Raw genomic sequence first — 72,089 nt, 5'->3', positions numbered from 1 at the left:
ATTCTTGATCAGATAAATAAGTAGTCACATGATATGAACAAACAATTGTCCAAAAATGTTGTGGCCAAGGCTATGAGTTTAAATAATTTGCCAAGGCTCATCAGAAGTAAGACACTGACCCAGGTCTTTCTGACTCCAAGGCTCCAAATTCCATCCACCGTACCATGTTGCTTCTGGTGAAGCCATTAGGAAAGGTATTTTGAAATAGTAAAATGTGGTTAGAATTTTAAAGTCATCTCTTCTACAGGATACCCCTAAAGATAAAGAGTGAGAGGATAGGTGAGTGAGCTAATGAATCAGACTCAAGATATGTTTGAGATATGTGATCTCCACCTAAAGATATACGTTCAAATCCCACCTGCGATTCAAAAGTTGTTGCTGGCTCACTCAACAGACAAGAATGCTAAAAGGGCATCATAAGCTCTCTCCCCAAGAGGGCTTGAGAGTTTGGTACATTGGATGCACAGATTTACCAACATTCAGTCTTCAATGATCAACCTCCTACACATACTTGGTATAATAAATGCTAGTGCAACATTGCTTAATTCCAGAGAAAAGCTATGATATAGGAAAAAATAAGTTGAGATACCTGGAAGTTTGCTGGAGACAAAATTCAGTAGTAAAACCCAGGGACCCAAATGTCCATAAATAGATACACAAAGGTTAAGCAGCAAGAGAGATTAAGGTCCCAATGCTAAGGAGTAAACTTGACTTCATAATTCTCTCTAAGCCCTCCTAACTCAAATATAAATCTGTAAGCATATACCTTATTCAGAAAAGAATGGGTTAGGTAAGTGGGGAATGGGCAGCATGATATATTTTTAAAAATATGAAAAATACAGGAAACCGAGGAAAAAGGCATGATAGACAATACTTGGGTAAAAAGCAATAGGAGAAAATAGATGATAGTGACTGACATTTGTATCACACTTTAAGGATTACAAAGCATTTTAAAAATATTTCATTTGACTTTAAGGATGATTCTGTGAAGTATGTGTTATTATTATCCCCAGTTTACAGATGAGGAAAATGAGGCAAAAATGGTTTAAGTGACTTGCCCAGGGTCACACAGCTAGTAAATACCTGGGGTAGCATTCAAAATCAATTCTTCTTGACTCCAATTCTGATACTATCCACTATATCACCAAAATGACTCACTTCGGTGATGTTGTCTTCAGTATAACACAAACGACCTGAACAGAAAGAGGAACTAAGTGAAGAGTTCTAAAAATAGATCATCATTCTTGCTCAGAAGGCAGGATATGGCAAGGACTTCAACTATTTGCACATCTATTGCATCTCCCCCCGCCCCTTTTGATTGATCTCTCTTTCTCCTTCTCCAAAAACAGAACAAAAGAGTTTACAATTTCCTCACTTATTTTAATGAAAAACCTCATCCCTTGAAAGACAGAGTAAGCAACAAGGGAAAATATTATTTTATATCTGATTCTCACTAACCAAGGGAAGAACTTGTTACAAGGGTAGAAATGAAGAAAACCTTGGAATGACCACTCCCTCTCAGATTTTGCGATAGAGGAGAAAAGGAACATTGAGCACAGTCTGAAATATATTCCATATTCTTGGATAGCAAAGGGGTTCAGGGGAAGGATAGATGGAATCCCTTAGATTTCTGTAAGTAGAAACACTCCAGGAAGGATAGGAAGCTCTCAAGAACAGGATTCTGAAGAAACAGAAACAATTCCAAAAAGAAGGAAAGGGGAAAGTTGTCTAGCAAGACTGACACAGATGCCTAAAAGCCCCATCAACCAACTTGGAAAGAGGATAGAAGTAAGGGCAAGTGGCAGAGGTTATCACAGAAACTCAGCACAGTCCTATGAGAATGGTATCTGGGATTTCATTTGGAATGAAAAAAATAGGATAGACTAGAAAAGAAGGCTAAGGGCAACAAGAAGGGCTGGTTCATTTTTTAAACTATACTGAAGAAATGAGGAGCCTTGGATTAGACCATTCCATGGAGTGGGTGAGATAATGATAATGTACAACAGAGAAAATATATAGCTGTTCAATGTTTATTTTGCTTCTATTTTCTCTACCAAGAATGACATCTGAACTGCAGAACAGAATGGAAATAACTAGTAGGACATCAATACTCAAGATAATTACTAAGATCCAAAGGGAGAACCTGGTAGTCATTGACTAGTTCAAATCTCAGATTGAACTACTTCCTCAGGTACTGAAGGAAAAAAATGGCAGATGTGATTGCTGAGCCGGTCAGTGAGAGTTGAAAGATCAAAGAGAATATACCATAGAAATTAAAAGTGTTGTCCCAATGTTCAAAAAAAAAGGAAAAGAATGGAATCTGCAAACTGTAGGCCAGTGAGCTTGACCTTAACTCCTGGGGAAAAATCTAGAATTGTTGATGAACATCTAGTGTTCATCTAGTGAAGGCAATCACAAAGGACCCGCATGGCTTTGGCAAGAACAGGTCATGCCAGACTTTTCCAGTGTGGTCACAAAACTAGTATACTAGAAAAATGCTACAGCTGTAATTTACATGGATTTAAGCAAAGGAGCTGATAAAGATTTTCATACTGTTCTATGGATGGGAAACAGAGAGATGTGATCTAGAGAACTGTAGAGTTAGTTGGGTTTCACACCAGTTGAATGTCTAGACAGCCAGGGAACCAGAATGGGAAAGGAATGAGCATTTCTATAGCACCTACTATGTGCTATGCCCTGTGCTAAGTGCTTTACAAATATTGGGTCAATTTGATCCTTGCAACAACCCTATGAGGCAGGGTTTTTAAGTTGAGGAAACTGAGGCAAATGAAGGTTAAATGATTTACCCAGGGTCATACAATTAGTAAGTGTCTGAAGCTGAATTTGAACTCAGATCTTCCTGACTCCAGGAAGAGTATTCACTGAACTATCTGGCTGCCAAGGGAACAATCGTGAATGATTTAACAATAACTTAGATGGAGATCTCCAGCAGAAACGCCATAAGGACTTGTGTTTGGCCCTATGTTATTATTTAACATTTTTATCAACAACTTGGAAAGAGGCTCCGTACCATCCTGAACACAGCTGGAGATAACAGGAAGTTGGAGTAGCCAACACACTAGAGAATAGAGAGCAGACTCAAGAAAATCTGTCCAAAACACTTAGCTGAATCTGCCAAGATCAAATCTAATGAAGACAAGTACACAGTTTTACACTACCTTTTTTAAAAACTGACTTCCTTAAATTAAAGTTAAATGCAATATGAGGAAGTATAGTTAACAATATGTCTGAAAAAAAATGTCTGGAGGTTTTAGCGGACTTTAATTAAAAGTGTTGTTTTCGATATGGCTACCAAAAAAAAAAAAAAAAGCTTAACATACTCGGGCTGCATTAAAAGAGACTTAATTTCCTTGGAGTCAGAGATGAGAGTCCCACTGCACTCTGCCATGTCAAACCATACCTGCAGTACCATATTCAGTCCTGGGGTTTGTGATTAGAAGAACATTGATAAGTTGGAGCATACTCAAAGGAGAGAAACCAAGATGGCAAAGGGACCTCCAGTTCATGTGATATAGGAATTAGCTAAAGGAACTCAGAAGGTTGAAACACAAATTCATTGTTGGTGGAGCTATGAGCTGATTCAACCATTCTAGAGAGCAGTTTGGAACTATGACCAAAAGGCTATAAAAATGTGCATACCCTTTGACCCAGTAATACCACTTCTAGGTATCTCAAAGAAATCATAAAAAGGAGAAAAGGACCCACATATACAAAAACATTCATACCAACTTTTTTTGTGGTGGTCAAGAACTGGAAATCGAGGGGATGGCCATCAGTTGGGAAATGGCTAACAAGTTATGTCATATGAATGTAATGGAATACTGTCGTGCTATAAGAAATGACAAACAGTCAGACTGGAAAGACCTTATATGAACTGATGCTGAGTGAAATGAGAACCAGGAGAACATCATACACAGTAACAGCCACAGTGTGCAAGGATTGTTTCTGATAGCCCTTCACAGCAATGCAAGCACCTAAAACATTTCCAAAGGACTCTTGAGGCAAAATGCCATCCACATCCCGAGAAAGAACTATGGAATTGGAACACAGAATGAAGCAGACCATTTTTTCTTGTGTTATGTTCTGTTTGTTTTTATTTTTCTCATGGTTTCTCCCATTCTTTTTAATTCTTCTATGCACCATGACTAATGTGAAAATGTGTTTAATAATAATGTGTGTGTAGAACCCATCTAAGAGTGCATGACACCTTGGGGAGGGAGGAGGAGAAAATTTGAAACTTATGGAAGTGACTGTTAAAAACTGAAAACAAATAAATTAATTTTTAAAAGTCACACAAAAAATAAATAAAGGAACTCAGGATATTTATGCTGGAGAAAGATCACCAGCAAGTTTCTGAAATGCTGAAAGATGGAAGAGGGATTCAGCTTGGTCTGTTTGACTCCAAGGGGCAGAACTAAAAACAATGGGTAGAGGTTGCAAAAGGGATAAAATTCTGTTTTATGTAAGGAATAACTTCCTTATAATTAGAGCTGAAAAGTGAATGGGGCCACCGCAGGAGGTGGCAGTTCCCATTCATTAAGAATTTTAAGCAAAAGTTGAGTGCCCCTTGTCAGGTATGTTGGAGAAGAGTGCATTCTTCAGGCATGGGTTGTACTAGATAGTCACTAAGGTCTCTTCCAGCTCTAAAACTCAGTGCTATATATTTCATGACTAAATATTTTAAATTCTTCCTTTGAATAACTTTTAAAGTGACTCCAAATGCCCTCTGCCCTGCCCCTGGAGCCCTTCTCAGAACTTCCATGTTAAGTAGGATGCTCTGGTCAGCCATGTCTTCATTTTTCTCAAGGTTTCACTTCTCACTAATCTCTGGGAGTTTCTTTATAGTGCCTGGGCTTTAACCTCCACCTACCTAACCCTCACCCCCACACACTTCCTTTTATGTGTTGTCTTCTATCAGAATATAAGCTCCTTGAGGGGTATGTGGGGTATTTGGAGAGGACTAGCACCTCTGGTGTGACTGCTTGGTCAGCCCTTTTTAGGACTCCTCATCCACCTCTGATGTCCACCAACTGCCACCCAACTCTCACCTGTGGCTCCAACAAGCTGTAGAATGTACAGCAGCCACAACCCAGTAAAACTAATCTCCTCGGACAGGCTAAACCAGGCTCAGGGTAACCAACAACCTGAAACCCATCATTGAGTTAAGGGAATGTCTACCCCAAGCATATGAAGATTTCTCCCAGCAGAATAAGAAGATGAGAACAATTTACTCCAACAGCCTTTGAAGGCAGCTGAAGCAGACACTGTCTAGTGCTTAGAGGCTGGTTAGACATTCAAGATGCCAAGGTCATCCACAGAAAACCAGGCAATCACCAGTCTTCTAGACTTTTCTTGCCATTGTACTGTGATGACGCTGGTAGAGAGTGAGGTTGATGACATACAGCTCTGCTTCACTTGAATCCAATCTGTATACATAACAATAATGTTAATTTATGGTTTTCCAAGTGGCCAGGAGTGGTCAATTTCTATTGAAGTTTGACATTACTGAATGAATTCAAGTACATCTAGTTAATGCATTTTCCTACAGAACATCACTAACTAAACTCTTCATTGGTTGGGGGTGGGGGGAGTTAAGGAGTTCTACTGAGTTGACCCAAAAGAATCAGAAGCTATAAGATTTTATTTCTGCTCCCCACTGATTTTCTATAAAACCTTGGCAAAATCTCAGGTTTCCTCCTCTGTTAAAAGAAAATTGCTAAGTCCTTCCTTACCAAGCAGTTGCTAGACAGCAGACTTGGGAAAATTGGAAATTAACAATGGTGTCTAGAAATACCAGTAATAGAAAACTTTCACTTTCCAAAGCACAGGATCTCTCCCTTCTGATGGCTGGGGATGGGGCAAATGGGAGGAGAAACATCTCCTTTGGGTTCACTTGATAACTGTGGAAAAGAGCTAGTTAATTAGAATTCACTGCTTGATTAGCCAGAACTTCAGTAAGAGCAAAACTGTCTCTTAAATAATTTCATTCATTCATTTAAAAAGCATTTATTAAACATCTACTCTCTACCAGGTATTAGTGATACAAAGACAGAAACAAACAGTCCCTGACCTCATGGTGCCTATTCTGTTCATCCTTCTTTTTCAAAGAGGACCATGACATCAGAAAAATGATGACATGACTTGCACTTGACTTTGTTTTGAGTGCAGGAAGGCTGTACAAGGTCACCAATCTCACTTTCTCCTCCTGAGCCATCTGGATCCAGGGACCAGATGTTCATCAGGATGACTGGAGAAGGCCCAGGATAAAGTGGGAGACCTTGGCCTATTCAGGTACTCATTTAAGTGAGATAATGTCTATTCAGTGAATAGGTCTCTTTAAAAAGTAATCAGGGGGATGTCCCTTTTAATAGAAAAGAAAAATAAATAGATAAATCATACTGGGAAGGGCAGGAGCCTCAGGGTTGTTGTTTGGAAGAGAAACTCTTCCTATTGGCATTCACTCTAAGCCAGGAGGGCCCAAAACCAACCATTGGGTGGAAGTTGAGCAGGGACCCTTCATTGTTCAATCCATGGGCTTCAGAGTGAATGAGTCTAAGGTTTTAGGGGAAACAAGGAAAGAAAGGGAGGAAGGGAGGAAGGAAGGAAGGGAGGAAGAAAGGAAGAAAGAAAGAGAGAAAGGAAGGAAGGAAGAAAGAAAGAAAGAAAAAAGGAAGGAAGAGAGAGAAAGAGAAAGAAAAAGAGAGGAAGAAAGAGAAAGGGAGAGAAAGAGGAGGGAGAAAAGGAGAAGAGAAGGGAGGGGAGAGAAGAGGACATGATGCCTATAGTCTGCTGGGGAAAGGACGGCACTCAGGTGTTTCTGTGGTTTCATCAATTGAGACATTTCCTTGGGAAGTTTTTAGATCATAACCCACCCACCCCTGCCTATCTTGTGCAATTCTCTACATGTCCTTCCACAAGTTCACCACAACCATCTCCAATATGGACTCACACACGTAAAAGTAAAGACAATCCCTTCCTGGGGGAAAGGCAGTGGTGGCTGGAGGAATAAGGAGATGCCACATAAAATGCAAAGGTGAGGCTATACTATGCAGAAGGACAAGTGGTGCATTGGAGCATGGCCTGTGCAAATACAGAGAGAAAAGAAATGCAGTGTTGAATGCATAGAACAGCCAGAAGGTCAGTCTGACTGGAAGGAGGAGTAATGTCCAAAAAAAGAAAAATGGAAAGATAGGTGGGAGACAGCAAAGAACCTTTGAAGTCAAACAGAAGAGCTTACCTTTTTCCTAGAGGCAAAAAAGAGCTGCTACAGCTTCCTAAGTAGAGGTGTCATGGTCAGACATTAAAATTCACCAGGCAAAGTGAAATCGAAGGCAGATTGGGTAGAATGGACAACCATTTCTAGTTAATGAAGTTAATGAAGAACAGGGATGGAGAATGTTAATTAAAACCCCAACCAGTCTCTAAATCCAATTTTAACTAATTGTCTTAATCTCCTATGGCATTGCATAGAATTCAGGTGCATAGTTTTTTGTCATTTGTATTGTCACTTAAGTAGAAAGCCATTCAAGGGTTTGGTGGCAACTCAGCAGGCAATACCAGACCTGAGTGGGGCCCAGATGGCACCCTCCTGGGCTTTGCCACCTGGTCTGGGGAAAGAGCCGCCATCTTCTAAGGAATATGCAATACCCCTCTCTAGTTCCTACAGAGTGATCATAATCTGAGCAAGTCCCCCAGCCTGACCAAGCCTGAATGACCTTTACCTCCCCATTCCATTCCACTGTCCAAGGGCTTGTGACTTTCACTTTCAGCATAAAGTCAGAATTTTTATTCTTTGTCAAAACTACTAGTTCCTGAATCTAGAAGATGAAATCAACTAATAAAATTTGGAAATCAATACAATTATTTGGCTCTGGTCCACATTCTTTAGTGGCAATTCACTCACAACATATGAGTAAATATGGTATTAGTACACACAGAACTAGAATAAAAGGAAAGTAGGCAGACTGTTCTCCATCTGATAAACATCCTATCTCTCCCTGCAGTTCCCCTCTCCTTCCCAAAGCTTCTGTGTGAACAGGAAATGTCTCTGCATGTGCCCATAAGCGACTCATGTAAGGGGGGGAATAGGAAGACCGTTCATTTTATCTCTGATTCTCCAAGTTTGCTTATAAAAAGGACTCAGACCGACTCACAGTCCATTACAGTCCCTGGGTAGTAGATGATCATGATGTAGCATTTTCTTCCCACATGCTCAGAACTGACCCTGGCTGCTCCAGCTTTTGACTGCTCCCTCAATGCTTTAGATGAATTCTCTTCTCCAAGTCCCAATGAGAGAGAACACAAAACATAGTCGGAGTCCCTCTTCTCCTACCCTTTGTTACAAAAGGGATTCCAGGCTTTCATTGTATATAGAAGGGTCTCAGAATCTGTTCTGTCTAGCCCACTCTGAATCATCCCAAGTCCAGAGAAAAATCAGAGAGAAAAATGAAGCAATGTTTCACAGAATGTACTCCTCTAAAAAAAAAAAGTATAAACTTACATCTTGGATTTTCACTCTTCTAGAACCAAGGATTAAAGAGAGACCTTACAGTTTACCTAAACATAGCTCCTTGTTTTGCAGCGTTTTAAGCCAGGTAGGTTGTGAATTGCCCAAGGACACACACAGAAAGTCATTGGCCCACCATCTGTTAGAGATGATACCAATGATCCAGGGGAAGATTATGTAGAAAGAAAAAGAGAAAGAGAAGGAAATGTGGTCTGAAGAATATAAAACATAGGGAAGAGACTTCTGAAAATTTGAGAGAGAACAGAAATTAGCATCTCCCCTTTAAACCAGAGGATCTCAGAATCATGCCTCCTTCAGTTCAGTCACATCTGACCCTTCGTGACACGATTTGGCAAAGATACTGGAGGGATTTGCCATTATCTTCTCCAGCTCATTTTACATATGAGGAAACTGAGGCAAACAGGGTGAAGTGACTTGCCCAGCTAGTGAGTGTCTAAGGCCAGATTTGAACTCAGAAAGATTAGCCTTCCTGACTCCAAGCCCATCATTCTATCCTGGCACCACCTAGCTACCCAACAACAATAACAATGGATTAAGCATGCTCAGAACTGAGCTTAAATTTCACACACACACACACACACACACACACACACACACACACACACACACACACACACACACACACTTACTAGCTATGTGACCCAAAGCAATTTATTTTTCCCTCTGAACCTCAGTCTTCTTATCTAGGAAAGGGACATCATAACAGCTGGAGCTGACCACACAGGGCTGTTGTAATGATAAAGTAAAAGAACTCTTGCAAAGTGCTTTGGAAATCTTAAATTTATAGGTTGTCAGGATCATTAGGAGGCAAATGGGCTGACTGGGCCAGATCTGCTTTGTTGCTTACATTTCTATAACTTTTCTACCCATTCTTTTGGCAAAGAGGTGGCTTCATATCAGAAGTTTCAATTCAGCTGCTTTTCTACATAGTAAATTGGCTTCAAAATGGCTCTGAAGAGATAATCAGATACCCCTTCTAGGCTAAGTATGACGGCAGGTAGGTGGCACAGAGGATAGAATGCTGGGCCTGGAGTCAGGAAGACCTGAATTAAAATCAGACCTCAGACACTTATGAGCTGTATGACTGTTGACAAGTCACTTAACCCTATTTGCCTCAGTTTCCTTATCCATAAAATGGATGGAGAAGGAAATGGCAAACCAGTCCAGCGTTTTTAACAAGAAAACCCCAAATGGGGTCACAAAGAATCAGACACAACTAAACAACATGCTGTTATGAAGCTTACTTTTCATGATCCTTGAGAGTATATAAAATAAAAGTATATACTTGAGAGTGTATTGTCACCATTTTACAAAAGAAGAAACTGCTTCAGAGAGACTGCACACTGGGTAGGGAACATGTGGCCTTCTAGGTCTTTGTTGCAGCCTTTTGACTGAGTCCAAATCTTACAGAACAGATCATTTTATTAAGAGGATTTGTTCTGGGAAGTTTGGATTCAAGGGCCACACTTGAGGCCCTAGAGGGCCACATGTGGCCTCAAGGTCACATGTTCCCCACCTCTGGACTACAGCATGCAAGTTTCTTGAGGGTCATGGACTGATTCAGTTTTTCTCCTTGTATCCCCTGCACCTAGCATGATGCCAAACATGATGCCAGGTACTGAATAAATACTCACTGAATTGAAATGAATCCAGTGGCTTACCCAAAGGCAAGCAGCTGTGTTACCACTGACAACACCACGTGTAGACAAAACCAGGTCTCCTGGCTAGTCCAGCGCTCGTTTCACTGTATCATGCCATAGCCTCCTGGCTGACTAAGGAGATGGAGAAGAATGTCTTAGTAGGCATTGAGTACCAGAATCAGAGGGTGCTCGTGCTCATTGTCTTTAAAATAGATGCACCTTGTCAGGGAATTAAGCCAAAAAGAGGCTACATCTTGCCAAAAATCACACAGCTGATCAATATCAGAGGTGGGGTTTCAACCCAGAAGACCCACTCTACAATGAATGAAGATACACAAAGATGTCCAGGTTTCACAACAAAATGCCAGAAGTACAACGGACTGGCCAGATGAAGGAAGAAAAACAAAATCTGGCCTCTACTGTTAGGTCCAGAGAGGCCACAGGGTGGCACCAGAGATCTTTGGTCAAAGTGCATAACCTGGTAAATATGAGAGACAGAAAGAGAGGAAGACACAGAGAGACAGAGATAGAGAGACAAAAGAAGACAAAGACAGAGAGACAAGACAGAGACAGAGAAACAGAGAGAAAGAGAAACAGAGAGGAGAAACAGAGACCAACACACGCAGAGAGAGACAGAGACAGAGAAACAGAGGCAAGAGACAGAGAGAGAAGAAAATCCTCTGGCATCCAGGAAAGTTCCAAATTGAGCCTCATACAAAAACTCCTTGTCCTTGCCCAGAGCGGGCTACTGCCAGGAAGAACACAGGATGAGCTGTGCTCAGAGATTTCTCCAGCTCTAACTGTATCCCCCTATGATCCCTAATGACAACCGTGAGTGACGACGGCTTGTGTGTGTGACAAAGCCTAGTTCCTCCTCATCTCTAAACTCACTTTTCGATGTAGCTGGATTATTCTACTTGTGCCAATTTGTGGCTTTGCCTAGACTCCTGAATATATAATAACAAGAGGATTGTAAGTATGAAGCACTATGTATATGATAGATAATAGATGGATGGATGGATGCATAGATAGGTGGGTGGATAGATAGATAGGTGGGCGGATGGATGGATGGATGGATAGATAGTTGGGTGGATGGATGGATAGATGGGTGTTAGTTCTGCTGAAGTTTTTATTTTTATTTATTTCAAAAGATGGTTCTCTGGGAAGGATATGATGGGAAATGTAGGAGAAATAAAACCAAAGGATACCCATAATTTTTAAAGACATATAAAAAAATAATAGTGGAAGGACATATCATCCCAGACCATGTCCTCTCTGTTCCTAAAGTTGTCCCAAGGTGCTTCCAGTGAATCTACAGAAGATGAGTTTACATCAAGTGATTCATCAACAAGCATTTGTGAAGCTACTACTAAGTGCTAAGAATATAAATAGAGGCAGAAAGAAAAACAGCTCCTGCCCTCAAAGAGCTTACAATCTACTGGGGGAAAATAACATGCGAAAGAAAGCTGAAAATGGGCAACACCAAGACACCTGCCACAGGGGCACGATGGGGAGTCCAACCGAGTACTTCCAGGTGGGAAATGCAGAGACTGCTGACCTAGAGCATTCCTTAAATGGAGTTCATAATTGTTATTGACAACAATTGGTAATAATGACGTAGTTTACATGGGAATTTATGGTTTGAAAAGCAATATACATATAAATACATACATATATGAGTATATATATATATTATAACCCAGAACTCTTAGTGCAGTTTTAATCTATTAAAACTTTAAACTGAACTAAGACTTTTGGGACACCATGTATTATCTCATTGAGTACTCAACAACTCTGTTAAATAGGTCTATTATTCCCATTATTCCTATTTTAGAGATGAAAAACTGAGGTTCAGAAATTTTTAATGTCTTTCTCAAGATCACACAGCTAATGTGTGTGAGGCAAATTTCAAACTTGGATCTTCTTGACTCTAAGTTGACGATGATGATGATATTAACATGTAGGTTTGCCAAGCACTGTGTGTATGTGTATGTTTGTACATGTGTATAATTCCATTTGATCTTCACAAAAAAACCTGTGAGGGAGATGCTATTACTCTCCCCATTTTACAGGTGAGGAAACTAAGGCTGAGAGAAGTTAAGGAACTTTCCAGGGTCGAACAACTGGAAGCAGAGGTGGGAATTAAAATCTTTCTGATTCCAAATCCCTTCTCCACTACCAACAGCTTTCCTCTCGCCAAAACATATAACCAGGAAATTTGAATTTCTTTTTTAAGTGATTTTATAGATGCTCCCCGTCTCCATTAAGTAACACATTGCAGCACTCGTTGGGGTAAATAGTGTGCCAATTTTCAACAGTTCTATGAATCCTCACCACCCACCCTGCTGCCAAGAGAATCTGTTCTTGCATGAAAATTGGTGCAGTAAATTTTAGTTCCGAAAACAAGATCTTCAAAGGGAAACTCAAAGAAAAAACCTCATTCTCATCGGTCCTTACTAAAAGGCCATAAGCATCAACTTCTAGCTTTGTATGCATGGCTAATTTTAAAGGACAGAGGACAAGAAAACTGAAAACCATCATCTATGATGGGAAAACTATAGTATATGAATGTCATGAGTATCATTACATTGTCCAGAATGAGTACAAGGAATTCAGAGAAATTTAGGAAAATGGGTGGGATACAGAAGAGGCATGTGGGAGGAACTCTTCACTTCACCCTCCTATCAGAGGGACAGAGATCATGATAAGGTGTGAGTATCAGGGCTGCTTTGATCTTGAAGGACGATGGGTTTCCTGGAGGTAGGATGGGGAAATCCAAAGGAACCCTGCTAGGTGGCAAATGAAAAGATAGCTGACCTGGACACCCTCCTGGATTTGGAGGTTCTGCGAGAAGCATATGTAACACATGGACTCAATATATTCTCAGAGGAATTTTGTTTACTACCTGTGATCTTACACATTATTTAATCTCTTTGTGGCTTAGTTTCCTCATCTGTAAAATGGGGTGGGGGTAGACTAGATACTCTATGAGATCCTGTCCAGTTCTAAATCTGTGATCGTATGAAGTAAGCAGAATATGGACAACACAATAACTTTGTTAAACCACTCCACTAACTTTGCCAAGAAAGTTTCCAACAGGGTCACAAGGGGTCAGCTACCACTGAAATGACTGAACAGCAACCAAGCAGATGCACAATGTGGTACAACCTGTTAGAAACAATAACTTTGGTTAGTTTTGTTAAAAACTGCCTTTCTTTGTTACAAGGGAGGGTTCATTGTGTCTGTGTTGGGGCGGCAGGGGTGGGGGGGAGGGCGCTACAGTGTAAGAAACTAGCATGCAGCATGGTTATATCCAGATATGGGTCAAGGCAGGATGGCATAGTAGAGAGAGCACTGGATTTGGAGTTCAAAAACCCCAAGTTTATACCCCAGTTCTAGTACTTACTACCTATGTGACCTTGGACAAGTCAACCATTCTATGCTTTAGTTCCATCAGCTGTAAAAATGAGGGTGGACTAGATGATCTCCAAATGGTTATGAAGGTCTCTTCCAGACTTAAATCCACGAGCTTATGACTATGGTGTAAAAACAAAAGCCACGAGTAAAGTGTATTTTTATAAAGAGTTATTATTATGAAGCCAAAATAAGCCCTAGAAATACTGAAAAGACAACTCAGAAGCTACAAGGCCTTAAGAAGAAACGTGTTGCCCATTAATGGGGCTTTCTTTTCAGCTGAAAATCTCTAGATGATTGAAATCAGACATAATGGAACCCAAACAAATTCAGCCTGGCCAACACACTCCATTCAAAAATATTTTCTAGGCAGACAGACTGGCTTCAAAGGAAACAACATGAGAATGTTTCCCACACAGTCAGGGCACGAGCCCTGCATCCAAATGAAGATGCAACACTACCTTTGTAGCCTATAATCTGCTTCCTTGAAATGAGTATGCAAGGGCGTACTCCATGCAGGACGTTGAGGCGTGTAAACAACCCCAGGCTGGCAATCGATGGCAAAAGGAAGTCAACTCTCCTAGAAAGTATTTTTTATGAAAAATGCCTCAAAGATTAATTGTTGCAGCATTATGCTGTTAAAGAGATACACATAGAACGTATCAAGACATGCATCTGTGGTCTTTTTTTCTCAGCACTTGGAAGTATGTGTGAATGGAAGCAATGTGATATATATGGTGGAATGAGCATCAAAATCTGAAAGGTAATTGGGAACCAAGCTGGAGACCTTGTCAGGAAATAGTTGTTTAGTTGCTTCAGTCATGTCCAACTCTTCATGGACAGCCCCACCCCTCCCCATCCCTGTTTGGGGTTTTCTTGGCAAAAATACTGGAGTGGTTTGCCATTTCCTTCTCTAACTCATAGATATGGAAAGTGAGGCAAACAGGGTGAAGTGACTTGCCCAAGGTCACACAACAAATAAGGATCTGAGGTCAGATTTGAACTCAGTTCTGGTTGACTGAGATATGAAGAGATATTTGAACCCAGGACTTCCTAACTCTAGGCCCTGTGCTTTATCCATTGTGCCACCTTAGTTCAAATCTTACCTCAGACACCAGCAGTTTGACTTTGGTCACTTAACCCTCCCCTTCCAACATTTCCTTACCTGTGAAACTAGAATGATAAGAGCACCCATCATACAGTATTGTGAGGCTCAGATGAGATGGAAATTATGAGATCTTCGAAGAATCCAAAGACCAAGGATCAAACTCTGGCTCTGCTACTCACTCGTCTGTATTTCCTTGAGCAAATCATTTCTTCTCTCTGGTCCCTTTCCTCATTTCCCAGTCTGCACTGGCCAAACTGCCACTAGTTGGCCCATCACTTCCACCACCTCCAAGGAGCCTGGATTCTGCCCAGCTCTGATGGCTAACCTTGTGCCTTATGTTGCCAGGACCTAAGCCTTCACTGTCCTACCTCCCACCACTGTACACCACTGTACACTGTACAGGACTCCTCCATTCCAGCTCTCCTTTCTGTGCTATCTTTCCCAATAAGAGTCTAACCTCCTTAAGGATAGGGACTGTCTTGCTTGTTTTTACAAGCCCAGCATTTGGCATGGTACCTAGCATATAGGAAGCACTTAATAAGTGCTTTATCTGTCTTTCAACTTGTAGAAATAAGGGCATTAGATGACTTCTCATGTCCTTTCCCGCTCTCAGCTCTATATATGACCTAGTTTTGAATTTGGATTCTACCATTTACTACTTTGAATAAGCCACTTAATCACTTTGAGACTCAGTTTTCCCATTTGTAGAATGAACATGTTGGACTAGGTCAGTGGTATCAAACTCAAATAGAAATGAAAAGTACTAAACCATACATAATATCCCTACAGGATTTATCTTGATTTAGAAAGTCACACGTTTATATATTCCCTTTCTTATTAATATATCAACACATTAAAATCAAATAGGAATTACATTTTAATCTGGTCACGCTTAGGAATGTTGCAAGCCATGTGACTGATACCCCTGGACCAGATGACTGCCAATGCCCTGGTACTCAAGTCTAGGAGTTTCAAAAGAAAGAAAATAAATTAATACCATATGCAGGTATACCTCATTTTATTGCATTTCACTTTCTTCACAGATATTGCATTTTTTTTTTTACAAATTAAAGGTTTGTGACAATCCTGCACTGAGCAAGTCTATCAGCATCATTTTCCCAAGAGCAAGTGCTCTTGTCTCTGTGTCACATCTGAGCCATTCTTGCAATATTAACAATTTTTTCATTATTATTATATCTGTTATGATGATCTGTGATCAATGATCTTTGATATTAGCATTCAACTCTTTTGGGGCACCATGAACTACATCCACATAACATAGCAAACTTAATCAATAAATGTGTGCATCCTGACTGCTTCAGTAACCAGCTCCTCCTCCATTTCTATTCCCTGAGACACAACAATATTGAAATTAGGCCAGTAAATACCCCTACAATGGTCTTTAAGTGTTCAAGTGAAAGGAAAAGTCAATCAATGAGGCAAACTTTATTATTGTCTTATTTTAAGAAATTGTCATAGCCAACCCAAGCTTCAGCAACCAATTTCCTGCTCAGTCAGCAGCCATCAACCTCAAGGCAAGATCCTCCACCAGCAAAAAAAGTTATCATTTAATGAAAGCTCAGGTGATGGTTAGCTTTTTTGACAATAAAGTACTTTTAATTAAGGTATGTACTTTTTTAATATATGTTGAACGCTTATTACAATGTACTGCAAGCATAATTTTTATATGCACTGGGAAACCAAAAAATTCAGGTAACTCACTTTATTGCAACATTTGCTTTATTGAGGTACTCTGGAACCAAATCCACCATGTCTCCAAGGTATGCCTGTAACTGGAAATATTAAGGTATCTATGGGTTAAATTCTGAGGCAAAAACAACTTCAAACCCACTATTTGAGATGTTCTATTTTCAAAGTCTTAAAGCTTTAAGAACAAAGGATCAGTACACACAAAAATGGTGACCTTTGGGATTTTGGAGGCTTAGTTAAATGTCAAAATGATGGGGCATACCAGGATAAATGCCAGAATAGCAGCTGCTCAGTCAGATGAATAAATGAAAAAGCACTTATGAAGTGCTTGTTGTATTCTAAGTTCTGGGGATACAAATATAGATGATATTGTATGCCTCATGATTCAAGTTGTAGAGGACCAACTATGTGCCAAAGCTTACGAATACAATGACAGCAGCAAAATGGTCCTTGACCATCAGACTATTTGGATATGTTGATTCACTTTGTTGGACAATCATTTCCCCATTTTAATTCTTTACTAAAAGGAATGTTTCTCTAAAAGGGGTGGGGGGGAGAAGACATTGGAAGACAAAGGGGACGTGAAAACAAAAGATTAAAAAAAACAATCCTTGCCCTCAAGAAGCTTACATTGTACCTAGATAGGGGAGGAATGCTGATAACACACCATATATACAAAAACATTTTTCAAGAGTACAAATAACATGAAGGACCAGAAAAAGCCTAGTATCGGAAGCAGCATCTGAACTGTATGTTGAAAGAAGCTAAGGATTCTTCTCAGAGGAAGAAGAGTGCATTTCAGGAAGAAGAACTTATGTGAATGTATGGAAGTGGGAGATGTAATATATACAGGGACTAGCTAACAGGCCAATTGAACTGAAATGGAAAGGAACAATAGGAAATGGGAACGAAACATAGGCAAGAATCATATGGAGACACCATGGAGAGATAGAAATCTTAGTGTTTTAGAAGAGCCAGTCTTGGACTAGCCCTAAGATTAGGAAGATTCCTGGATAAACAGATGAGTTCCATGGCTACCTCTGGTTTCTCATTTGCTCTGAACAAAAACGTCTTAGACATGTTAGTGGAGTCCACCAAGAATGACAGGTGGAAGGAAGAAGGGGAATTATGTGATAGATGATTAATTAGTCACCTATTTTATTCCAATCACTATTAATCAGTCTGATATGATTCCACAGGGGTAGTGATTATAAGTTCTGTTTAATAGGCTCCAAAGCTGTCAACTGTGGTTTGTAAGTTCACTTGCTTAATCAGATGAAGCTAATTAGAGGACCTCCACACTTGTTTTTCTTTGTTACGGTGACAAGGCCAGCATGGCAGAGGTGACTTAATTACATGGAAAGTCCCCCAGCTATTTTTGGTGCCCCTCCATCCCTCATCATCCCTCTGTTGCCCAACATAGGGAGATGACCACGAGCATTTGAGAAACATGTGACCCTGTTTGCTGGCCTGTGGCCTGCAGCCTGCCTGTCTACTAGCCCATCAGTCCATGTTGATGTTCAGACATCTGTTTATCAGCCCAGCCCATAGATCTGCTCATCAGCTTGACAGGGACTCCTGAAAAATCAAGATAGTTCTGTCAAGGTCTGTTCATTAGCCCATTCATCCACAAACGGGATTTTGTATTTGGTGTAGATATTCCCGGAGGATCATGGGCAAGGTCTATCAAACAATGAGATTCTGCATTTTTAGTCTGCTTCATTTGTATTGTTTCAGTATCAAATACTATAAAATTAAGGCCCTAGAGGAAGGGGACATCTCAGATCATGAGGAAGATCTGAGGTACACTTCATTAGAGGGGGTCATGAACCCTTGAATAAAGTGCCCCTGGCTTAGAGCTCTACCTCAGTTTCTTTTATTGAAGTTTGGATAATTTTGGACCCACAATGAGCATTTATTAAGGGCTTACTTATGTGCCCCAGCACTGTGTTAAGTGATTTACAAACACTATGTCATCTGATCCTCAGAACCATCCTGGGAGGTAAATGCTACTATCTCAATTTTACAGTCAAAGAAACTGAAGCAGACAGCAGTTAAGTGACTTGTCCAGAGTCAAACGACTAGTATCTGGGGCCAGATTTGAACTTGGGTCTTTCTGACTCTAGGTCCAGAACTCTATCCACTGACCACTCAAGCTATCTTGCAGATTTGGTGAATATCATAAGATCATTGATATAATTAAAAGGAATCTTAGAGATGTAATCAAACCCCCTCACTTTGCAAATGAAAAAGTAAAACCCAAGTAAATCAAAATCCCCATAGTCACAGAGGTAGTAAGACTGGAACTCGGGTTCCCTCTCCAATTGGTACTCTCTTCACTGCATCACACCTTCATATCATTAACCAGTATTAACCATTTCTTTTGCCCTTCAGTCTCCAAATCATGACCAAAAAGTGCAGGTGAGGCTGAAATTAGTTTTATTAAAGAGTGACACAAAACACCTGTTATAACTTGAAGCCTTTATACTAAAATGAGGACAGAAATGAGGCCAGAGCACTAAGTGAAAAGGAGCCAATAACAAGCAGTTACATCTTAAACATGTCCCAAGTTGTATATTAAGCAGTGATCAAAGGAAACAAAACAACCCCTCCCCACCCCCAAAAATATATTAAAGAACTATGTTAGTTTCACAATTCACATTTGGTTGATATTAATCCTGACACCTGTCATTTGTGCAGTCCCCAAACACAAGAGAGATTTCTCAAATGGGGAATAAGCATTGCACCCCTAAGTCTCTGTGCAACATTTATGGCAAAGTTGAGGGGACAAGATCTGCCTTCCTGCTGTTTCAACTGAACTCTTCAGATCAGATCTTGTACCATCGATGTAGCACTAGAGAAAGTACAAAGGAACCCAATAATACCACCACATATCAACGGATTCTTTAAAATTCCCCCTAAAATCTCACCAGAATTCTGTTCTCCAACTCAAAAGCACCTCTGTGCCAGAGTCAGAGCTTAGTACTAGAAGCAACATCAGGAATGCTTCAGTATCTAGGGCATACATTCACTGATACTGTGTTCAGGTCACAGCAAAACTAGGGGCATGTGGTATGCTGTCTATCATACTCTGACCTAGTATGAATAAGGCATTACTAAGCAGATGTGGCGTACACAAATCCAACTGCTACCATGCAATGGGAGGTACCCTTCTTTTCACAAAGGTAAACATCAGCAGATACAGAATTATCATTTAATTCCTGCAAAATGGCACCCTGAGTCACAGAAACAGAAAAGACTTGTGTGTGTTTTTAAAGCAAAAAGACAATAAATGACCTCCCAATTTAAAATGGGATTTCTGTCCATAGGAGAACCTAGAATAAATAGGGTGTTTCCCATCCAGATTCACAGTCAAAACCCATAAAGTGGGCTCCAGAAGGGATTTGTTCTCAGATAGTACCATCCATCATGACACTTGAGGCTCTGTGATTTTGTTTTCTATAAAAATACATCATATAAAGAGTAAATATACACTCAGTGAGATAACATTGATTTTCACTAGTGAGGGGGTCACTAACACACACTTACAGAGAAAGAGGAAGGAATGGATAAAGAGGATTATTTGGAATGCAAAATAAGATTTTTTAAAAGGCAACTGTCAACACTATGGCTTCTAGCACTTAGAGAAAGGAGGAGTGAATGTAGTGGCCAGTGGTTTCTTCAGTTACATAGGGCTCGAAGTACCTTTTTTGGTCCAAACCTGTGATTTCACCAGTGTAGCCTAGGATTACACAGTCAATTATGTTTCTGAGGTCGACTTGAACCTAGGCTTTCCTGACTCTGGCTGAATCTCTGGGTGTCATCTAAGATAACAAGTTGCCAGTCTGAATTAATTATATTAATCCTTCAGGACTTCAAAAAAGTTTTTAAAAACAAATTTACAATAAATAACTATATTCCACTAAGTAAAATACATTTTCTTTTCATCCTTTTGTGGGCCCAGCGGCAGTATTCAGTGCCTTTGAAACTGAGTCATCTTGAGGCAAGGAGTACATATTAGGAATTTCTAAGATTTAATTCTGGCTCAGTGTTTCTCCCTCACTCACTAGGCCCCAGGTCAAATCAGTCAGGCTTTGCCCACCAAGCAGACGTAAATAATAAAATATGAGGATATGCAATGGAACTCATTAATGTCTTAGAACGGCACTAGAGAAACACTCTATGTATCATTAATAAGGCTTGTGACTTGGAATACAGTGCAGTCAACATTCAATTGTCCACCCTAACCTCTGCCAAAGGAGTTGTGACAGTTATAATCCTTGGTCAATCCAAACACTCCATTGAAGTCAATGGTTTCAATCTTCCAATCTCACAGACCTTTTTGCTCCAGTATCTGAAACCTGCTCACCTGAAAGGGTCAGTTTCACCTCATCTTTCTACTCCTTGTCTTTTGTTCTCAGGCAGGAGAAACTCTCCAGGTAGTCAAATACCTTAAAGAAACGTAACAAATGGGAGGTAGAAAAGCAGCTTGGACAAAACTCAGAGTAATAACCCAAAATCATCAAGAGTTGACAGAACCATTGGTTAATTCCCAAAGATCAATTTTTAAAATCTCATAATAAGGGGAATCAATTATTATTTTTAATTTTAAAAAGTTGTAGGAAACTTTAAGAAGGAATTCTTAAAATGATCACAACCAAAGAGCTTCCTAATCTGGTGGGAATTTGTCTCTGCATATTCCACAGACATAAAGCAGAAGCTTGGAAAAGTGCCGTCTGAAAGAGGATATATTAACTGAACTTTCTCATCACACCTCGCCAAGAGGTACCTTTAAACAAATGCTAATGTCTCAAAGGTAGAAGTAGATTCGTAATATGGACTTAGACCTGAAAGTGGGCAGGCAATTAAGAACCAAAAGTGAAATGGAGCAGGGAAACAAAGTCCTCAGCTGTATAAAAAAACAAGCAGAAGATACCCTTTCGGACATATCTCGTTGGCAGACGTATAACCATGTCGTCTCTGGAACAGACAGGTTAATGAAAAGAATTTGGAAATTAAGAATATTGCAAGAATTAAACTTAACTCCCCCATCCCAAATTACATTTAAAGATAAGTGAAAAATATGTATCATAAAGGGGGAGGAGGAGCTAGGGGGAGCTATCATTAGGAAAACTGGGTTAATTTTCAGGAGCTACTTTATAGTGGTCTGGAGTCTGATCAATATGGAGTCAAGGTCCATTTAGTATTGGTTACATGCAATAATAATGTTGGCATAAAGGATTGCACAAACCTACTTAGCTCCAGGTTGTCAATCTCTGGGTCAAAATTCAAACTGCTCCAGGACGGCTTCATCAATTTCTTCTCTCTTGGGGTTTGTGAGCACTTGCTAAAGGCACTTGTAGTCTGGGCTTTAAGCGAACAGGTCTGCAGGTTTTCAAATGCACTACTATTGTGGGAGGCAAGCGGGTATGTGGGTGAAGGCACACACAGAGCAGCAGATGGAGAGCTGGCTAGGAAGATAGCAGGGTTTGGGTTAAAGCACTTCCTTCAATATTGCATTTCTCTGTGACCTTCATCAAGTCATTTAACTTCTAAGACTATAAAGTTGAAGAGAAGGGTCGACTTCGTTGGCAGAGGGAGTTTCCTCACCTGGCTACTCTATAGACCAGTAAAATCACAGATTTGATCCTTATCCCTATCCTATATAGGAGAAGAGACTCCCCAATGAGCCTCCCCCTCAAAATGAGGAGAAATTATCAATTTGTGGCTCATCAGCAGTTTTTTGAGAAAACATGCAACCATAGGTCTAGGAACTGGTGAAGAAATTCAACATCAAAATGAATGCCTGGTACAATTTGAGGGGGGTAGGGGCCCCCAAACCATTGTTTTCATCTTGTATGGAACTTTGTCTATGGAAACTAACTCTACTGATTCAGACTGACAATTTATAATCTTAAGATCTGTCTAGGGTAAAAAGGCCCCTAACTCTCTAGTCTAACTTCACAAAATCAGAAGTAGGACCTGAATTCAGTTTCTTTTGACACTAAGGCCACAATTCTATAAACCATGCCATGCTACCTCTTTCAATGATATTTTTCTTAGAAGTAGATACTTTCATTATCTGTGAACTTCAGGAAGAAAGATCAGGCTATTTTTAAAATAATAATTTTAAGCTTATGGGCTAGTAATTTTTATTATTTCTACCTGCAAGCTTTCTTTAAAACTTCTTATACTAATCTGTATAATTAATACTATTAGGTAGTCAATTTATGTCAATGGAACCAGTAATAATGAGTTATAGTGTCTTGGCCAAGATACCTCCAATCTGGTCTCTCAAACGTTACTTCCAGAAGTCCAGACTGAAAATCTGAGGGAGCAAATGGCTCCAAAATTCCCTGGCTGCTCATCCTTATGTTCACTTAAGCAAGTCTTAAGCCCTTGTTCTAGAATATAAGCTCCTTAGGGACAGAGATCGTTTCTGCCTTTGTTTGTAACCCAAGGGTTTAGCACAGTGCTTTGCACCTACCAAGCACGCATCTGCAAGAAGGTTCCATGGACTAGAGAGACCTGTAAACTGTAGCCTTTTCATTTGCTCAGTGCAGGAATGAGCTGCAGCACCTATAATTCTTCACTGTGGTCACTTTCTTTCCGAAACTCTTATACAGCTTTATAGTTATAAGGAAAAACCAAGACAAACAAAAATGGTTTTCCTAAGTAAACGAAATAGAATTCAGAAAAGCTCCCTTGGCACCTCACGGAATTCACTGCAGCCAGGAAGGACAAGGGAACAACACAACGTAGATACATGAAATACCTGCTGGATAAAGCATATGATATCCAAAAGAAGAATATAATCTTAAGTTGCTTTCTGTTTTAGATAGAAAAGATCACATTACATACATGTGGTTTCCTTCCATTTAAAAAATGTCAATGATCTAGCCTTTTAAATGGGCCAGTTGATGTGAGGACTGGTAGGCCTTAAATACCATAGCAATGAACAAAAGCTGAGGTGCTAAAACATTATGTCCTAATGTCACTTTCTGAACACAAATTCTCTGTGTTCAAAATGGTTTTCCTTTCTTTCAGATGAGCCTTGAAATCCACTGATTTTCTTTTTTCTAAACCAAGGGTCCTTAACCATTTTTTTTTTAGATGGATGCCTTTGGCTGTCTGGAGAAACCTATGGACTCCTTCTCAGAATAATTTTTAAATGTATAATATAAAATACATACGATTGCAAAGGAAACAAAATATATTGGAATATAGTCATTAAAATATAAAAAAAATTCACAGACTCAAGATTAAGGATCAAACTAAACACGTCCAGGACTTTAGATCAACAACCTTTCACACATAGAGCATATGTGTGAGCATGTGCACAGACCACACACACACCAAAAATATTAATATAAATCTGGGGAACAATAGGACTGAAACCCTAAATCATTTTATAGTAAAGCAGGGCTCAATTTAAAAAAAAGAAAGAAAGAAAACTCAACAATTCTCTCATCCCATTGCTCTAAGTACCAATAGGAGGCTACATGACCTGAGAGAATGTAGTCCCTAGAAAGGAAGGGAACAAGCATGAGAATTAACAACTCTTGTACAGACTTGTATTAATTCCAAGATATGCTACCAAGTAATTTTTGTCATTCACCTTTTAAAATATCATGCATGTGTAATGCATTGCAAAAACAGAGTCCAAACTCGAATCTACCTTTGGGATTCTTCCAAAGGGCAAGGAATGGAACCAGTATGAATGACAATGAGCAGTACTCACCAGAAAGATTCTGGAGTCTCAAAGAGTAAGACTGAATTGTTACAGGCAACTGTTCCATGCCCAAACTGCTGGCTCTTTTTAGTGCAAAGAAACTATAGCCAGGAAGGGCTAATGTCTTTCATCCAACTTTCTTTAAAAAAATTTTTAAAACAAGGCAGAAGAGGGACAAATGTAGGCTGTACTGGGAACCTACATTCCTTAAGCCATCTAGGCTCATCCTATGATTTACAGAGGAGAAAAACAGGTCCTGAGGGGAAGCTGCTTATTTAAAGTCACACAAGTAGAAAGATAATTAGAAGTAAATAATGAATAAATACATTTCCAGTACATGGAGCAGCTGGAAGGTTAGAGACTAAAACTCAATTCTATTTCATTCATAAATGCACAACTAAAGAAGAGTACAATCCAACTTCTACAAAATAAAATCAGTATCCAGCATTTTTTTAAATAAGGTTTTGAAATAAGAAGCCAGGCAAGTTCTTTAGGAGACCTCAAATAAAAAACTAAACATCCTGACATATGACAGGAGATAGAACTTTCAGATTCACAGAATTAAATCACCGGCACAAGAATATTACATATATAGACAGACCTTTAGCAGCAAAGGAAAGAACTTACTGGTCAATGGGAAAAACCCAAAATAACCCTCAATTTCTCATTTTTTGAAGCACATCTATAATGCTGGTTTTTCTTACAACAAAGAAGATAGAGACCTCTAAAGAGATCACAAAGTTGATCATCCTTCTCTCTCTAGAAAGAAATATCTATCCCTCAATCCCTCTACCATTTTTTGTAGAAAACAGGTCCCTTGGCTATCATCCAATTTGTACCCAAGTTCAAGTATTAAATGAAGAAACTACAGTACTCTGAAATTGATCTCAAATTCTACTTGAAGGAAAATGGAGAAGGATGAGAACAATTGTAAGAAAAGCTGTGGGGCATGTTTAATTGAATAAGCAACAAAAAGAAGTGGACAAATACTGCAACCTAATATCAATTTTATGGAGAAAATGTCTTTTAGGGAACTTTTATTTAGCCTTGGCTCTTTTTATTTTAAAAGGAGCAAAAGGTTAGGAAAAAAGCATTGAAGGTATGGTTTTTCTGAGATAGGAAGTAAACAATTTCACCTAACACTAGAAAGCACTACAGTAGCTACCCAAGCACCTATAGAAGAGAAGAAGGTGGGAGCAGTCAAATGGGGAAGAGGAGGTGCAGAGAGATGTCTGATTCAATGATTAGACATGCACAATATTCTAGAATGATTGGTAGTCATTCCAGAGAAGATGAAGTATAAAAGGAAAGGTGACCAAACACTGTGCATTGAAATGCAGAAATGGTGAAAATTAAAATACATTTTTTTATCCTGCTTTATTTACAGAACAAAACATAATGGGTATCCCATAGAACACTGAATAGGTCCAGCCTAGCAAATGTAGAGGGTGAGCATGAAATTATTCATAACATCCATGAAATAGCCCAAATCTTATGTCCAGGAACTCCCAAATAAGTGCATATTATTTCACAATATAACACAATCCTTGGATTGAAAACTGGTCAACATTTTACCTATTTTCTGAAACAATCATTCATATACACACTTTGCCATTTTTAATCAGAGTTGTTTCAACCTCAAAACACCCACGGCACAGCTGAGAACTACATAAAAATAAGTTGATTAAAGTTGAAAAATATGTATCTATGAAGCAGAAGGTAGTGGTAGAGAGGTGGAAGGCAGGCACAAATCAAAAACTGGAAATAAAACCTGGCCACAAGGAGGGTGGATTAGATGTATTGGAGTGCAATGAAATTCATACAGTGGGCAGACCCTTATAGTTCTATGAAGAGATCACATTATAACAGGAATTAAAGTGTCAGGAAAGATTCTCAAGCCATTTATACCAATCATCCTAGTCATACTGCACCAAGATGCATAAGGCATGCCACATAAGGCATGAAAGAACCGAAACCTACACTTCCCTGCATCTAGTCAATTTCCAAAGCTACTTCCCATACAGTAAGGCCACACACCTTCTGAAGATTAGCTAAATAAAACTAACCTGAAAACTCATTATGACCCAAAAAGCTCATTCTTTTTAAATCAGATTTTAACGCCTCACAGTACCATTAGGTTTATAGATATCTACATGGAAGCAGAGGCATGTATTCATGTCAAAAATGGCCACAGAGCAGGACAGGTTGACAGAAGGTAAAAGAAGCAGGCAAGATAAACTGCTTTATCTGAAACCACAATGAGCAACGGGCTTCATTATAAGTATCCCAGATTCTCCATCTCATTCCTGTACCGCTGCTCGGACACCTTGCTCTTGTGCTGTTTACTTTCTAAATGCTGCCGGAATTCCATTTCTTCACCAGCCCCAGCATTACACATGGAGCAGTAAAACTGGCCACTGGGGGTGACACACATGGCGAGGTCACGGGGAATCCACTGTCGAGATCGAGGATTGAAGTAAGGCCCTATTCAAAAAGACACAAAAGGATAGAGAGGAACACATGTGAGATGGCTGGGCAAAGTTTCAGAAGTACAGAGTCAACAAACAAAGCCATAAACCAAATGTTTGTAAATTCAACTTAAAACTAGATAAAATGTGCAGGGAATTCTAATAGCTAGCACTTGTACAGTGTGAAAGAAGACTAATACATATTATTTCCTTTAATCCTCACAACAACCTTGTGATATTTTACGGATAAAGAAACTGAGTTTAGTAGAGGTGAAATATCTTGCCCAGAATCACTTAACCAGTAGGTGTCTTAGGTAGGATTTGAACTCAGGCATCTTGTGGACTCCAGGTACAGCACTTTATCCACTATATCACCTTGATCCAAAACAAAAAAATCTAGTAAGTAGATGCTATAGGGTCACTCAGTGCCTCATTGTTGCATGATGATCCCGGTCTACCAAAGGCTTTGCCAGTGAAACACAAGTTCCTTTTGGTTCTATGAAGCTGGCAAAGCTTCCACTATCGTGTTAGTTAAAACTCATGTCTCCTGCCCATAAGCCAACCTAGTCACCAAATGATGAAGCTTTTGGCTATGGTGACCCAGGAAGCAAAAAGACTACATTTTAACAACTCACGTTTAGAGTGCTCTACCATTTGCAAAATGCCTTCCTGACAATAACTCCTGAGTTATGGCTTCACAGTATGTAGTACAAGTATTAATATTCCTTTTCTATAGCTGAGCAAACAAAATACAGTCACACAGCTATTAAATCAGAAGAATTAGGCCTCCAAGTCTGGAGCTCACATCAAGACACCAAATTCGCTCCTTGTACAGAACAGAATTGTCCAACCTCTTCCTTTAAAGGATACATTTCATCCAATCCTCAAATGTCTTAAATGTTTTATCATACTAAACAATCAAAGGAAAACAGAAGATGCTGGAGAAAATACTAGACGTCTAAGCAAGGACTCTTCTCGAGATCACAAAATGTTCCTTTTAATTCCTGTAAGATTTGTTCCCTCTATTTCCCCACCCCCCAAAAAAATGCTCCACATTAATATGGAAATGCCTAATGGCTTGATTTTTTTAAACAGATGGATTCTGGGGGTCATGGAATTCTTCTTCATGATTAAGCAAACCCACAAGCAAGATCAGATGATGAAGTATAAGACAGAAGATAGAGTCTCCCATCAAGAAAATAGATAGTAGCAAAGAGACTTCCAGATGGTAAAAAATGCCTCTGCAAGGCAGGGAGCTGGCAGCCACCCATATGAAAGGGCAGGTCAAAGAAGGAAAGGAGCAGAACTCTCTGACTCACTAGCTGCTTACCATGGCACTTTCCTGTTACCAACAGAAACAGCAAGTAGCCAAGCCAAATCCATCACCTGGTCCCTACGGAAGGACTTGAAGCCTACCCAGATATCTGCCCTTCTCCAGACTCCTAAAGGGGGTCAAACCTTGAAAGAGTGAAAATATAACATCATTAAGCTTTAACCAACAAGCCACTGGACCCAAGATTTCCTTAACTCATCTTTTTTCCAACATATCATCTGCCTACACCCTGTCTTATTCATAAGAATTGAGGAGAAGGACTACACTGGTGATTTCATTGGTTAGAGATGCTAAGAGTATTGAGAATGTGACTTGCCCAGGGTCACACAGCCAATATGTGTCACAGGCAGGACATATAGGATCATTTTACAGCTAAAGAAACTGAAACCAAGACAGGTTAAGAGGTTTACAAAGAGTCACAAAATTAATATGTATCAGAGGCAAGACTTAAAGAATCACAGATCATACAGAGGATCGTAGATTTAGAATTGAAAGAGATTTTAAAGGCCACTAAGTCTTCATTTTATAGATCAAGAAACAGGCTGAGATATTAAATGATTTGCCCAGAGTCACACAGCTAGTAAAGGCCTGAGGAATATTTAAGCTCAGATCTTTCCAACTCCATATCCAGCACTCTATGCTCTGAACCACCTTGAACACGTCTTCCTGGCATCCGGACTAGATCTCTATGCACTGAACAACACTGACTCTTTTTCCTTCTTCATCCCTTAATTTTTTTTCTATATCCTTCCCACTCACTCACTATCGTCACTGTCCCCGCAAAGACGCCATCATTAGAAATCAAGAGCACGGTGAAACGACTATAAAGCAAAGGATTGGAATTCTAAGACAACTAATCAATACTTCAGCATACCACCTGGTATCCTCTTCAAAGTAGCTATTTGTGAGACTGTTTCCTTATGCTGACAACAGTGTCATTGCTGAATACTTTTGGGGTGACTTCTCAGGAAGAACTGCCTTTGGTGCCTCTAACCCAGTCAAACATTCTTCAGTATTTCAGGTATGGGTTCAGTTAGCTGGCCATGGAAGTTTCTTCCAAGTCTCAAATTCTCTCATTTATCTCTTGGGAATGGTTATGACTTAGAGAAATGGGCAAAGGTCTTTTGTGGCCAAGTCTGATGACTCAAATTGATTTAATATCCTTAAGAAGTCTCAAGAATGAGGCATGAACTCAAAGTCTGACTCCTAAACAGACTTTGAAAGAAATACCCAAATAAGCATTCTCTAGAACAGTTGGGAGCAATAGTAGAGCCATCTTTGGAAGAAAGGCAGAAGTAATTTGAAACATTCGTTAGGTTACATTGAAATCTGGGGGTTGGAGTCAGGTGGGACCTTGGAGCGACCAGCCTTCAGAGTTCACCTAGGCCCAACCCTTCATTTTACAGACGAGGAAACTGAGACCCTGAGAGGAAAGGTGAATGATTCCTCTTCTCATTACCTCTACTTCTTCACCTCCCATTCACTTCTCAAACCAGCGCAATCAAAACAGCTCTCCCCTGCATTACTCATGATTTCCTTAAATATCTAATCCAGTTCTATTTTTCTATATCATACACTGTCTGGAATTATACCTCTAATCTATACATCCATTTTCTATCAGATTTTCTAACCATATCTCTAACGCTAATCCTATATATCCAACTCATGCCTAAAATCACCTTCCATTTAATCTGTAAATACCTTATAGATATATAGATATATATAGTCATTTGTGGGTTGTCTCCCCTCCCCCATCAGAATGTAAGCTCCATGAGGGCATGGGCTGTATTTCTGCCTTTCTTTGAAATCTCAGCACTTAAGATAGAACCTGGTACATAGTAAAGGCTTCATAAATGCTTGTAGACTGCTTGCCTAATCTCTGAGCTACTAAAACCACTGGCCTTTCCTCAGTTCTCATCCTTCTTGGCCTCTCTACAGTAGTTGATAATGTTAAACATTCCCTCCTCTTGAATATTCCCATCTCACTAAGCTTTCATGGCATAACTATCTCTCATCTCTTCTCAAGCTCCTTTGTAGGATCATCCTCCACATCCAACCTCCCAAGGATGGATATAACCCCATTCAGGGCTCTGTCTTCAGCCCTGTCTTCTATCTTTTCACCACTTCTCAATGAATAATCTTACTGGCTCCCATGGGTTCTTGATCATTACTTTTTAGACTTCTAGGTCTATATATTCAGCTTTCACATCCATATCTATGTCTATCTGTCTGTCTCTTCTAGTCACACATCACCAGTTGCCTGCCATCTCTAAATGTATATCTGCTGTGGGCATCTCAAATTTGACATGGCAAAATAGAAGTCATTATGACTTCCCCTAAACAGACCTTTGGGTCCTAACTTTCATATTTTTGTCAAGGGAACTACTATCTTTTCAGTCATGAAGGTTGGCCAACTCAAAGTCATCTTCAACTTGCTTCTCTCCCTCATCCCACATGTTCAGTGAGCTGCCACACCCTTTTGATGCTTGCTTTCATCTCTCTTGCATTTATCCCCTTCATTTTATTCACACATTCTCATCTTCTCTTACCTAGACTACTACAATAGCATAGCAATTTGGCCTCTTTGCCTCCACTTCCCCTCCACCATCCATCCCTTACCCAGATGCCATGTTATTATTCCCAAAGCATTCCCAAATGCACTCTCCCCAAAGGTTTGATCACTTTGCTTCCCTCTTTCATTGACCCTATTTTCTCCAGGGTAAAACACAAACTCCTCTGTTGCCCATGCAACCACCATTTACCATTTACAGTCTACTGTGTATGCTACCCATCCTAAGTGCCGAGGATCTACAGATATGACTTGCTCTCTCAATTGTAAAGAAGAGTATTCAAAATAGAAGTGGAAAGGAAAGGAAAGACATGAGAGATGGAAATCCTTCTAGCCCTAAGCTATGGCAGAGGTAGAACCAATACAACTTTGCAACTGACTGAATGCATGAGGTGAAAGAATGGGAAGAGTCAACGATGACTCAGACTGTGAGTCTGGATCATTGGGAGGATAGTGGGACCCTCAATAGCAACAAGAAAAATGTGAGAGGAAGAAGTAAACTTCAGAAGAACATTTTAAGTTCAGGCTGCATCGTGTTGAGTTTGTGGGGCCAGCAGGCCATCCAGATAAAGAGATCTAGCAAGTAACTGAAAAATAAATGAGCTGGGACAGGAGCTCCAGGGAAAAGGTGGGGTGGGACTGAGAACACCAAAAGGGAGGTAGAAAATAGAAAAGGTTCTAGAGGGGCACCTTTAGAGGTGTTAGAAGCCACAAAGACAAGGCAACTTGGACAGTCTCACATTCTCCTGAGTCTCTTACTTCCCTTTGACACTTAGCTAGTCTTCCATCCCTCCTAGTCAGTCAGGAAAACAGAAAATCCAACTGTCAATGGTTCTCTCTCCTTTCTCTCCAAGTCCATTAATATACACATATAGGGGAATTGGTATGTACCAGAGATTTCACTGGCATATATGGCTACATGGAAAAATCTCTCAAACAATGCAGATGACCAAATAGTACGCAATTTATAGGCTTACAGAGTTGCCTAAGGCAACTGAGAAGTTAAGTGACTTGCCCAGGGCCACACAGCCAAGAGGTATCAAAGACAGGACTTAACACTCTGTCTTCTCAACTTCAAAGACAATTATCTATCCAGTGCACAAGGCTGCCTTATGCATATATAAATATAAAAATCCATATATAAAGCATATGCATATATAAATGCACTGAACATAAAACTAGACTCAAAAAATTAAATTGCAGCTATACAAATGCAAGAGTTATCTTTGCTCTGGAGGACCCCAACTGGTTTTTAATGACTCTCTCTGCTTCTACTGCGAGCCACTGATCTTATTTCCCTATCAAAAAGTTCCGGAAGGACTTGTATTTAAGAGGTAAGAGTCTGAGAATAAAAAGTAATACTGCGTAAGTATTGAAACATGCATCTCTCTTTTCTGCGAAGAGGTGGGAGAAGATGGGTAACGATTGTTGTGTACACCCAGTGACAGCCACGTTGTGAGAAGGCTGACCTTGACAGACTTAGTCCTTCTCAGCAATGCAAGGATCTAAGACAACTCTGAAAGACTAATGATGGAAAATACCATTGACACCCAGAGCAAGAACTTTGGAGTCTGAATGCAGATGAAAGCATAATGTATGCTCTCCTTTCCTTTCATTGTTCTGTTTCTTCTTTCTTATGGTTCCTCCTATTCTAACTCTTCTTTACATCATGACTAATGTAAAAATTTGATTCATATGAATACATATGTATATATGTGTATATATATGCGTGTATATATGTATATATATGTGTGTGCATATATATGTATGTATGTATGTGTGTGTGTGTGTGTGTGTATGTGTGTGTGTATACCAGATTGTACGCCATCTTGGGGAGGGGAGAGGAGAGGCTGGGGGAGAAAATTAAAAACTCAAAATCTTACGAAAGTGAATGTTAACGACTAAAAATAAACAAATTAATTATTTTTTTTAAAAGAGTGTTGTGTACACCCACAGACTTAGTTGCTTTGTTGGTCAATTTTGCTTAATTGTTTTTCTTTGTTAAAGAGTACATGCTATTAGGGCAAGAGAACACATCAGAATATGCCCATGAAAGTTAAAAAGAAAATCCTGAAATAAGCTGATCCAGCTTTGTTTAGCCAAACTCAAATCATTCAGTTGGCAAATATTAGAGGAAATAGATAAGGAAACTGATAAGGAAACCATGATGTGAATGGTTAAAATGAAGGCAATAGAATTCTAGAAAAGAAAAAAGCAAAGCACATTCTACTTCTCACCTATCTAAGTCTGTGAGTCAAATATTCCAACTTTCTTCAGCAACTTTTTGGTCCCAAAGCAATTTCATTTGCCCTAGAAGTAGGAGTGCCTTGAGAGCAGGGACTTGTTTTTGAAGGGAGGAGATATTTCTAAACTTTAAAGAACCATGCAAATGCTAGTTATTACAATATACAACAATATTTAATACCAAGGTCATTATTACAATAATTATTATTAGTTAACCTTTCTTCTCATTTCCAGTGTTTAGCATAGGACCTAACACATAGTACGTTTTAAATAAATGCTTATTGATGGAATTTCTGGCTACTGGTGTAGAACAACCCTTTGTAACTTAGCCTTAGAAAGCTGCCAGATACCAAAAAATTAACTGACAGGCCAGAAGTAAGATACTGAAACACACACACACAAACACACGTAGAGCCAGCATAAAGGATTGGACTTGAACCCTGGTCTTTCTGACTTCAGGGCTACCACTCTACCCACAATGCAACACTGCCAAAGGAATTACTACTCCAAAAATTATCAGAGTATATGATGAGAAACAAAAAAAAATTTTTTCAGACAATTTCTCTACCCTGGCAAGAGGCAAATTAGAAGAAGACATGTAAGGTACCTGTATTATTTTGAAGAGCATATGCATTCCTTCTATTTTGCATCATTTTATATTCATTCCCTTCTTTCCGGGTCCTCCGTTGACTCACCTCCGATGCATCTCTGCAGAATCAAAATAGGAAAAGGGGGTGTTGAGGAAAGGGCAAGAGAGAGATGTGACTAGAAGGCCATTCAAAGAAGCATGTCTTGTCCACAAGCCCCACACACTAGGTCGGCAGTCTTAGACAACACTGGGTGATACCTACAAGGACAGGTTGTTCTGGGCCTCTACCAGTCGAGTCCTCTTGGCATGATTCTTCCCTTTGTAGTGAGCCTGGGCCACAGCAAGGGAGCTGAAGGAAGCATCACAGAGCTTACAGTAATCGTTCTCAGTGGCCCTGATCACTCTGCTGCCGGGCTTGGAGATGTCCACCTGACAAGAGAGAAGCAACAGGGAGAACTGGCATCATTTGATAGAGAACTTACAAGGAAGCTGGGTTCTTTGGCCCCTCTCAAAGGTCCTCTGAATAACCACCTCAGGGATTACAGTATCATGGATTGAAAGCTAAAAGAGGCATCCAACCCCTTTATTTTACAGATGAGGATTTTGAGGCCAAGATGGCTAGTGACCTTAAGGTTACCTAGGTAAAGAAGCCCCTGGGCAAGTCATATAATGTCTCCAGGCCTCAGCTGATGAGAGGAGGATCTCTAATGAATGAAGGGCCAAGACTAGATGGTGTTGGATGCCCCTTCTAGTTCTAAATCAATGATTTTATGGTCCTAAGTGTCAGAGTCAAGATCAAACCCAGATCCTTTAACTCCAACTATAGCCCTCTTCCCATGCTCCCTAAGAATGAGGTCTTTAATATCCCTCTGTGCTCCCGTGGAGTCACCCAGCATTCTCAGCTCCCTTCCTGGAAACTTTGCTGAAGCGTGACAGTTTAGCATAAGCTACTTTCAAGACAAAAGTAATAAGACTCATTTATTCTCACTGGGAGGAGGTCTTGGCTCTTTAAAGAAAGAAGATAATTTTCAAACTGTGATTTTGTGTTACAACAATCTTTCTCCTCTACTTAAATATGTAAATGGCTGATTACCCACCATGGGAAAAAGAATTGAAATTATGGTGGAGTAAAGACTGAGATCAAATATCAGCCAAAGCTTTGAAAATAAGGCCAAAGAAACCTCACCAGGAAAAAATTAAATAAATCTCATCCCAGAATTAACTGGGGCCTGGTGGGCAGGGGCAGCTAGGTGGGGCAGTGGAAAAAAAAGTGGATCCAAAACAAAGTGGATGCCCACTAGGGAAGATCTAAACAAATCAAGGTATATGAACATCACAAAATCTTACTGTGTTGCAAGAAACAATGAAGCTGATGAACACAGAGAAGTCTGAAAAGACACATGAACTGATGCAAAGTGAAATTAAGTGGAAAATGAGGAAAACAACACACATATGACTACAAAAAATATAAGTGAAAATATAAAGTGAAACCTAAGTAAAAAGAACAATCATGAAGCCATGTTGATGAGTCCACTACAAATGTTACATAATTTCAACTGGACTCTCACAATCCTTTTTTCACCTACCTAAGCAATTCACTATCACACTCACCATGCTGGCTCTTTCAAACCTTTTCATCCCTCTTCAAACCTCCCTTGGTTCGCTCCTTTCCCCCCGATTCAAATGAGCACATTGACTCTTTGCATTTCATTGAAAAAATTGAGGCCATTTACTGAAAGCTCTCTCTTCTGCCCTCCTCTTCATCTCACATGACTCAGATGCTTTCTGCCACTCTGTCCCCTCTACCCTGTCTCACATGAAGTTATTCCATTCCTGCCTCCACCATTAGTAGCTATGATATCTTAGCCAAGTGATTTAAACAGTTCAGCCTCAGTTTCCTCCCTGTAAAATGGAAACACTTGCTAAACTAACCTCAGGGCTTCCTAAGGCTCTTCCAAAAAGAGGTGTAAAAGAACAATCCAAAAGCAAGGTATATCTTTTTCCTTTAGAAGGCAAATTCGTCTATAGACACAAGGGATCCCATTCCATCCTGTTTTCTCCAGCAGATTGTCTCCTCTATCATCCCCACTGTCATTTATCATCAATCTCTCTCTATCTAAGGGACACTTCCCCATTGCCTACAAACATGCTCATGTCTCTCACATTCTCCAAAAACCCTAGCTATTGTCCTACTTCTCTCCTCTACTTTGTAGCTAAACTCTTTGAGAAGGTCATGAATAACTCCACTTCTTTTCCTCTCACTTTCACATTGCTTAAGTCTGGCTTCTGTTCTCATCATTCAATTGAAACTGCTCCCTCTAGTTACTAATGATCTCTTACTTGCCAAATCTAATGGGCTTTTCTCAGTTCTCATCCTTTTTAATCTCTCTCTCTGTAGCCTATGACATTTTTGATCTATTGGAGATTCTCTTTCCTATAGTTTATTAGGACACTACTCTCTCCTGGATCTCCTTCTGCATCTCTGATTGCTCCTTCTCAGTCTCCTTCGCTGATTCTTCATCAAGGTCATGCCCACCAACCATGGGGGTGCCACAGGGCTCTATCCTGGGCCTGCTTCTCTTCTCGTACCATACTATTTCACATGGGGATCTCCTCAGCTCCCATGGTTTCAATCTTCATCTCCATGCAAATATTCTCATACATATATTTATCCAGCCTTACCCTCTCTCCTGACTTCTAGTCTTACATCACCAGCTGCCTATTGGGCAACTCAAACTGAACATCCCATACACATCTTAAACTCAACATGTCCAAAACTGAACTCATAACTTCTCCATTCAATGCCCCTCTCTTCCTATGTTTCTGTTACTATCTAAAGTACTACCATTCTCCCAATCTCCAAGACTCACAACCCAGGTATCATTCTTGACTCTGGAGTAATAACAGTCTACTATTTTAATAAATATATGGGAATCTCCTTGTTCCAGAAGACCTGGGATGAATTCTCAGCTTTGCCAATGATGTCAGTGATACTCATCTATAAAATGAGGAGATTGGACAAGATGACCTCTAGGATTCCTTTCAGCTCCAAATTCATTAATTATGTATAAGTAGATAAAGGAAGTGAGTCAGAGAGCTAGAACAAAAATTCACCAATGTACATTCTGAGTGTCACATTGGTACCCTTGAGAAGGACAGAGGGATAGACTGGGGGAGAAAAAAGAGGAGTAGAGAGGAGGAAGAAAAGATGACCTCTAGACATGAACAAGAAATCCACAACATCCAAAGGTATAGGGGAGAGTTAACCAGCACTGCTGAATGGAGTATCCAAGTCACTGGTAACCTGGATCCATCACAATGCATCTGTCTAATAGGATAGATATGGGGAAGGGGATCTAGATGGAGAGAGTGGCTGTAATGAGCAGAGAAGAGCAAAAAAACTCCTAGAGGTGGGAGTCAGAAGAGTTACTCCAGTCCTGCCACCACCACTCAGTAGTAGTGGGATCTTGGCCAAAGGACTTGAACATTCCAGCCTCAGTTTCCTCCTCTGTAAAATGGAAACACCTGCCAAACTGACCTCAGGACCAAAAGAGGTGTAAACTATAAAAGGACAATCCAAATGTGGGGGACTGTAGCTTACTCAGCACGTGGCACCATACCATATCTTAAATTCAGTAAGTGAATTCTTCTCATACATCCAGCATGAATGGGGCGAGGCAAAAGGAACTGAAGCCCAGACTCAGGATGTGGCAGCAGGGACAGGAAAGCAGGGGCTGTTGATATGTTTCTGGAAAACTTACAAGCCTTGATAGTGGCTGTCTAAGGGGTTCGAGAAGACAAATATGGTCCCATGGAATCAAATCTAGGGGACTTGGAGAAGATGGTATAATTAACCAAAAGTCAGGAAGAATGGTTTGTGGTTAGAGGACAATAGGGATGATGAAATCAATAAGGAGAACCCTAAAAACTCTACCAAGCTCCTTCCATATCTCAGTCATTTCCTTAGTGTTTGAGGAAAGCTATACTAAGACCTAAGCTGCTCCATTCATATCTGCCATGTCTTCTGCCATGGTGGATGAATTTCAAATAATTGTCACTTAGTACAGAGATATGTTCTTCGCAGAATGATGGAATCGGAGAGTTAAAGGATACATCAATGGCCACTAGTCAACCCATCCCCCCCATACCAACTGACAAGTGGACAAATCTGTATCCTGTGTCAGCTGAACAATATGCAAGTAGCAGCAGCACCTGCTCTGACATTCTGGATGAACCCACAGTTCACCTGGAAGATACCCAAAGTAAAAAGCATTCAACTCAACCAGTCAACTTCTAAAGGTCCCATCTTAACTCAAGGTCCTCTCTTGACTTGTGATTCTGCATTGTATTTCTCATATTTCTTAAGAAATTCATGAAATTTAGCAATTCAGTTTTATAACAACTCATGAGGATGTTTGGTTTGGGGATGTCATTTCATTTTAGGGAGTGGAAAATAGTGTGGTGGCTAGTATTATTATTCCTACTTTATAGCCTGCAAATTGAGGTGGAAAGAAACAGAATTTCCCAATCCCCTCCCCCCAAAGAAAAAAGCAGAAGGTGCCTAAAGCCAGGAGCTATTTCACTCTGTCTTGTAGTCTTCCTCCCCTCCCCCCAATTCTGACACAAAGGAGGTACTTAAGAAATGATGGGTGACTGATTGACTGATAGATGTTTTACTCAATAGTCTATATAATGAATCCAAGGCAGACAAAGGAACAGACTCTTTCTGTCTTGTCCAGTTCTCACATTTACACCCCTTGGGCTATTCTTCAAAGACCTCTGAATTTTGGCTCACAGATAAATTTGGATTTTTGTTCAATTTTTTCACTTGATAGTGGAGTCCAGAAGGAGCTTAAATCAGGCTTCCTGCTAGGTAGTCAGGAAAAGGGATTATTTGTGATGGAATGAGGTCCTCTGATTGCACATGCAGGAGCAGCCTAGAAATCATTCCTTCCTCTCAGTCTGGCAGACCAGATTCATTTAACCTAGAAGTGGAAGATTACAGAGAGGCAGACTCCCATTAACTATATTGTCATCACATCTGAGTCACACTCAATGTAAAACTCCACTACTAAGGCTAGCAAAACTTTGCATTCATCAAACTCAGGCCCCAGAATGAGGAGGGAGAGACAGAACCACATTTCACAAACATTTGGCCACCTGTCTGACAATGGATCTGTAGAAAAAATTAAATAGCTCTCATTCTAGACTATCCATTAATCTTTCAGATCCCATCTGCCATAAGACATCTGCCAGGACTGTTCCTCATTGGGTAAGACAAGAAGATTTTGTTTCTAAGAAAGGTGAGAACTTTCTGACCAACATCTCTTCCCACCTTACCTGGGGGGAAGCTGGCACAACAGGAGCAGGTACAGGCTCCACAATATTGCTCATCCTGGTAGAAGGTGGACAGCTACTCGCCGCATAGTAATTCCGGAGTTTCTTACTATGATTTTTACCCTAGAAACAGAGTGGCATAAGTCATTGTTATCAGGAAAGTTTCAATCAGGTGAGTATTTTTTTTTTAAATCAACACTCATTCATTAATTCATTCACCTAGCATAGATTAAGCAGCTACTATATGCCAGGCACTGAATAAAAAAGAGAAAAGCCACTCCACGAACCCAAATTTTTTTATCTAGAAAGATACAGTGTATACCAAGATGGAATACAAAAATAACACAAAAAATAAATACAAAGTAATTTCATGTAGGGAAATTATGTAGGGAGCAACTTTAGATATCATCTGATCCCAGAGTTCTTCACCTTTATGTATCAGAGACCCCTTTGGTAGAGTCAGTTTGGTGAAGCCTGTGGGCTTCTCCTCAGAATAACAGTTTTATAGGCATAAAATAAAATACATAAAAATGAATGAAAAAACAAATGATATTTCTAAATAGAAATGAAGTACATAAGATTGCAAAGGATAGCAATTATATTGAGATATCAAAATTATATTTTATAATATTGAGTTATCAAAAAAAAAATTTTAAGTTCATAGACCCCAGGTTAACAATCCCTGATCTGAACCAATACCCTCATTTCACAGAGGAGGAAACTTTGTCTCAGAGAAAGGAAATGATTTACCCAAAGTCACACAGGTAGTAGCAGGAGTGGATTTGTACTCAGTGAATCCAGCCCCACTATACATATTTCATACTTGCAGCACTATCAAAAAAAATCACCTCTCTGAAGTCCACACAGTGTCTAGCACAAGAATTGGTTAATTCCAGATCTAAATGTAGCCAATTACCTTCCTTATTGTTGCTTAGTCATTTCAGTTGTGCCCGACTCTTTGTGTCTTGGCATTTGGAGTTTTCTTCACAAAAAATAATGGAGGGATTTGCCACTTCCTTCTCCAGTTCATGTTACAGATGAGGAAACTGAGACTGAATTAAGTGACTTGCCCAAGGTCACACAGTTAGTAAGTGTCTGAAGCCAGATTTTTAACTCAAGTCTTCCTAACTTCAGATCCAGCACTCTATCCAGTGCACCACCAAAAAAACCAGAAAAGATGCCAAAGAGGAGGTGTTACACCAAAACCAGGAGAAATTAAATTTTTAAAATTCTGAAAATATATTGAGTTTTTCCCAAGATCCTGGTACTTTCTCTAACTTAACAACCGTCACACATTACTGCCTGGATAGGAGCTAAATGCCACTCTCAGTTCTCTCTAATTGTTTCAGAGGATCTGAGAGTAAATTTGAAAGGCTCTCAAAGGCCATCTGATCTAACCACCCCTCTCATTTTACAGAGGATGAAATTGAGGCCCAGAGATAAGAGGTAACTTGCCCATGGTCACTAATGGGTGGGATTATAGGTTCTCCAAATCACCTGCTCTAGACATTGTACCATGCTGTTATTGGGCCAGATAATCCGAAGTAATTGATATTTGGCCAGAAAATAAAGCCATCTGACTTCCAGACTGTTTTGCTTATGCTATCATCCCAATTTGTCAGTGTTCCTCTAACACGTGCACCAACAGTTAATGTAAGAAAGGATACAAAGCAATGCAGAGGAGGAGGCGGAAGCCTGAGAGAGACTTTTTTCCTTGTTTCAGACAATGCAGAGTAACAAAAGAAGAGGCATATAGGATTCCCTCAAATGTGTGTATTTAAATTATTAAAAGAATGACTAAGAGGCTTATGGGTAAAAATTCAGTCTGGATTGATCGTCTGGGGAGCAAGATTAAGGAGTTCACCATTATCAGGACTTCAGTCATACTAACTTCTTATTTTTGAAGAGCACTACAATTAGCTATTTCATATTATTTGTTCTTTGATTGTTTACTCTACTCAGCAGTGTGTATAATGAAGAGTGCTAGATTTGAGAGTTAGGAGAAACCTAGGTTCAAATCCCACCACTGACACTTTCATTTATCCATGCCACAAGCACTTAATAAACTCTTACTGGATACCAGGAACTGTGCTACATGCTAGAAATACAAAGGCAAAAGAAAAAATCTCCACCCTCAAGGAACTAACTCTCCTTGGATTTAACTGGCTTCATGACTGAGCAAATAAATCACTTAACATTTCTGAGCTGTTTTCCTCACCTGTAAAACAGGGGTGATAATCTCTGAAATATCTGGTTCCTAAGAGGCAGCACAGGAATGATAATCCCTAAATATCTACCCCCTAACAGGATCGAGGGCTGGCCTTGGAGTCAGGATACATACTGACTGTGTTTGTGCCTTCTCCAATCCTAGCAGACATCCCTCTAGGACTGAGTTACAGATATGTCACAGTTTTTCCCTGACAGAGGGAATTTCCACACCTAAAGTTCCCTACTGTCAATGAAATGGCTAGGGGAGATTTTTTTTCAAGGATCCAATGAAATGATGCCTCTCAATTGAGTGGTAAACCTTCCTGCTATTAGCATCAGCAGCCAGGGAGGTTGTTAACCCAGTCTACGGAATATTTTTAGAACTTGATTTAGCCACCAAATCTTTGCACTTCAGTAATATGATCTTTCCACTGTACAATTATCATATGTTATCTTACATTTCTAGAGTGTTTTAACATTTATAAGGCACTTCTCCTACAACCACTTAGGAAAGGATGGAATAAACCCGCATAAATCTTCTGCATTTCTATAGATTAGTAACAAAGCCCAACAGCAAGAGACAGAAAGAGAAAACCCATTTAAAGCTATGGTAGACACTATAAAATATCTGGGAGTCTACCTGCCAAAACAAACCCAGGGACTATATGAACACAATTACAAGATACTTTTCACATATATAAAGTCAGATCTAAGTAAGTAGGAAAACATCAGTTGTTCATGGGTAGGCTGAGCCAATATAATAAAAATGACAATTTATGTGAACCTTGGCTGATCACTGTAGCTGTGTCTAAGTTTCTAGATTCAAAAGAATGTGAATTCCTTGAAGGCAAGGTCTGTTTCCCCCTTGTCTTTGTATTCTTAGAGTCTAACACAGTGATGCTTAACAGGTGTATGTTCATGTTTGTTGGTAGATTGATTTAGAGGAAAAAAAAGGAAGGGTGGTGGAGAGGGAGAGAATGCTTATATTCCATCCTTTCCTTTTTTTTAAATTTTAAATTTTTAAATTTTTTATTATTAATTTTATTTATTATATTAATTAATTTACTTATTTACTGCCATACCAATCCAACTATCAGATAATTATTTTCTAGAACTGGAAAAAATAATATCAGAATTCATCTGGAAGAACAAAAAGTCCAGAATATCAAAGGGACAAATGAAAAGAAATGCTAGGAAAGGTGGCCTAGCACTACCAGATCTCAAATTGTATTATAAAGCAGCAATTATCAAAACCACTTGGTACTGGCTAAAAAACAGAAGGGTAGACAAGTGGAATAGGCTAGGTACTCAAGACACAGAAGGCAATGAATATATCAATCTGCTGTTTGATAAATCCAAGGACCCCAGCTTCTGGGATAAGAACTTAGTGTTCAACAAAAATTGCTGGGAAAATTGGATAACAGTGTGATGGAAACTAGGCACAGGCCAATGCCTGACACCATTCACAAGAACAGAGTCCAAATGGGTATAAAGATCTAGGTATAAAGATTGATACTATGGACAAATTGGTGGAGCAAGGAATAGTGTATTTATCAGATTTATGGAGAAGGGAAGAATTTTTGACCAAAGAAGAGATAGAAAGCATTATAAAATACAAAATGGATAATTTTAATTACATTAAACTGAAAAGTTTTTGCACAATCAAACCCAATGCAACCAAGATTCAGAGGGGTACAAAAAACTGGGAAAGAATTTTTGCAGTTAGTGTCTGTGATAAAGGCCTCATTTCTAAAATACATAGAGAACTGAGTCAAATGTACAAAAATACAAATCATTCCCCAATTGATGAATGGTCAAAGGATATGAACAGGCAGTTTTCAGAGGAAGAAATTAAAGATATCTATAGTCATATGGAAAAATGCTATTAAATCACTGTTGATTAGAGAGATGCAAATCAAAACAACTCTGAGGTACCACATCACCCTGTCAGATTGGCAAACATGACAGAACATGAAGATGATAAATGTTGGAGAGGATGTGGGAGAGTTGGAACACTAATTCATTGGTGGTAGAGCTGTGAGCCGATTCAACCATCCTGGAGAGCAATTTGGAATTATGCCCAAAGGGCTACAAGAATATACACACCCCCTTTGACCCGCAATATCGCTTCTAGGACTGTATCCTCAAGGGATCATAAAAATAGGAAATGGTCCCATATGTACAAAATTATGTATAGCAGCACTCTTTGTGGTGGCCAAAAACTGGAAATCAAAGGGATGCCCATCAATTGAGGAATGACTGAATAAATTATGGTATATGAATGTAATGGGATACTATTGTGCTATAAGAAATGATGAACAGGAAGACTTCAGAGAGGCCTGGAAAGACTTATGTGATCTCATGCTGAGTGAAAGGAGTAGAACCAGGAGAACTTTGTGCACAGCAATGACCACAGTGTGCAAGAGTTTTTTCTGGTAGACTTGGAACTTCACTGCAATGCAAGGACTTAAAAAAATTCCCAGTGGTCTTTTAAGGCAAAATGCCTTCCACATCCAGAGAAAGAACTATGGAGTTCAATCACAGAATGTAGTATTATGTTCTGGTTTGTTGTATGATTTCTCCCATTCATTTTAATTCTTCTACACAGCATGACTATAGTGAAAATGTATTTAATAGGAATGTATGTGTAGAACCTATATAAAATTGTATGCCATCCCACGGAGGAAGGGGGAGGGAAGGAGGAGGGAGGGGGAAAAAATCTAAGTTGCATGATAGGGATTGTAGAACACATAAAATAAATAAAATTAATAATAAAAAATTTAAAATTTAAAAAAAAGGAAAGGATGGAATATAAGCATTCTCTCCCTCTCCACCACCCTTCCTTTTTTTTCCTCTAAATCAATCTACCAACAAACATGAACATACACCTGTTAAGCATCACTGTGTTAGACTCTAAGAATACAAAGACAAGGGGGAAACAGACCTTGCCTTCAAGGAATTCACATTCTTTTGAATCTAGAAACTTAGACACAGCTACGGTGATCAGCCAAGGTTCACATAAGTGACTGAGCTGGGATTCAAACTCATGGTGCCCCCAGAGGCCAGCATTAGCACTCTGTTGATGATAACTCTGATTTTATCCATTCAATGACTCAGATAAAAAGCATAATCAGTACTAAATATGAACTCTGGCCTCTCTTACTTCCATTGCAGGACTATGACAGCTTTTTTTTTTAAGGACTGGTTTATTTTTTTCATAGCATTGCTGGACACCTCCCCCCATCCTATGTTGTTCCCACCACTGATGATGGTGGGTGAATTTTGGGTACACCAGAGATGGCCCACCTCAGATGACCTAGGAGAAGTCTGGTAGAGAGAACCCATGCTTTCCAAACTTTGGTTGGTATTAAAAAGCATAGGTCAGGCGTGATTTTATGTCTGAGCAGGATTTTTAACCTAGGGACAATACCTAGCTGCCTTCTCTGATAGAAACTGCATAAGATAAGCTTGCTACGTTAAACATCATTCTTTCCAAAGGCATCTATTTTTATCCCCTGGATACTGGTTTGTCTTTTCATCCTTCCTTTGAATATCAGATAACAGAACTGAACATAACAGAAGTGGCCGGTTCTTACCTAAATACTAAACATTACAAATGTTAATATATGGTACAGTGGAGAATGTCAGGCCTGGAGTCAGGACATGAGTTCAATTCCATCTTCAGACATTTACTAGCTATGTGACCCTGGGCAAAACACTTAACCCTGTTTACCTCAGTTTCCTCATCTGTAAAATGAGACAGAGAAGGAAATGGCAAACCACTCTAGGATCTCTGTCAAGAAAACCCTAAATGGGGTCAGTAAGAGCTAGACACAATTAAAATGATTGAACATAAATCCTAATCCACATTTAAGAAAGCAGAGGCAACACTTTAAAAGGGACTGTGTCCTCTCTGGCTTACTATAACAGCATGATACCAGTATCTCAACTTGCTCTTGACAGTAACAAATTCAACATGAGCACTGGCTTTGGAGTCACAAAACCTGAATTCAAATCAAAACTTTAAACAAGTCATTTTACCTTCTTAGGACCTGTTTCTTTGTCTATAAAATTAGGAGGCTGCACTCAGTGACCCCTCGGATCCCTCTGCAACTCTAAATCTATGATCAGTATAGCATGGTTCATAGACCTGGGTTCAAATTCTGCCACTGCTGTGTGACAATGACACCACTTTACATCTCTGAGCCTCTGTTTAAAAAAAGAGAAAGCACGAAACTGAGATGGTTTGGGCCATTCCAGTTCTAAACCTATGATCCAGTATCAGAAATGTGAGGCTGATAACAGACTGCTTGCCATGTTGGGGAGGGAAAAGAGGAGGCAAGGAGGGAGAAAAAAATTTGGAACTCAGAACCTTATAAAAGTGAATGTTGAAAACTATATTTACATGTAACTGGGAAAAAATAAAGTACTATTAAGTGGGGGGGACAAAGAAATGTAAGGTTCTCAACATGTTTCTTAGGGTTTTCTCTCAATTTGGGTTCATAAATTTCCTCCTCGGAGCATCTTCTCTCTACCCTGGACATTCTTGCTGATAAGACAGTGTTATTGTACAGCACACCATGCTTGCCCCTAAGGAGCAGCAGCCTGCAGACAGATGCTAATAAAAACGAAGGCATGCTTTGTCTCCAGTGATTTGATTTTTAAATTAAGTTACAACCAAAGCCATGATTTTGAGGCTATAAATATAAATGACCTCATTTAAAAATAAAACAGCCTGGAAGCATTTGGGGACTGGTTGACCAGCATAAGAATCCCTAAAACAAGGCAAAAACTGCTCCTAACTTTATGAGAAGAGCAGTGAACAGATCTGGTCCATACAAGGAAGCAAGAAAATGTTTCAGAAGTGTTCATTAAATGCTCCGGATTGTGGAAATATGATGTGTTAAAATATAAAAGCAAGACACTTCTCAGACTGGACAAATGGCTTTCCCTTTTGTCAGTGAGGCAAACAAGCATTTCAATTAAACTAATAAACATCAGTTAACGTTAATTAACATCAGTCAATTAATAAATATGCATTTATTAATCACCTATTGTTTGTGATTTCCACATTAGAACTGATGAGCTAAGATTTCTGGGGGAAAGGGTATTATCATGGGAATTATGTGCACAACTTAAAACTAATATATATGATGCCAGTGAAAATTCTTATAAACTGTAGCCCAGGGTGGCAGCTGGAGGTGAAAAGAATGAGGTGTCAAGGCCACCTCTGATCCATAATGACTGAGTGACCCTATGAAGGGTCACACATGCCCCATGCAACTCTCTTGGGCCCTGATTTCCTCCTTTGTAAAATCAAAGTATGGAACACAGTGGCCTCTGGGGTCCCTTTCAACTCAAGATCTGTGAACCTAAAATGACAAGTTATGGAAAAGATGTTGTTCTATACAAATAGAAGGAGCTTCCTATGACAATTAAAATCATAGGTCTAGACCCCTTCAAAAGAAAAATTCTATAACAAGTCACAGAAAGTAAGCTCTTCTGGAAAACAGATAAAGGACAGATTTTTAATAGCATCCCATAAAGAAGTGTGCTGGGTTTGGAGTCAAGAAAACCTGAGGTCACATCTTGCTTCTTACACTGCCTCAGACAATTCCATAGGACTTAACTACTATGTCACAGAGGGATGACAATTTTAAATGGTGGAAAGAATTCCCACACTGGGAGATCCCTTGAGCCAATACAATCCCCAGTCCTTCCACCTACCTTGCATATGACAAAAAATGAAATCAGATGGCCTGTCCCATAGAAAACAGGTAAATAAAAAATTGGCTTTTCAGAAATTCTGAAATTTCTATTTAAATAATAGGAGGTATTGGGGATCCACTTGCCAAAAACAAACCCAGAAACTATATGAACACAATTACAAAACATTTTTCACACAAAGTCCGATCTAAATAATTAGAAAAACATCAGTTGCTCATAGGTAGGCTGAGCTAGTATAATAAAAACAACAATTCTACCGAAATTAATTTACTTATTCGGTGCCATACCAATCAAACTACCAAAAAATTATTTTATAGAGCTAGGGAAAAAAAACAAAATTCATCTAGAAGAACAAAAGGTCCAGAATAGCAAGGGCATTAGTGAAAAGAAGTGCTAGGGAAAGTGGCCTAGCCATACCACATCTTAAATTGTATTATAAAGCAGTAATCATCAAAACTACTTGAAACTGGCTAAGAAATAGGGCAGTGGATCAATGGAATAGGTTAGGTATACAAGACACAGTAGTCAATGATTATAGTAATAGAGAGTATAGTAATTTAATGTTTGATAAACCCAAAGACTAACTTCTAGGATAAGAACTCAGTATTTGACAAAACTTCTGGGAAAACTGGAAAATAGTACAGCAGAAACTATAAAGTCAAAACAGATATGTAATTTAGATATTAAAAACTGATACTATAAAAGCAAACTAGGAGGGCAAGGTATAGTTTACCTGTCAGGTTTATGAAAAATGGAAGAATTTATGATCAATTGAGATAGAGAACATTTTTATGAAATGCTTTTCTGGATAATTTTGATTACATTAAATTAAAAAGGTTTTGCACGAAGCCAATGCAACCAAGATTAGGAAGAAAGCAGAAAACTGGGAAAGAATTTTTATAACCAGTGTCTCTGATAAAGGCCTTATTTCTAGAACATATAGAGAACTGAGTCAAATTTATGAGACTATAAGTCATTCCCCAATTGATAAAGGGTCAAAGGATATGAACAAGCAGTTTTCAAATGAAGAAATTAAAGCTTTCTACAATCATACAAAAAATGCTCTAAATCACTACTGATTAGAGAAATGCAAATCAAAACAACTTAGGCACCACTTCACACCTATCAGATTTACTAACATGACAAAACAGGAAAATGATAAATTCTGGAGATGTGGGAAAACTGAAACACTCATGCATTGTTGGGGAAGTTTTAAACTGATTTAATCATTTTGAAGAGCAATTTGAAACTATGCTCAAAGGTCTATAAAAATGTGCATACCCTTTGACCCAGAAATACCACTACTAGGTCTGTATCCCAAAGAGATTATAAAAATGTGAAAAAAAATCCCTTTTTTCCTAGTAGCTCTTTTTGTGGTGGCAAAGAATTGGAAATTGAGGGGGGTGCTCATAACAAGTTGTGGTATATGAATGTAATCAAATACTATTGTGCTAAAAGAAATGATGAGCAGGCAGACTTAAAAAAAAAATCCTGGAAAGACTTGAATGAACTGACGCTAAGTGAAGTGAGCAGAACCAGGAGAATGTTGTACACAGTGACAGTCGCATTGTGTGATGACTAACTTTGATAGACTTATCTCTTCTTAGCAATGCGAGGATCCAAAAGACAACTCTAAAGGACTCATGATGGAAAATGCCGTCCACATCCAGAAAAAGAACTACAGAGTCTGAAAGCAGATTTGTTGCAGTTTCAAGATGTGTTGGTGTGGAACTGTCTCAATGAATTCAGAGTCAGACCACCTCTAATTCAAGTATAGGCATTTATTGAGATTGGTACCTCTCATGAAGTGGACTGAATTTCAAGAGGAACCAGCAACTTCAGAAAAAAGAAAGATAGATTTTTATAGTTGGTTGGTTTGTTGCTGTCCTGTGTTCTCAAAGAGGACCAAAATGACATCACTATGCCAGAGTCAAGTTTCAATGTGTCCAGCTGTGACTGATCAGAAAAATATGAGCTCAGAATGCTCTATCACAGATCAGGCACAAATAATCCACGTGAACATTTGAGATGGAGGGTAAAGATGTAATTATATAAGAGAAATTATGAATCTTAAAAAGGAAGGAGGGGTTACTTAAGGGATTAGGTAATAGGGGAGGAGTCCCAGCCACAGTGAAACTGCACATGTGGTTACCCACAATGCATACAGAAAAAAATCATTGGGGGGGTATGTATGATAATGATATTATAATAAGCCTTTCTGTGTCACAAGTTCAACTAAAGAACAGCTTTTGCTATTACTGCACAGGTGCCTACTTAGGGAAAGTCCCTTCTATGGTTCTGGAGTTCACATTCTGCTTGGGCAACCTGGTGGAGCTACTTTGTGATTGGCTGATATTGTGGTCCTGAGACTAGATGAATGTGGTTGTGGTTGAGCACATGGACATATTTGCTGTTTCTGTGGGAAATTTGAGGAATGGGTCTGGGGGCAGTGGCTAGGTAGAGACAGTGGCTGGGAACCCATCGCATGGACACGCCTGCTGTTTCTGGGAGAATTATGAGTTCATGGACACACCTGTAGTTCTAGAGAGCAGTGGGGCATATATGAGGAAGTTAGGACATTGAGTGGGGGAGGGGGGTGATTAGGTAGGTAGAGGCAGTGGACCTTCTGTTCAGTGGGGTCTACAAGGAAGTTAGAATATTGGGGCTGGGGGCAGCTTTATTAGGATTCCCTCAGACTGAAGTATATTATTTGCTCTCTCTCTTTTTTTCTTTGTTTTTTCTTTCTTGTGATTTCTTCCATTGGTTTTAATTCTTCTTTACAACAGGATTAATGTGAAAATAGGTTCAACATGAATGTATATGTAGAGCTGATATCAGATTACATGCCATCTTGGACTGTGGGAGGGGCAAAATGGGGCAAAAATTTGGAACTCAAAATCTCATGGAAGTGAATGTTGAAAACTAAAAATAAATAAATTTTAAAAAAAAAAGAATAGGAGGCCACAAGGAATCAATAGTAGATTAGAGTACTTGACTTAGAACCAAGAAGGCCCAAACTCAAATCTGGTGTCAAACACTTTCCACATTGATACAGACGGGTCACCTAACACTCTGAGCCTCAGTTTTCTCATTTATAAAATGAGTATTGTTGAGAGGATCAAATGAGACCATGGAAAATAACTTTTCCAAATGCAAAGCACCACATAAATGTGAGCTATTATCTGCACAGCTGTTCCAGATGTTCTCTGTGCCTTGGTTCTATTTTATTAACCTACAGCTCTGTTTTTCTTCACATTTTTTACTCTAGTAACTCCAACCCAGTCTTATTCTTTTCCTCAACCCTCTCATCACTCTGCCCATGGTTAGACAGTCAGCAGACTTTGAACCATATCTGGAGGCCACACAAAAGCCTTTATCTTCCTGACCCTGTTTCATCATCTGTAAAATCAAGATGGCACCTGTAATACCTACCCCTGCAGTGCCGTCATGGAGATCAAATGCAGAAACACATGGTCATGTTTTGTGTTCAACATGGTTTTGTGTTATGGACCCTTTGGCAACTTGGGGAAGCCAAAGCTTCTCAGAAAAAATTTTTGTTGCCTACATTCCTAAATGAAGCAAGTACTCAATTTCAGCTATAAGTTAATGTAAAGAAAGATGTAATCTTTTTTCCTCTCCAACCCCAAAGACTCCTTGAAATCTATCCAGAGACCTTCTAGAGGCCCGTGAACCCCAAGTTAAGAACTCCTACTCTATATGAATATCAGCAATTATTACTAATTTTGTTGTTACTAATTTGAATTGGCCTCCCTGTGCCTACAGCTCCTACAATAAGGGTAAGATTACAGAGATACAGCTGGAAGGGACTTTGGAGGTCACCTAAGCCAACCCCCTTATTTTACAAATGAGGCAACTGACTTGTCCAAGGTCAAACCCAGAGACAAGTACTATAAATCTAGGGCTCTGTCCATGCTACCACTCTTTCCATTGCCTCCCTAGAACATGCTGCCCTACTCCTGTCACTTTCTAATTTAGAAATACTAAAGAACACCCTGATTATTGAGACATTTACCCAATAATTTGCTTCCTGTTTTCTCCCCTCCAAATTTAATTAACTAATTATATCAGACCTGAAGTAGCTAGGGACCAGTGCTATCATTAATCTGATCACCAGCCAATTTTAGTGCTCATTGAATGGCAAACATACAGTCAAAATGCTAGAGCACAATAAATCAAAGGCAAAATCTGAACTAGGGCCCATTTGCATTGCTGTCTGTTTCAGGCTCACTGCTCAACACCACGGTGTAGGAGGTAGACTAAATTCCCCCATGCGTTACCAACAGCTTCCATTATTGTCTGTCCAAACTATTATGAAAAACTAAATCTACAGCTACATAAAAGTATCTAGGCAAGTAAAGACAGCTGGAAAGAGTTGGGACTTGGAATCAGAAAGCCCAGAATTTAAATTCTACGTCCAATACCTATTAGTGATATTACTCAGGGCACATCACTAAATCTCTGAGCCTCACTCTTCTCACTGGTAAAATGAGGATGATGATATCTGTAGTAGCCATCTACACTGTGAGGCTCAAATGAGATAACATGTAAAATGTCTGGTTACTCTTAAGGCAGTAGATGAGATATCAATTGTTATTATTAAAACATGTGTAAAGCAACCCAAGTTTTCTCTGATAAAAGCAAATTACTTCCTTAAAAGGCAGACAAAAAAAAAATCACAGAATTTTAGAGTTAGAAGGTACCTCAATGGCCATCTAGTTCAACTTATACCATGTAAACAAAGTCTAACTACAACATACCCAATGGATCTTCCCACCTCTTCTGAAAGACCTCCAATGAAAGTCGTATGTACCATCTGTGTACATGCAAATGTCCCTGCATTTCTGTTTGATTTTTAAGAGACCAGAGATTCCCAGCAACTCCATGCTCATTTAGGCCCCTTAATGCCTCTCATTTGGACCATTTCAATAGTTGCCTACCTGGTCATCTTGCCTTTAGTCATTTCCACTTCAAATTATACTACGCCCCCAACAGCATTAGTCTTCTTGTTTCAGATATGAAGTGTAAACTCCTTGAAAACAGGGACTGTTTGATTTTTGGTTTTGTATCCCCAGCACCTATGATAGGGACTGATATTTACAAAGTGCCTAATCAGTAGTTTTTGACTGACTGAAAGGCATGATGTCTTTCCCCTACCCAAAACCATCAGTGGCTCCCCATTGCCACAGAAGGGATTCAGCCTTCCTTCCTACCCTGACCTACTTCTGCCCTCTTTCACGTACTCCTCACCAGAGAGGTCGAACACAAGGCCTGTGAGTCATGTGTGGCACACAACACTCCCAAGTATGGTCTGAACCAGAATAAAAAGTAAATGAGAAACATGTAACAAAATAAAAATAAATAAATAAAATACAATAAAACATGGACATCCACGTGTTTTTCTCTAAGTCAATATGCAGTGCACAGGGTCCTTATGTATAATTTGGTCACCTCTGTAACTATTTGAACGTGGTGTAGGACACGACTGCCTGACCCTACACCCAAGAGGCTGAGTGATTTAGTGATTAAGGGACAAGGTTGGCAGACAGGAAGCCCTGGGTTCAAGTCCTTCCTATGATGCATATTAGCTAGGTAACCATGGGTAAGTTATTGAGTAATTCTATAAAGCTACAAATTAGACATGCTGTAGGACTGCATCCATAGAGGTCACTGCCTTATGCAGGTCACATAAGTGGTAAGTGACCAGCTTGGATTCAAATTCAGGTCTCCAAAGGCCAACATCAGTGCTCTGTCCATCTTGCCATACTCCTCTATACATCCAGTAGTGAACACGTTCATACCTGGGATCTCCCTTCCTGAAGGCCAAAACTCTGATTTTATCCACTCAACAATCTGGATAGAAAGTATACTAGCTACAAAATACGTAATAAGCAAGCTTCTGACTTCTCCCAATTCTACTGTGAGGTTATCTGGTTTTTTAAAAAAAATGATTAGTATACGAAAAGTATCTATTTTGTTTAGTGTTTATTAAATTCCGAATTTCTTAAAAGGCTAAATGTTCAAAGATTAAAAAAAAAAGATTGGCTTATCTTCTCTACACTTGGAAAATAACAACTCAACCACCACTACCACCCCCCCAAAGAATAAAACCACAAAGCTATGCACAGACTTGCCTATTCCCTATCTCTATACATGATTCTCAGCTTCTTCCTCCTGGTCTTTTACTCATAATATGCTTTATACCCTTTGCTAGCTCTTAGCTTTTGAAAAACCAAATTATCTAAAGCCAGCACTGGCCCAAATATCTTTTGCTGAGTTTAGTTATTTCAAGGCAGTTGCTAAGAGCAGTGAGTAAGGCTATAAGGGATGCTACTGCTCCTTCATTTGGCTCCTGTGGACTCCTGAGAGAGGAAGCCTTAGGTTTTACAAGTGTCATCTTAAAGCACACTTAGCTGGAATGGGAAACCATTCCAATGACTTGTCATTGCTTCCCAAATTTCCCTCCTAAAGATTTCACTTTTGACTTCCTCTGATAAACAACAAATAAGAGACATCTGACCTGTTTTTGAATGTTAAAAAAAATTGTTCATGCGTTTCTTGAGCACCTCTTATGTACTAAGCATTGGGGTCAATGCTGAGTGAAGCCCCTGGCCTTCAAGGGTCAGACGATTATGGAAGCATTAGAACTTATGAGAATTCAAAGGTAATCCAGTCCAACCTTCTCATTATATATATGAGGAAAATCAAACCCTTGTCCAAGGTCACACAGGCAGTAAACAACAGAGCTAGGATTTGAACCCAGAAACACTGGGTCCAAATCTAAACTGCTTCTTGGTACACCCCACTGCCTTCTGGCTTGAGGGTGATATGACCCACACATATAATACCCAGTGCATGAAATAAGCAGGATGAGAGAATCAGAGAGTTAGAGTTAGAAAGGACTTTAGGAGTCATCTAATCCAACCTTATTTTTAAAATGGGGAAACTGAGGCTCGGAGAAAGGAGGTAATTGCCCAAAGTTAATTCAAACTCAGGGCCTCTACCTCCAAAGACAGTGTCTTTTCCAAGGCACAATAACACCTGCATAAGGGAGATACAAATATTATGCTATGAGATTCCAAAGAAATGAGAGATCATTTCAACTTCAGGCAAGGAGAAAGGATAGCAAAAAGAAACAATAAAAAGTGTCACCCAGGAGTAGTATTATTTGAGCTGAGCTTTAAAAGACGGATAAGATTGCAAAAAATGGAGATGGAGGGAAGGGAGGCATCCTATGTATAAATTCCATTCATCCAACATTTATCAAGCTAACCATGGGCAAGGCACCAGGAAAGCAAAGACAAAAATAGTCCTTGCTCTGACCCCAAAGAGCTCTCATTCTTCTGGAGGAGAAACTACCCACATGGAGAAATAAATACAAACTAATTTCAGAAGGACTGCTAGCATTAACAATTGGAGAAATCAAAAAAGGCTTCTTGGAGGAAGTGGCCTTGAAAGGCTCTAAGAACTCCAGGAGAAGGAAGGAAAAGGGACAGAATTCCAGAGATATGGGAAGAGATTGTGGAAAGGCAGAGGGAGAGACAGATGGTCATGGACTAGAGACAGCAAGTGGACCACTTGAACAGCAGCATGCACAAGGGGATATAATGTACAATCCACATGGGAAGACAAGTTGAAGTCAAATAGTGAAAGATTTTAAATGCCCAATAGAAGAGTTTGCATTTTATCCTGAAGTGATAGGAAGCTATTGAAATTTCTTGAGCAAAGGAGTGACATGCTCAGAATCGTGCTTTAGAAATATCAATTTGGCAGCTATGCTTTTGGCAAATTTGAGGGGATGGCCAGACATAGAGAATCATTAGAAGGCTATCCCAATGGTGTTGGTTGGAGTTGACCAGGGCCTGACTTAGGGTGGCTGGGGTGTTCCTGGAAAGAAGGGGATGAATGCTAGAGAAGTGGATCTCAGCAGTATCCTGAGTAGGAAGGTAGAGGGAAAAGTCAACAATGACTTTAGGTTAGAGACACTAGGTGGATAGGAGAATGGCAGTGCCCTGGCTAGCAAAAAGGAAGTCAGAATGAAAGGGTGAAAGAGGAAGAGAAAAAATTCTGGCTTGGATATGACTTTAAGATGCCTATTAGACTTCCAGGTAGAGCTGTCCAGCAGGCAATTAGAGATGTGGGATTTGACATGAAGATTTGGAAGTAATATTCAGGGATAGCTGGAAAGAACTTTGTGAGTCTCAAAAACAAAGCAGTGGACAACTGTAAGTTCTTCATCCCCTAACCTCTTAGAGCATATTGTCTGTAATTCTCTTCTGGAATCAGCAGGTTACCTAGGAAAGAGCACAGGCTCTGGATCAAATAACCTGGGTTTGAATGCTGGCTCTGTTACTAAAGTCTGGCCATCTCAATTCCCTTCTCAGAGCCTCAGATGCCAATCAAAGTCCCTTCCATCTCTAATTCCCCAAATTGTATCAATCTGGCTAGAAAATGATAAATTAAGATTCTTATCATGGAAAACCTTAAACATCAGGGGGAAGATTTACAGTTGCTTCAGGGGCAGTGTATAGCCACCAAAGGTTGAAATAGGAGGGTACGATGATCACAATACCAGTGGTCCAAGGAGATTAATCCGGTTGGTGTGTAGGCTAGCCTAAGGAGAAAAGATGGAAGCTAGGAGACCAGTTGGGCAGATGTTGAAATAGTTTAGACAAGAAGCCATAATGACTGACATGATCATGGAGGGGTTGAAAAGTAGATGACAGATTTGAGAGACCTTCCAGAAGTCAAAAGCTATAGGACATAGCAATGAACACTTATAAAGAGTGAAGATAAGGAGTAAAACGGGCAAAGGGCCCCAAGATTTTGAGCCTGGGAAAATGGGGTTAACAGAATTGGTCAAATCAAGAATAGTTTTAAAGGAGAGGTCATGTTTGAAATGTTGGTGGCACATCCTGGTGAAGATATCCAGCAGACAGAAATTCAGGCTAAGGCTCCGGAAGAGAACTTAGAACTAGAGATACAGATTTGAGAATGACATAACCTCAAAATTAGAAGGAACCTCAAAGGCCTAGAGATACAGTGTGGTAAAACTGGGCTCAGATTGAGGATGACCTGGGTTTAAATTGTTCCTCAAGATACTTATGCATGGTGGGACTCTAGGCAAGTCACTCAAGTGATTCATGAGTATAATCTCTATACATGAGATACCTCATCTGGAAAATGAAGAGGTTGGACTCAAGGATCTCCAAGGCTCTTCCAGCTCTAAATCTATGATCCATCTAATCCAAGCCACCCTTGACCAAGAATCCCCTTGACTACATTTCTGAGAAGTCATCATTCAACCTGGGTCTTAAACTCTGCAAGGAGTGGGAAACCACTACCTCCCAAGGCAACCCATTTCAAGTATAAAGGAAGGTTTTTCCTTAAAATAAAGTCCAAAGTTACAAGTCTGAAACTTGTAACCACTGTTCCAAGTTCTCTCCTCAAGCACAGAACAGGGCTGATTCCTTCATTACAGGACAGTCCTTTAAGGACTAGAGGTACTTGCACAAAGGTGATCATTTAAGGCCTGGGAGTAGATGAGATCATCAAGAAAAATGTGTAGGGAGCAATAAAGGTCAAGGTCAGAAATCTGGAGAATGCCTGGCTGGTAGGAAATGACTAAGCATTCAGTTCTGAGGAAGAAAGAGAAGGAGATAGAAGAAAAGTGAGAGAAGTCAAGGGAATTCTGGGAGCCCAGTATTGTGGAGGCCAAGGAAGCAGAGGGAGAAGATCAAGGAGGAGAGGAATCATCCCAGCACGGCAGAAGGCATACTTCAATGGACTAAGAAGTGAGGGAAAAGTAAGAGAAAGCCAGGAGGGCAGATTCTTCTTTCCAGATATTTGGCTACAGAAGAAAGCAGAGGAAGAAAATGGTAGCTTGGAGAGAGAAGTTTTTCAGTTGTTGGCTTTTCTTTCTTTCCTTTTCTTTTTTAAAGAATGGGGGAAAATTCAATTTGAAGAAGCATTTGTAGGAGCCAGTAGAGTCAAAGCAATGGAAGTGTGGCATAGGGGGAAAAGGGTTGGGGTTTAAAACCTGATTTGATCACTCATTACCTGGGTGACTTTAATATAGACATTTCACTTTTCCAGACCTCAGTTTCCTCATTCTTCAAAGTAGAAAGTATGGATTGGAAAATCTTGAAGGTCCCTTCAAGTTCTAAATCTAAGATATGAAGATTAAAGATACAAAGTGGGGCAACTGTGAAACTCAAAAGCCTGAGAATAAGAATTGGGCTTGTGATTTTACCAAATGAAGAAACTTCTCCCCATGTGAGTTCCCTGGAGCATGTTGATTGACTTACTAAGTCACACAGTGAATATGTCAGAGGCAGGACTAGAATCTTAGCCTCCTTAGTTGCAAAGTTGGCTCTCTATCCACTACTCCAACTCTGTCTTAAGTAAGTATAAAATTGGGTTTTCAGAAACTTGGAAAGGCCTTTGATATCAATATAGGAGGCAGAAGGGAATAGATAGAGTGCTTGACTTGGAATCACAAAGATCTAAGTCCAAATCCTGACCAGTCCTGGGCAAGTCACTCTCTGGGCCTCAGTTTCTTTATCTGTAAAATTAATATGTTGGCCTAGAGAAATTTCCAGCTCTAAATCTATGATCCTATGGTCTTCATTTTTATTAATGAGGAAACTGAGGGTCAGAGTAGTGATATTATCAGCAGGATAGTCACAAGCTAGTTAAGTGTCTGAGGTGAGACGTAAATCCAAGTCTACATTGGTCCAAGTCCAGTTATCTACCCCCTATACCACAATGCCTCTCAAATATTCCACCCCATACACCTCAAAAAATGCCCTTTCCACTTGCTACTCTAAATAGATGGAAAAGACTGGAGATATCTTCTATATTCAGAGTTTTTTACATGTTGCCTCCCCCATGAGAATGTGACTTCCCGAAGATGGGCGCCATGTTTTTGTTTTACCTTGTATCCCCAATGATGAGCACAGTATCTGTCACAAAGCAAGTTCACTTTCTGAAAAATCAGGAGTGGCTGGTGAACAATGTGAAAGATGAAATCAGGACAGCCCTAATGAAAGTTCCAGTGCTCTCTGTTCTCTCCTTCTCCTCCCTGTAGTCCATAAATGTTATTTAGGGCTGGCCAAATTTGCATCAGCAGCCATCAGCTGTTATCTTACTCTTCCCTTATTCCAACCTTACTCCTATCACTAGATAAAGACGACATCTATATGTTCCTGCAACTTCCCCTTTAAAAAAAAAAAAAAAGGATACTGATTTTGAAAGCTGCCAGACTGGGTCAAACTCTGTATATCAAATATGAGATGTCAAATCCCTGCATGAGAGACTCAGACTAGCCTACAACAAAGACAGGACTTCCTTATGCTAACAAAGGGAAGAGTGGGGTGGAAAGCTTCCTATAAAACAGGTATAGGGTATCTCTTTAGGAAAAAAAAAGAAAACAAAAGAAATTTAAACCCTAGAACCTCATTGTTCGCCATATTCTGGATTCTGGTCTTTCATGTTGTTCTTGTGCCATGGATCCCTCTGGCAGGCTGGGGAAGCCTATGGAGAGAGCCATTCTCAGAACAATGTTTTAAATGCATAAAATAAAATATAGAGGAATACAAAGAAAACCAATTCTACTGAAATACAGTTATCAAAATAGTTTTTAAACAAGTACTCGTGGATCAGATGCTGCCTGTTGAGAGGCCCAAATATCTTAAAATGTCTTTGCCTCCGATGCATCCTCTGCCCTACAAGAGTTATTAATGAAACTCATCTTGAGGTTTCTGTGCCATACTTACCTGATAATGAGCTTGAGCCTGCTGGGCCGAGTTCAAGGTGACATTACAGAGTTTACAGTACAGGGGCCTACATAGTTCCTCCAGTGCAAAATCCTGCTCACCGGCCCCAGTTCTAGTGAGCTCCTGTGCCCTGGCCAGGGGCAAAGTGGCCTCCAGCCCCAGAGGTCTCTGCGGGGACAGCAGAAAGGTGGTTCTTGACCTGGTGGCCACTGACATAGGAAGAGGGGGTGAGAGCTGCTCAGGGGGAGGAAGTTCGGTGTGCTGCAAGAGGATCATTGGGCAGGACGGTGGGCATGCTCCAGGGGCCAGTGGCGAGCCTGATCTTCAGATCTGAATCAACAAGAAAGAGATATTCAGATGGTAGCATTTAGCAACACAGATACACTTAAATTCTTGGGCATTTCAACTCACTGTATATGAAGTACCTATTACTGTGCTGGGCACTTAAAACAAATACTTTGTTTATATAAAGACAAGAACAAAACAGTTTCTGCCATCAAGAACCCTGCAGTCTACCGAAGGAAAACAGTAGCGCAGCCACACATAAGTAAATACAAAAGATACAAAGTAATTTTGGAGAAGCCAAGCCTCACAGGGCAGCTAGGTGGCACCATAGTGCATAGAGCGCTGGACCTAAAGTCAGGAAAACTCATCTTCATGAGTTCAAATCTGGGCCTCAGACACTTACGAGTTATGTGACTTTGGGTAAGTCACATAACCCTATTTGCCTCCATTTCCTCATCTATAAAATGAGCTGGAGAAGAAAATGGCAGACCACTCCAGGATCTTTGCCAAAAAAAAAAAAAAACCAACCAAATGGGGTCATAAGGAGTCAGACACAACTGAACAACAAAGCCTCACAAAGAATTCAGGTGAGGGGAATTAGGAAAGGCTTTTTAAAGCAGGTGATACTTGAGCTGAGCATTAAAGAGGACCAGTAAACAAAGGACAGGAGGGAGAGCGTTCTGTCATTTACAAAAAACAGATTAGAAGGATCATGAGGGCTGAAGAACCACCAAAGGAAAGTCAGCCTGCTGTGGTAGAAAAGTCACCAACTCTGAAGTCAGAGGACCAAGGTTAAAATCCCACCTTTGCCACTTCATACCTCCATTTCCTCATCTGTAAAATGAGGGGCTTAAATTGACTACTGAGATCCCTTTCAGCTCTGGAGCCCCAGGCCTATTATACCAGTTTGTGACTCTGAAAAGATTATTTTATGTGTCTGGGCATCAGTTTCCTCATTTGTAGAAATGATGGCTAGAACTAGATGTCCTCTGATGTCCTCCTTCCAGCTCATTATGATCCTATGACCTCATATGACAACCCAGCATTTCTATATTGTTACTTTTCCTCTGATTTGATAAACCATTATCTGGGCCAGCTCTTTCCTCTTTCATCTGTCAGGGAAACAACCCTATTTCTTTCTTTACTTCCTAATAAAAATCCTCAAGGTTCAGCCCTTTGTAGAACTTTCCACTTTACCAGAGACTAAGCTATGACTTCCCTTCAACTCTTAACCCACTTGAACATAAATGAGATTTGATTTCAGTCCACTCAATTCCATCAGCTGTCCTCCTGGCCCTCCCACATACTAATGGTGCTTCATCCATGGCTAATTAAATCTACAAATCACAGAGCTGAAAGGGCCAGTAGAGGTCACCTTCACTAGACCCCCGTCCCCCAGGCACAAAACACAAAATAAACTCTAATCATCATCCTAATGATCACAAAGACAATTATGAATCTCTGGTAGATGACCTCATTGTCCTCCAGGTTAACTTAACGTCAAAATGGTTGGAATTAACTTGTCAAATAGGTTAATATGGAAAACAAAGAGAAGAAGCCATTCTCATGCCCTCCATAGTGCAAAGCATTCAGAGCTGGGTGGCCAGTATGTCTTTCCTAGCTAGGGCTCAGATATGGGGAAATAAATGACCTTGCCTGGAGTCAGTCTGTGGCAAGACAAAATTAAACATATTCTATTTAATAAACCAATGGTTCCTGGTTACTTTAGTCACTCATACCTTCTGGTTTAGGAATATATTCTATAGAATCTTTTTCCATCGAAGAATCTCAATTATTTTTTCTTTCCTTTGGAGTAAACAACCTGTACAGAACAGGCTGGGCAAGTTCTCAGATACATAACACTTACAAATTGAAGGGAACTTCAGAGGTCATCAGTTAATCAGGCAACTAACATTTAGTAAGTGCTTAGAGTCCAGAGTCCGCCCAGCAGTATGCTAAGCTCTGGGGCTATAAAGAAAGAACGACAGAAAACAATCCCTGCCTCTTTCTTTTCATTTACCTGCCCTGTGCTCAGTTTCCTCACCGGTAAAATGGGGATAAGATTATTTGTACTGCCTGCCTCATGAGACTTTGAGAAAGCCATGTCAATATCCCCTATGCTCATTATGTCCTCCCAGCCCTTTCATCTTTATCGATACCGTGATCACTACTATATTTCCACAATGAACTATAGATTTTCTTTAGGAACTTCAAGTTTCCTCAAATCAGAATCTTGGGACCCTCTGTTCATCACTCCACTCTTTAACCACCCTTAAAACCTCCTTCCTCAGTCACCAAAGTATGGATATTTTAAGCATCTAAACATAAAGTTGAAATTTTCCATCTGCCTTGCAATGTGGGCATGTTTCAATTCAGATAGACTTATTAAATGAAGACACAATTTTGAAACATCAAAAGCCTGTCACCTCACTTGATAAAGCTATGTAAGACTGAGAAGTTCTCAAAGCTAGTGTGACCTTAGACAATCATATAACTTTTCTGGGCCTCAGTTTATTCACTGTAAAATTAGAGAGTCAGACTACATGACCTATGAGGTTCTTCCAGATCTAAATCTATGATTCTATAAAAACTTTCAAACAAAATTATGAGGAAAAAAATTAATGAAATGGAAAATCATGGAACTGGGGAAAGAAGAAGGAAAGTATAACTACAAGCTGAGAGATTAACATTACTACATTACCTGTGATAATTTTTTTTAGTTATGAATTCCAGCTCTACCTGACCTTTGTGACAGAAAATAAGTCTCATGACCCTTCTTGGGTCTCACTTTCTACACCTTCAGAATGAGGTGATTGGATCATATGGTCTCTAGGATTCCCTCCAGGTCTCAATCCTACTGTTTATCACAATACTTGTTCCAATGGCAAGAAGTGTGGATGTGATATATGTGTGTGTATGTATATACCTATATACATACACATACATATATATGCTGCATATTATTTATACCATACACACATATACATATATTACACAAACATTAGTACATATGTATGTATGTATACACACACACATATGCTTATGCCTATACACACACACACACACACACATACATGTATATATAAAAGCACTCCAGACACAGAGATTTAAAATAATAGCATGTCAGATGATTCCATCAAGTTAATCTCAACTAAATCAGGCAGAAACCTAATTGAGCAGATGGAGGACAGTCAACTCGAAGGCAGAAGCAGATGAGGGCTTTTTTTAATGGTAGAAGAACTAAAAAGATTGGCTAAGAAGGGGGGGGGGGGGAGTTTAACATTTCCATAACAGAGAAACAGTGGCAACATATGATATTGAGAAGTCAAGTTCGCAGTGAATGTCAAAATACAAAACGTCATCAGGAATGCTGTCTCAATGCTAGTCAGTGACAACCATAACACAAAGTCAGGCTACAAACAGAAAGGGTCAAAACAAGGGCAGGGTCAGTCTGTGGGAAATTTCCAAAAAAAGAAACTGAATTGCTAAAGAAAGAAAGTTCAGCACATGCCTTCATTTTTGTTTAATTTTGGGGTTTTTTTTTAAACTCATTCCTTTCGGGGGAGAACTAGGGGAAATTCTGAGATGTGTTGTCTCCCAATGTGGCCAGCTTCTTTGTGGGGAGGGGGAAGGGCTCCCCTCAGCCCATAGAGGTAGAATGTGGCCTTCCTGCCACAGGAAGAGTCAGTCAACCTAATCCAAAGCAGCCTTGCCAAAATAAGGATTTACCCATTGCCAGATTTATTTTTAACGCTTGCTATAGAGTTGGATTTTAAAAAAAAAAAAGGATTTCATCTGGCATATTGGCAATGTCACTTCTAAAAATATACACAGAGAGAACAACTATATCCAAGGCTGGAGAGTTTAATATTAAAACATAAAATACCTGAGTGTTAAAAGAATGCATGGGAAAAGAAAAACAGGGAGCCATTCAGTACATAGCACACCTTAGTACAAATACTCTATCGGGGGCAAAGGGCATGGCATGGGGACTTAGTTTTCATCAGCTCTTAAGGACTATCGAATCTGGTTACTGAGGGAGAAAAGATTCAGAGATTTCGCGCTGGAAGGAAACTTAGCGTTCATCCAGCCCAATCCTCCCTCTTCGCCTCCCCCACCCCCTTACTCCATTTTAGTAAAATGAAAGAACCGAGGCCCAGAGAAGTTATTTCAGTCCTAGGTGGGAAAATCGCTACTGCCCAGGAGAAATGAAGTGCCTAACGGTCACCACCCTCCTAGCTTCCAAAACTCAGGGCCTTTACTTCGGACCGAGCTTCTTTTTTTCCCCGATCCCGAGGAATTCACAGAGGGTGGGTGAAAAAAAAAAATGCTGGTCCCCGCCTCAAGGAGTCCTAGTATGATTTATTAATCTGTCGGGGAGCCTAGAGATAAAAAGGGAAGAAAGGGGAGAGAGGGGAAGCGTTACCCAGAGGTCACCAGAGGCATCCAAAAGTAGCCTAAGCAGTCCAGACCAAGGCGAGGAATGGGGAAGCCAGCCCCAGGAGAGAGGCCGTGGTCCTCGCATGGATAGCTTTTTGGGAAAACAGGGTTCCAGTTTTAGCAACAGTGGCTCCTACCCACAAGCAAAGGGACTGTTGACTTCTTGCACCCCGATAGTATCAAAGCCGGATAGGGTTCAGGGTCAGAGGGCGGTTTAAACTCCCAGGATGTCCCAGGGCTATGCAAACACACACCTGAAGCCGGTAAAGCAGCCCACCCAGCTGACTGGAAGGGGGAAGTCCAGCACCACCACCTCACCTGCTGGAAAGGGCAAGCAAACAGCACGCGCAAGCCGCCCGAGACAAAACAAAAGTCACGTGGAGCGCCCGAGAAAAGCTCCTGCCCCCCGGCAGCGGCCGAAACGACTGTGGCCACCCTCACAGTCCGGCTCCTCGGCAGAGCTGCGCCGAGCCCCGAGCCCAACGATCCCCGTCTGCATCGCACTTACTAGGGCGCCGAGGGCCGGCTGCGGCTCAGGCACCGAGGCTGAGCTGGGGACCTCCGTGAGTCCCGAGCCGGACCTCCCCGCACATCCCGGCCCAGGGGAGGCGATGAGTTCCGGCCGCCTTCGCGCGCTCCCCGGCCGCCCAGGGCTCCGGCTCCGGCTCCAACAGCGCTCGGGAAAGCCAGCGCCACCGGACACGGATGGAAACAGCTGCAGGAAGTGACTGCGGAGGAGCCGAGAAGGAGGAGACTGAGAGCGGCTGCCTGGGGAGGGGGCGAGCAGCGTCGCGGCGCCCAGTACCGAGGAGGGAGGGAGGCAGAGAAGGCCGGGCTGCCGCGTCAGAACCGGGAGAGAGGGAGGTAGAGGAGGAGGAGAAAAAGAAAGGAAAGGAAGGGAGGAAGGAAGGAGGAGAGGAGGGGAAAATGGGAAGGGGGAAGAAAAGGGAAAGGAGGAGCCAGAGCCACCAAACCAAAGAATGGGTGGATAAAGTGCCTGCCCGTGCCTGGGACCCTGATCCTGACTCCAGACCAGTCCGCGCTGCCCACAGTCTGAGGCTGCCGCTCTGCAGCTATTTTGAGACGCTAGAACGTAAGCTCCTAGGGGGCAGGAACTGGTTCTTTTTTTGTCTTTCTCTGCCCAGAGTCTAACATAGTGCCCGCCACAAGGTGGCAGGGAAGAACTCTCCTCTTGGTGCCAGGCTAGGAGTAAAAAATAATAGCCAGCTTTTATATAGCGCTTTAGAGCGAAGTTTGCAAAGCACTTTGCAAATATGTTTTTAATTTTATCCTCACAACAACACTGGGAGGTAGGTGCTATTAATATGCTCATTTTATAAATAGGGTAAATGAGACAGACAGGGTTAAGTGACTCGCCCAGGATCACACAGCTAGTAAGCGTCTTGAGGTCTAATTTGAACTCAGATCCTTCTGACTCCAGGTCCAGTGCTGTAAAAATAAAATGTAAAAGACCCCCTCCCCAACAAAAACTTTTATAATAACTGATATTTCTAGAATTCCCTAAAGTCTGGAAAAGCTTTATGTGAACATTTAATTTCATGTGTGACTGCATCCCAGATTATGGATCTTTGTAGGCCTATGCCCAGCAGCATGCCTGGCACATATTTTGAATTTGTGACAAGTATTGTAATTTCAGTAGTGTCAGGAACTCCTGCTGTGGAAAATTCCTCTATCAATGAAGAATGTCAACTACCCTACAATATTACCCCTATTTATTTATTATCATATAAGTAAGAAGACTGAGGCTACTCAAAAAGGTGGAATGATTCATCCCTAATCACACATGAGTTAAAGCTGGGATTTGAACCCAGTTTTCTGCTGAATCCAGATCTAACCATTTTCTACTTTTCTTCATCTCTTATGTGCCTAACATATTGTCATAGATCTTAAAAATGTTCAATATGTGTACCTTCATGATAACTGTCAATTTGGAGCGGTATTTTTACCTGATAATCAATAAAGGGTTGACTTTTACATGATTGCAGCAGATGCTTAAGAAGTTACCCGCTGTGATAGAGGCATCTCTGGGCTTAAGTGCAAGGATGAAATTTCTATTGGAGTCGAACAAAACCACCCTGATCCTTCCTGGTATTCCCTAAGTAGTTCCTTTGTGTCTCAATCTACAGAAAGGGTGACTAACCATAAGTAGATAAATGCCTCTAAGTTGTTTGATTATACTTTAAGAGCATAAGTGTAGAGAACATTTTTCTGGCAAAGAATACATAGGTACATATCCCTGGAGTGGAAGGGAACTAAGATATTTAATACATGTCATGGTATAGTATATAAAATTAATATCTTATATGAAATATTTCATGGATTTGTAGCCTTCACAACAACTCTGTTCCATTCCATACCATGAGAGGCACTGGGGAAGGCAAAAATGAGATAGTCTCTTTCTTTGAGGACCTTACATTCTGCTTCTAATTTGTGACAAGAATAGTCAGAGTTTTAAGTGTTACAAACAAAAATTATTTATGTGCTCAAAAACAAAGGGGATAGATGCAATAGTCAAACTGAATTGCATTAGGCTTATTTAGTCAAGAAGCTCATATGATTATAATAGTCCAGATAACTCATTACTAAAAGTCTCATTGAAAAATGTGTGTGTGTGTTGCTATCTCCTTGACACCTTGAGGCATCCATAATCTCACTAACATGAATCCTCCTTCCAGCACTACCAATCATAAACCATCTATCCCAGCCTGTGTGTTTTCAATCAAGTACTCGTTCTGCCATTTTCCTTTTCTCCCTCTCAAACAGATGGAAGAGGTTAAAGACAGATTTGTGTCAAAGACAAGAGAGGGGAGTCCCTCTTAATAGAATTTGATCTTTAGCATTCTGCTGTGCCACCCCAAATTTATTCAATAAACTGGAGAAGTCTCTTTCCCCATAAATTTTGTCTCACTTTCTCAAATCCCCTAATCTCCAAAGTTTAGATAAGTATCAATGTTATTGGCCATAAAAATGTGATGTAACAAATGACACTCATGCAGGTTTAGTCATTTCAACAATGTATCACAATGAGAGACCACAGCCAAATTCACTTCTAACCATCAACTTTAACTGCTGACTCCTGCCCAACTCTAGAAACCCAATCCTACCATTCAGCACTCAGGATGGTAGTCAGTCCGTCAACAGTTTCTCAGAAGGTACCCTAACCTTCTCTGCAGCATGAAGTAATAAGTTCTATCTGAAAATGTCTTTCTCAAAGACAACAGTTAACTCCCTCCATCTCTCGGGAAAGTTTTCTTAGCCTTCCTCTCTGTAACTCACGTAATCTCTCTTGGGCTGCTTAACTAACACATCAGAAGCAGAACTTGAATCCAGATCTTCTTGTTTCCAAGGCTGAACTTCTACACTGCCTTGTTTCTCAAATCTTATTCTTATTGGACTTAATTTCAAAATCTTTCATTGTTTTGTTGCTTCCCCTAGGTCCTGTCCAAGTCAGAATGCTTCATTGTCAATTTTGATACACCTGCAAAATGTTCTGAAAATATGGAGTAATGTTTCAGGATTTTATTCTAGCATCTAGGACTTCCTTTTGCTTAGGCCATCAGTACCTTCCTAAGAGTTCCACCTATTGTTCCATGTGTTTTCAACAGGGTCATCTTTTCATTGTCCTGCTTCATTTTGAAAGAGGAAGATTTCTTTTCTATCTAGCAAGTGAAGCTCTTCTAATTTTTGTTAATGTTGGGCATTGCACCCAGCACTGGAGGATGCTCTGAGTCATCTAACTCTCTGTTATGTGCATCTTAGACTTGCAGAGCAGCTGACTGCCCCCTTCATAGGTGGCACTTATGTCTTGATGTTCGTCTAGGGTTTGTATCTGTATCATCTCCTCAAATGTCAAGTGTACAAACTCTACATATCACTCGAATATACTCATGTTCAACTGGTCCAGATTGTAATAAAATGTAGCTCTGTCTCCATGACTTGGTACTACTGATGTTCATACATCATATTGCTGTAAATTCTAGTCCCAAGAGTCTTTCGAAAAGAAATGCTGTCCATTCTTCTATTTTTCAGTAGCCATGATACAATGGGAAAAACCCTGGGTCTAGAAGCCCTGGGTTCAAATCTTGTCTCTGTTAATTACTATATACATGACTTGAACAAGTAATTTAGCCTCTCTGGGCCTCAGCTTCCTCATCTGTAAAATGAAGTTATTGGACTAGATGATTTCCTTCCCCTCCAGTTCTAAATATATGGTCCTATAAACATGAGCACCTGCCTTCAAGTCTATGACTCTAAGGTAGGGAAGGGGTGTCCTCAGCTTGTTTTCCTAGCCCATTCTTAAGATGTTTAGGAGGGCATTTTCCTCTGCCTCAAACTGCTCCATACACAATAAAGTTCTTCCTGAAATAATTTTACTGTCTTCAGAAAGAACTACAGATGTACCTGATAATAGTACCTGATGTGTAGATTAGACCTGAAAGAAAGATCCTTGGCATCTGGCAACTCAAAACAACCACAATTATAATACTCACCTAGCATTTACTTAGCTTTAAGATGTACATAATCTCATTTGATCCTTACAACATCTCTGGGAGGCAGGGACTATCTTTATGCCCACTTTACAGATGAGGAAACTGAAGCCAAAAAGGGTAAGTGACTTCTTCAGGGTCACAGAGCAAGTGTTTGGTCAGATTTGAACTCGGGTCTTCTTGACTGCAAGTCCAGCACTCTATCTAGAAGGGACCAGCTAACTAGTTCTTAACAGCCTAACAGCATCTACTTTTCTGACTTCATTGTTCAGTCTGCTCCTAGCCTCTGGAGCAGTCTGTCCTTCATGACAGAAGGTGCAGAGGAACTGAATAGAGTAAGTTCACTGCAAACTCTACATTGCCAAATGGCATCCCTAGCCTATCCAGGACATCAAGGTCTTCTGATTCTGAACCACATATGAGATCAAAACTTAGTCTCTAAAGATTTTCTGTTAGCCTCAATTCTCCACATCATTTGTATGCCACTGCTGTTATTTTTTTAGTGGCATGCCAGATCTAGGTCTTGAATGTTTCCACTCTAAATGGGACTGGCAGCTCTCCTGAGAAGTTTTATAACATGGCTTCTGGTTTGTATCCAATCTCCTCTCCGCAGATATCAAGTCACCTCCCCCACTGCCTGCATACAGGCATCTCCCAATGTCTTCAGACAAGTCATTCCTCTGCAGGAGGGCTTTGAGCTTAATTCTAGATCTTCCTTGTTTATAAGAGGTCTGGTGACCAGTTTCTTGATACTTTTCCCAACTTTTACCTCTCCACATATGATAAAACACTGTTTCAGCTAAGTTATAGACCATATACATGGCTTTGTCTCTCCTTGTTGGGTTCATTAAGTACTTTGCATCTCCCCCAAATCATTTACTACACCACAAATTGACCATCAAGGTCCTTGTTCTCTGTGCCATGTGGTATCCTTAGTATCAGAAATTCCATATGGTGATTCAGTTTGAAAGCTTCTCACCAATGCTCCAAAGACTTATCAGCTACTCCATTGAGGGAGGGGAGTTGTTTTGGTTTTTGTTATTGTTTCAGTTAAAATGGCAATATAGACAAGCAATAGATATCAGTACTTGATATAAAACTACACAAGAGGTATGCAAAACAATGCAATACCAGGCTCCTAAAAGTAATGGTACAATGAAAAAATGGATTTGATCAGAAGGGAGTCCCAGCAGGAAAGACACAATAATAGTAATAATTCTTTAAAATAAAATTCCAGCCAAAGGAAATTTTCCAAGCAGTCCCTTAAAAAAAAACTGACAAATATATTGACCTCAAAGTCCTGCATGTGGTACACACTTCCCTGCAGCAGAGGGCACTCTGGTTCATCGGCCACACTCCCTGTGCTTCTCTTGGGTTCACTTCACAGGTGGTATCTTATGTCAGTCTAGAGACTGTATTAGCACCATCATCCAATCAAATAGCATGACTTGAGCCCCTGTTTCATTAACTCCTCCAATTTCTCCTTTATCTGCTGAGTTTCACTGAAAATCACTTACAAAGACGTCCTAGAAAAAGGGCTTTAATCAGAATAGTAGAAATAAATTGGATTGAAAGCAAAACACCCGCCAGATGCCTGCAAGCCTTTAGGTTCTCTCTATCAACCTACCAAAAGATGAGCAAAGAAAGTCTTGAAATACTTCCCCATCATTCCAAGCCAGGTCTGGGCCAGGCTTTACTCAGAACTTTTCACTCACAACCACACCCCATGCACAGTAATCAATTTTTGTCGATGTAATGTAGGAACTCGGGGAGGCTTTGTTGGCCCCTTCCCAGGGAGATACCAGATGTGGAGCAAGCAGTGGTTTCACTTTCAGGCTCTGATGCTTCCCCTCCCCAATCTCCAGCTGGCATTCTCTGTGGCTATTAGGGTTAAGCATTTAACTTAATCTCTGTCCCTTTAATGCTGAGCAGGTTTATGGAAGCCTGCTGGTCCTGGCCAGTAATCTGAACTCCCAGGGAGTTTGAGGCTGATGAATCTCTTGAGTTGGGGACTTCAAGCCTTCAGTGGACTAGGCTGATCAGGTAGGTATCTGAACTAAGTCTGATACCAAGAAGGTGAGCACCCGGAACCTGGAACCTGATCTCCCTGGGAAAAGGAAAATAAGTCTCACAAAAAAAAAAAAAAAAAAAAAAAAAAAAAAAAAAAACACCAGGCAAGTCTGAAGCAATTTCCTGAAAGGATGTATAAACTGTTTAGGCATCACAGTCTCACCAAGTCAGATGAAGAAGAGGCATGCACAAGCTGTTATGAGAAGGGCACCAGTTCCCCCCAGTTCCCCAACCTTGGTCATTATGCTCAAAATCAGTATCCCTTAAAAAAGTTCTCTCTGCCCCAGCGCATCCCTGTCACTCACACAAACATGCTTCCAACCATGAGACTCATGCCTAGAGCTCTATGGGAGGGGCAACAGTTATTACATTCAAATAAGATTAAAAATGTAAGCATTTTGCAGACTTTAAACACTATATAAATGCTACCTGTTATGCTGGTGGTTACTGTCATTATATTCATAGGCTACCAACCCTGCTATCACTGTCCTCTAAAGTAAAATTAGAACTTATTGATGAATGCCAGTGATTACATAAGGACACATAGGGCTGCATGAAACTGAAATGACAACTTGTGACCCTACCAGAGCTGGTTTTAATATTAGTTTCTCTTATTCACCCCCCAAAAAAATTACTATATATAAGTCTATAAATACATATATATCTTATCCTTCCCCCAAGATTACCTTGTATATATTTCATATAAACATATAAATATAATGTGTTATTTCATAGAACTACAAAAGATTTGGGTTTTGAAGAGGAACAATGACTTAGTGTCTAAAGCTAGCCAAAAGGAGACTGGACTACCTCAGGAAAAAAGAATAGTGTTCCCCTCCACTAGAGGAAGTCAAGCAGAAGATGGGTGACCACTTGTGGGGAACTGTAGAGGGCATTTCATGTTTAAGATGTGGCTAGGATTAGATACCTTTAATGTCCCCCCCATTAGTGACACACCGTGTACAACCTTGTCTTACCTTGTAGGGTTTCTGGTGGCCACCAGCAATAACAGATTTCTTCTTCCCTTTTCTTAATGCAATTTCTTATCCGCTTTCTAAAATAAAATTCTTTTTCCTCTTGATTACCATAGGAATTTAGTCAGTGGTCCTCCTCTCAGGTCTATAAGATGTGGCTAACAAAGTAACTAGGCTGGTTTCAGTAAGCCACACTTAAAAACTGAAGTCAACTATTAATAACCAGTGCTGGTTTTCCCAGCCAATGTAAGTGAGCCCTTCCAGTTGGTTAGCAGTCCAACTCCTCAGGGACAAAGCAGAACATTCTTTATCCATTATGATTTCACATTTCTATGGTGCTTCAGACTTTACAAAGTGCTTTCCTAATAATATCAATAGTATTATCTCCATTGTGCAGAGAAGGAGGGAGAGTTTCCCTACAGATGGCAAGAATTTTAAGATGCCATGATAGTCACTGCATTAAGCCCTATAATATAGCAGAGCTTTCTAAATGAGATCATAATAATTCTAAACAATTCTAAAAGAGGGGCTCTTAACCTGGCATCCGTGAACCAGTGTTTGTTTGGGTTTTTTTAAAACATATTTTGGTAACTATATTCCAATATAATTTGTTTCTTTGTAATCCCACATATTTAATTTTATACATTTAAAAATACTATTTGGAGAAGGGGTCCATAGGCTTCACCAGACTGACTTACAAAGGGGTCCAACACACGCAAAAAGTTAAGAACCCTTGCTCTAAAGATTTTGACCTATCTGCCCAGATAAAGTCAAGTGGATAAAGAATTATTGCTCTCTGGGCTTTGATAGGAAACTATGGATATATTATAAAGCTTGCCCGTTAATGTGTGTGCATGCATTCACGTGTGCACACATACTTGTATGTTGTTCAGTCAATACAACTGTATTAAGTGCCTACTATGTGCCAGGCATTGTGCCAAGTGGTTGGAATACAACGAATGGTAAAAAAAGCAGACCCAGAACTCAAGAAGCTCACAATCTAATGGGAAAGACTGTATGCAAGTAGCTAAGTACAAACAAGCTACAGACAGGATAAATTGCAAATAATCAATGCAGGGAAGGTACCAGAATTAAAGGAGTTTTAATTAAAATAGAGACCAATCAATGTGTCCCTGATAGAGCTATTTACATGCTTACATACACATATATCACATAGGCACTGCAAACAAACAATGAGATGAATCTAGAGTTGATCAGAAAAGGGTGGCAGAATTAACTTTAGGAGATTGCAAAGTGTTTCTGATGAGCCCAATCTTCTTGAAGCAGAGACCCATTTTTTTTAATACCAATATGCTTTTGATAATATTGAATACCTATGAGTCATAAAGCATTACAGGCCCCAAAGAATTGAAATTGAAGCTTGCCTGCT

At 40.1% G+C, this 72,089-nt stretch overlaps 1 protein-coding gene across 5 annotated transcripts; it reads right to left on the bottom strand.

Annotated features, from left to right (window-relative positions):
• Nucleotides 1-25,510: 25,510 nt before the first annotated feature.
• ZMAT3 (zinc finger matrin-type 3) lies at nucleotides 25,511-70,996 on the bottom strand. 5 transcript variants are annotated; one of them, XM_072618433.1, is made up of 6 exons: nucleotides 70,703-70,996; nucleotides 58,423-58,752; nucleotides 38,696-38,815; nucleotides 33,618-33,784; nucleotides 33,374-33,474; nucleotides 25,511-26,636 (listed from the first exon to the last, which is right to left on the bottom strand). In XM_072618433.1, the coding sequence occupies exons 2-6, from the start codon at nucleotides 58,696-58,698 to the stop codon at nucleotides 26,428-26,430; spliced, it is 873 nt and encodes a 290-aa protein (XP_072474534.1). In that variant the 5' UTR covers nucleotides 58,699-58,752; nucleotides 70,703-70,996; the 3' UTR covers nucleotides 25,511-26,427. The 5 variants fall into 5 exon arrangements, with proteins under 5 accessions (XP_072474534.1, XP_072474533.1, XP_072474537.1 ...); XM_072618432.1 differs by lacking the exon at nucleotides 70,703-70,996 and adding an exon at nucleotides 63,656-63,790; XM_072618436.1 differs by lacking the exon at nucleotides 70,703-70,996 and adding an exon at nucleotides 63,466-63,553.
• Between the last annotated feature and the right edge of the window lie 1,093 nt (nucleotides 70,997-72,089).

Source organism: Notamacropus eugenii, chromosome 6, assembly GCF_028372415.1.
Source record: "Notamacropus eugenii isolate mMacEug1 chromosome 6, mMacEug1.pri_v2, whole genome shotgun sequence".
In the NCBI taxonomy this organism is placed as follows: domain Eukaryota; kingdom Metazoa; phylum Chordata; class Mammalia; order Diprotodontia; family Macropodidae; genus Notamacropus; species Notamacropus eugenii.
Note: the sequence above shows the minus strand (reverse complement) of the source record. Positions and strands in the feature narration are given on the sequence as shown.

Excerpts from the sequence above, each read along its gene's own strand:
- ZMAT3 (XM_072618433.1), bottom strand. The coding sequence starts at position 58,698 with ATGATCCTCTTGCAGCACACCGAACTTCCTCCCCCTGAGCAGCTCTCA. Across the intron at positions 38,816-58,422 it reads AGGCTCAAGCTCATTATCAG|GGTAAAAATCATAGTAAGAA; the intron begins GTAAGTATGGCA and ends CTCTGTTTCTAG. Across the intron at positions 33,785-38,695 it reads TTGTGCCAGCTTCCCCCCAG|GTGGACATCTCCAAGCCCGG; the intron begins GTAAGGTGGGAA and ends CTCTCTTGTCAG.